The 72,089-nt window shown below is 33.2% G+C and overlaps 2 protein-coding genes and 1 non-coding gene across 6 annotated transcripts in view; 2 read left to right on the forward strand and 1 right to left on the reverse strand.

The window, feature by feature from the left end:
- Window positions 1-214, reverse strand: part of LOC130826505 (uncharacterized) — a 570-nt gene extending 356 nt beyond the window's left edge. The window contains exon 1 of the mRNA XM_057692088.1: window positions 73-214. Within this exon, the coding sequence (XP_057548071.1) occupies window positions 73-214 (142 nt within the window). The remainder of the gene's footprint in view (window positions 1-72) is intronic.
- Window positions 215-19,040: 18,826 nt separating this feature from the next.
- On the forward strand, window positions 19,041-19,148 carry LOC130827980 (small nucleolar RNA R71). The gene has a single exon (XR_009047293.1). It is a non-coding gene; the product is annotated as a small nucleolar RNA R71 (small nucleolar RNA).
- A 10,774-nt stretch (window positions 19,149-29,922) lies between these two features.
- LOC130826823 (oxysterol-binding protein-related protein 3C) lies at window positions 29,923-48,377 on the forward strand. Of its 4 annotated transcripts, none has more exons than XM_057692415.1 (11): window positions 29,923-30,264; window positions 30,515-30,608; window positions 38,245-38,361; window positions 38,466-38,538; window positions 38,606-38,724; window positions 38,908-39,029; window positions 44,817-44,993; window positions 45,617-45,761; window positions 46,437-46,615; window positions 47,163-47,418; window positions 47,867-48,377. In XM_057692415.1, exons 1-10 carry the CDS (start codon window positions 30,167-30,169, stop codon window positions 47,407-47,409), a joined length of 1,371 nt encoding a protein of 456 aa, XP_057548398.1. In that variant the 5' UTR covers window positions 29,923-30,166; the 3' UTR covers window positions 47,410-47,418; window positions 47,867-48,377. The 4 variants fall into 4 exon arrangements, with proteins under 4 accessions (XP_057548398.1, XP_057548400.1, XP_057548397.1 ...); XM_057692417.1 differs by having other exon boundaries at window positions 47,873-48,377; XM_057692414.1 differs by having other exon boundaries at window positions 47,163-47,410.
- The last annotated feature ends 23,712 nt before the right edge of the window (window positions 48,378-72,089 follow it).

The following is a 72,089-nucleotide window of genomic DNA, read 5'->3' on the forward strand; positions in this document are numbered from 1 at the left end:
CTCTAAGTAGACGTTGGAGATCTTCAGTATTTGGCTCTCGAAGATATTATGCCGAAAATTGCGCAAGTATACCATCAACAAAGTGTGTAAGACACTCCTTTGACGTTGTAGCACCAAGTTTTAGATACTCATCAATTTGATCAGCTGCCCATCCATATGCTAACATCCTTATGGCTGTAGTGCATTTCTGAAGAGCAGTAGCGCCTTGCCGCATACATGCATCTTGATTTTGTTTGGAAAAACGATAATGTAAACTAAGGGTATCCAGAATGCAAATGAATACATGTTTTCATATGCGAAAACTACGACGAAATTGACGTTCATTGTATAGTGGTTGGTTACTGAAGTAGTCAGCTATCAAACGGTCGTTTGCTGATTCTTGATCTCTCGAAATATAAGTTCTCTTCTTTCTTGGACGTGAACCTCATTTCCATCTCCTTCGACGGTGGAGTTAACAACGTATTTTACTGCATCCTCTACCGCTTGTATTTCACGACTCTCTTTGACAAAATCCATCAACTTATAGTCATAGATTTCATCCTCACTTGAACTAGAAGAACTAGAATCAAGGTTCATCTCGAAATTCATTTTGTGATATGTAAGATTGTGATGAAGATGATATGTGAATGGAAGTATACATATTTATAGGAGAAGTTTCAATGCATGAAACTGATATGAAGTGACAAGTCCTTGGTTAAATACATTAATATTGATGGGAGATGTTTCAATGCTTGAACTGTTATGAAGTGACAAGTCCTGATATGAATGACAAGTCCCTGGTGAAATATTTTCATATTGATAGGTGATATTACAATGTATGAACTGACATGAAGTGACAAGTCCTGATATGAATTAACAAGTCTCTGGTGAAATACTTTAATAAAGGGACAATCATATTAAAAGCAGATGTTACTAAAAATATAAAATAACTTACTTAGTAAAGACAAATTACAATGACATTAATAAAACTGAAAAACCACTCTTAACTAAATAAAAACAACGATTTGAAAGATGATTTTAGCCATCAACATACATTTTAATATTCAAATCATTAATCAAAGATTAAACTTACTATTCAATTCGTCTCTGAGCTTCCGGTACATTTCCGCTTCAACTTCATCAAGGACAGGTTTAGCCATCAACATACTTAACATCCTAAACTTTGTCGCCTCCTCCTTTTGCTTTTTTCTTTCTTCACCTCATTCCTTTATTAGGTTTAGCATACGTTCCCGTAATTCATTTCTTTAGGAAGCACGTTCTTCAAATGATGAATTGAAAGAACCAAGGTTCACTGATGACATTGAAAGGTAGCCGCTTCCTTTCCTTTGCGCTTTGTCTTCTTTATGCCGTCAGGTCTAGTTGGAGTGGCCGCTTCCTCAATTGGTGTATCCGGGCCTGATCTTTTATTTCTACCTCCGCTTTCGGAAGATACTTGCATTATTTCAAGGCTCCATTTATCAAATTTACTCATAATATTGAAACAATGCATCAATTGAAATGGTTTACCGTTATTTGATTTTTGGTAAACTTCAAAGGCACGTTTCTCCACATCTGCATCTGATTCTTCACATTTTTTGTGGCGTAATTCATAACTGTAAACCTCCACCCATTTTGAAACTTTACCGTTAATATGATCCCAACGTTGTTGCATGGACTTTGAGGTCCGTTCACGAATTTCCCCAGGATTCTCAGCTCAAACAATCTCATAATGTTTAAAGATTTCCATCCATAAGCTGGCCTTTCTTGTGTTTTTGTTTCGTACTACATCTCCTCCAGCATTGTTGTAGCCTGAAACAATTGCATTATCCTCAGCAACGCTCCAAACTGCCTTTTGTCTATTTTTCTCTTTAGCTGCGACAAAGAGTTCTCGTGGAACGCTTCAACATCAACCTCCTCTATATCATCAAGATGTCTTGTTGCCATTAATTCCGAAGTCGGAGTAGCATCTAAGAACCTTCACCACTCGGTGAATGCTTCATTTGTTGAGTAAAATGTTCGGAAACAAAAAATGATGGATTATTTTTAGAAGATTGTTGAAAAGTTGGATTTATTGGTCTAGGTTGAGAACCAAACCATTGTAAAGCAGCTTGAAATTGAGGATTATTGATGATATTTGGATCAAAAGGGGGTGTATTTGAGTTATTTTGAGGGTTTGGGGGTAGTATGGAAAGTTGAAATTTCTTCCATAATTTGGATTATTTGGATCCATAATTAAGGATATAACAATGTGAATGAAATTATCAATAAGAAAATGAGTTTAGATGGGTAGTATAGAAGAGAGAGAAAATACCGAAAAATTAAAGTGTGAAATATAGGCAAATTTAGGTTCATTTTATAGAGAAAAAAAAATAAAGCCGTTAGTGAAATTATTTTGAATTTTGCTTTACCTTTTTTTTATGACCATTTTAAATAATACCGTTGTAAAAAAAAAATCAAACTTAAATTCAACTAATCAAATTGTGGCAAGTGTACCAATCCTCTTTGCCCAAATACTTTTTTTCTTTTTTTCCCCTCCTTTTTCTCCCTCCCAACGTAGGAATGCCTTCATATTTTTTTGTCCTATTCAATCCTCTTGCATCCATCTATATCCTCTTCATGGAGAGGATCATGACCAATCCTCTTGGCCAAGAGGATTGTTGTTTCCTCTACACATCCAAGAGGATAGTTAAGAGGAGGAAAAAGAGTTAAAAGGAAGGTGAATCTTCTGGATGTTCATGGTCTTATAGACATGTTCGATATTTGGACACATACCAATAACAAAGTCCAAGTAAAATAGTGTAGAATGTTGAAATAACTACAATTAACAAATAATTGGAACAAAGAGAAAAAGCTACTGTGTACATTAAAACTTCAATGAAAGAAATGAGCACATACCCTTTTAAATAGATGTAGAAACAAAAATAACTAACTTACTACATGATCCATAAATATAGGACATAACATCCATTAACTTAGACAACTAAGATAACACAACCCACTTTAATAGCCACTACTTCAATTAACTAGCATATTCAAATAATTGATCCTAAAAACTTGGTCACTAACTGACTTGAATCATCATCATTCAACAACCCCTCTTGATTCAAAGTCACTAACACCCATTTTTAGCTTGAAGAAGTGATGTTTAGCTTGGGGTAATGCCATTATAAGAATGTCAGCAACCTGTGCATTTGTGTTGCAGTACTTCAGAATGATCTTGCTCTTTGTTACCAGGTCACAAATGAAATGATGGCGAATATCTATGTGTTTGGTCCTACTGTGAAGTATAGGGTTTTTCGTCATAGATATGGTAGCCTTGTTGTCACAGAATATTGTTGTTGCATCCTCTTCATGTTGCTGAAAATCAACTAATAATTTCCTCAACCACACTACTTGACAAGCTGCTGCAATCAGCAAAACGTTGGTACCACGCTCTCGGAGCCTGTTTTACACTAGTGGAAAAAACCTTATTTGCTGCGGTTTTTGGGCCATAATATGCTGCGGTGTTGGCCCGCAGCAAATAACCTATTTTAAATGCTGCGGTTTTGAACCGCAGCAAAAAAAATAACTATTTGCTGCGAGCTTCTTAAAAAACCGCAGCAAATAAGCATTATTTGTTGCGGTTTTAAGAATCCCGCAGCAAATAAGTGTGTATTAAAACGAAAAAAAAATTTTTTTTTTTTTTTTTTGCTTTTTCCGTTTAATAGTATTAAATAATCCAATAATGTACAATGTAATAAACAATAATTAATCCAATGATAATCACCAATAATCTCTTTGAAAACTCTCGAACGTATATATAATATAATATAATAATATCTACATATACAAATTAAAGTTCTAATAAATCGAAAGTGAATAGTGGATTCGAGTTGAGAATTTTTGTCCTTCAAATAAACATCAACATGACAAACTATCAATCTGCAAATCCAGCAAAACACAAATAAGCATTAAACCATTCCAAAAACATAATTAATTAACATCCTAGAAGTACATTAGAATACCAACTTAATCCTAAAAATAGAAAATGAATAATACATTATAAAGAAACTGTAAAATATTTTCTGGAATTGAATATTGCAGCAAAAGCACACCAACAACATAGATAGTGTGACAAGATAAACAGGTGAAATTCTAAATTATCTAAGTATAACTCCTTTTTCCTCGTAAAAGTACACTGTCAACACACCAGTAATATCTGCATTTATGAAGCAAGCAAAAAGCTTAAAATTTGCATCTTGAATTCATACACTGAATGAACAAGAAAAGTACATTTATGAAGCAACAATTTTCCTTGGAGGTATTTGCATATACACAAGCACGATAAGAAAGGCTGAACGCGAAAAACAAAATCGAATAATTTTTCGGATATCATTTGGCAAATTAAACCATTATAAGTAATGTATATAATTCTCATTTCATTTTGAGGTTCTTTAAATCTTTACAGTTTCTTAGCCGATTGTCGATAAGCAAAAGCCACTATCCTACTTCCAAATTTCTACTTCACACACATAATAAAGCAAAGCAGGTTTAATACCAGCAAAAATTATCATCACCAAATAAAGATTGATATATAATTAAATTACATGATTATAATCTTACATGATGTCGTTTACAAGAACAACTACCCATTGAACCATTGATACCACATACATAAGTAATTATTCACATTCAAATGTACAACTACATATATACATAAGTAAAATATTCACATTGAATCTACCCTAAAAATCCTAATTAATTAAAATTATTCACATTCAAATATTCATGTACATACATAAGTAAATTATTCACATTCAAATATAAAATACATACCTTGATAATGAGATATGATAATTTTGTTTCCAGATAAGATTATGTAACCTACAATGAAAAAAACAAATCAAAATTAGTATAAAAAAAGACTAAATCCTTATTAAAACACAATGACTTGAAAAAGAACAAGACTAGCCATAATTTCGTGGCTTTTGAAGGAAAAGCAACAATGGTGGGTTTTAGAACTTAAACAAAGATGGAGAAGGAAATTCGTGCAATGGGCGGTTATTGAAGCAACAAATTTCAACAACACAGGAATTTGAAGAACTTAAACAAAGTCGTGGGGTTTGGAAGATGATGAACGAAATGAAGAGAAAACACAGTGGAGTCGTATGATTTGAAAAACTTGAAGAACTTGAAGAGATTTTTCTTGGATTTTTGAAGAAATTTTCTGAAATTCATAAGCTTGAAGAAGAAGAAGACAGTCGTCGTCGTAGGATTTTGAAGAAAGTTATTTTAGGGTTTTAAGCAATTGAACGTCAAAACGCGTTTTTATACTTTTTGAACTGGCTATTTGCTGCGGGCTTCTTAAAAAACGCAGCAAATAACTATTAAAAAAAAAAAACTTTTTTTTAATAACTTATTTGCTGCGGTTTAACTAAAACCGCAGCAAATAATGCTTATTTTTTTTTATTTTTATTTTTTTTTCGTTTGATAAGCACTTATTTGCTGCGGTTTCATTAAAACCGCAGCAAATAATGCTTTTTTAAAAAAAAAAAATTCGTTTGATAAGCACTTATTTGCTGCGGGCTTAATAAAACCGCAGCAAATGATGCTTATTTGCTGCGGTCATCATGAAAACCGCAGCATTTGTATTATATATTGTTTTTCTTTTTTTTTTTTGCTATTTAATGCTGCGTATAAGGAAAACCGCAGCAAATGACACGCAGCAAATGATGTTTTTTCCACTAGTGTTAGTCCATATAGAGATTTCTTAAGCAACACACATAATCAGGATGTAGCTAATCACAAAACCCCATCGGCTGATACATAAAGACAGTTTCGTTCAAATTACCATGTAAGAGCGCATTTTTGATATCAAATTGATGAATAGACAAAAAACCAGTAAGAGCCAAACTCAAAACCACCAAATTAGTTGCAGGTTTAACCACAGGGCTAAAAGCGCCATTACAGTCAATCCCAACCTGTTAAGAACTACCATCACCAACTAACCGAACCTTATAGTGCTAAAAAGAACCTTCAGCATTAGTTTTATGAAAAAATATCAACATATATCGAATAACATTCACATTAGAAGGACGAGGAAATAACTCCCATGTATCATTATTAGTAAGAGCAGTATATTCATTAGTCATGGCCTTTTTCCAATGGGGATCTTTAAGATCATCTTTAGGATTGTGAGGCACGTGGGAGGGAGATTAGATAGTTACCATATTGAGGGGGTGTATTAGTATGGATGAGAAAAGTCAGTAGGATTGTGCTGAAGGGTACTTTGGTACATTGTATTGATCTATGCTTTTGTATATATACTCTTCTGTAATGAATGTAAGGCATTAAGGATCATTTCCTATAATCTATGCTTTAACGAAAATAACATGCTAACATTAAGTTTGTTCATGTCTAGAGGGTAAAAAATTAGACCTGCTGTAGTAATTTGATGATTTTTTATTAACTGATGATAACCTGACAACTAACTAAATTAAGCTAAATATATTATAGATCATATCCCAAGTAGATAACTCTTCATAATTTAACTCAATGAAGCTGGTTGTAAAGATTTCTAGAAAACTTAAATTGCTACAATCGCATCTTTTTTGTATAATCCGTTACTTCCCAAGAGTATCAAGTGTATAGTGGTGCTTCTAAACATGGTTTAGTAGTGTGTGTGCTAGTGCGAGGGAGGAACGTTGTGGCATATACTTTACGAAAGCTTAAAGTTCATGAAAAAATTATACCACAAATGACTTAGAATTAGTAGCCATAGCTTTTGCTCTGAAAATTAGGAGACATTATTTATTTAGTTTGAGATTTTTGTTCACTCAAAGGAAATTGAACACGAGACGGAGAAGGTGGCTAGAATTAATTAAACCTTATGATTTGAACATCGAGTATTGTCTATAATGTAACACCCCGTTAAAATATCGAAAAAATATATAATTATTTAAATTAATTAATTATTTGATTATTTAATTTAATTAGTTATTTGATTGTTTAATTATCTAAGTGGTACACATGTGTTATTGCGTAACAAGTTTATCGCGTAACGGCTTTTCATCTAACAATTAAACCGAACAATTAATTAATTAATTAAAAAAATTAAAAAAATTTTTGGGAAGGGGGAGCCGGTTGTGGAGTGGCTTTTAGGGAGTTTGTAACTCCTCCCTAATACTAATTAAGGGGGGTAATTATTTTAGGCATTAAGGAATGGAATTAAGGAGGTTAATTAAGCTAATGACCTTAGACTTTTGACTCACAAAAAAATCAGAAATTTTTTTTCACATTTGCTTCAAAATTTTGGGTAAAGTGTAGTATTGAGAGGAAAAGTGAGGAAAATTCTTAAGTTGAGTTTTTAGGTGTTCAATTGTATTATTCATTCAATCCTTGAAATTGTAAGTTTTGAAATTTTAATTCTTTAATCAAAGTTTTGTTTTTTTTTTTTGTATTAAAAGAATTATTGTTCTTAGTTTTTATTTTGGTTATTTTCATACATTACACATTTCTTTAACAAAGATTTAATTTGTTAGAGGGAATTGTGTTTATGTGTATGTATTCTTATTCTTTTTTTAGTTTTCATGATTTATAATTCTTTAACAAAAATTTAATTTGTTAGAAGAATTATGTCATGAGTTACTTTATATAATTCTTTTTCCATGATTTACAATTCTTTAACAAAATTTAATTTGTTAGAGGAATTTTTTTTTTCTCATGATGTTTTTATATAGTTCCATGATTTATAATTCTTTAACAAAGATCTTGATTTTTCCATGGACGTTCTGCTATCTCGATCACATGCCTAATCTGCATCTGTATATGCTATGAGATCAAGATGGTTGTTCTCTGCAAAGAGGACACCTTTGTTACTGGTGCCTTTAAGATATCTTACGGCCCGTTTGGTTGATGGTAATGAAGTAATGGGAATGAAATGTTGTAATGGCAATAGTAATGAAAGAATGGATATGAGAATTGGTAATGAAGATTCTTTTGTTTGGTGTGCATGACTAAAGAATGGTAATGGAAGATAATATTTCATTGATTGCATTTGGTTGTTAGTAATAAAAAATGGTAATGACTCTTAGTTTCATTATTGTATATTTGTATCTAAAAGCATTATTGTATCTAAATTATTCTATCTAATGATTTTTTTTTAATAATAACATTTTTTTGGATAATTACATACATTACTTTATTTTTCTTCATTATTTTTTTTTCTTCAGCTCGAAACAACATTACCTTATTTTATTACCACAGTAATACTTCATTACCATTACAGCCTAATACAAAGTTGTTGATGGTAATAAAAATGGCCCTTTTTGGTAATTTCATTACCTTATTTTATTACCATCCATTACCATTGAAGACATCCAAACAACCAAATTTTTTATTACTTAATTTTATTACCATTACCGCCCTCTAATACCATGTACCAAACGGGCCGTTAGGATTCTTATTACTGCATCCATGTGTTGGACTTGTGAGAGATGCATGAATCTGCTAACTATCCCAACAGCATATGAGATATCAGGTTTAGTATGAGATAGATTGATCAGTTTTCCCACCAGTTTTTGGTATTGATCTTTATTGGCTAATTTTGCACTCTGCACTGTTTGAAGTCCATAATTAGCAATAATAGGAGTTTCAGCTGGTTTACAGTCAAGCATTCCAGTTTCTGCTAGGAGGTCAAGAATAAATTTCTTCTGGTTGATAAAGATCCTTTTCTTTGATCTAAGAACTTCAATACCAAAGAAGTACTTAAGATTTCCTAAATCCTTCATCTCAAACTCAAGGAACAACCTTCTTTTGAGCTCATTAATCTCCTCTTCATTATTTCCAGTGATAATCATATCGTCAACATAAATTATTAAGCAAGTAATTTGATCCTTTTCCTTCTTTAAGAACAGTGTGTGATTAGGATTACTTTGTGATAGGTCGTTTTACTACCAAAAATAATTCCTAATTCACCTAACTAGTATAATTGGGAAAGTAGGGTCGAACCACTGTTGAAGGACAAATAAAGTCACAATTTGAACCAAGTTCACTATTGCTAACGATCAAATGTTGGATTTTGTTTATCTAAGTAAAACGCAAAAACAAGAGATGAATAGAATTCAATACTTAAAAACCTAGGGCTAAAAGGATTCACTATGCATCGATCATAATTTATGAACAACAATTGGGATAGGAATGAATAAAGGCGAAGGAAGATGTTGCTCTCGCAAACAAATTCGACAATTAAACAATAAAACAAGCTATCGCAATTAAAGCTTAATTGTTCAAGGAAGGAAATCGTTCACTCAAACTCGCAACTCTCGCTTATAGAATTGAGCGAATAAAACTTGCAAATTGGCCAAACATGCAATCAATCTAAAAACCCATCAATTGAATCGCCTAAACAAACCAAATTTAAATCCTAAAATCAAAAAAGAATCATGACCTTTTGCATAGTTTCACCAAACCCTAGAAATAAAACTACTCACTAAGCATATTAAAACTAACTAGAGATTCAACAATTAAATTCATGGAGGAAATCAAAATCAAATTTAATGGAGAAGCAAACATTCAAAAATAATAATGATAAACAAGAACAAGAGATTGGAATTGAAACTAATACCTTCAATATAATTAGAATTACAATGTTCAAGTGTTGATTAACAATCCCCCATGACGAGTAATATGAGAAATCCTTGATACCAAACCCTCAAAAACAGAGAAAAAAAAACTGTTCTGGAAATTCCCCTCAAAAGCTATTTATATGATCCTCAAAAGAGATCAGACGATACGGGAAGTTACTAAAAAAAATAACTGCAGGACCCGGCCGGGTATGTGGAAACCCGGGCGGGTGCGAAGCATAACTAAATCTCAAAGATCAAAAAGTTTCTAAGTTCAGGAGTAAACCCGGCCGGGTATGTGGAAAACCGCCCGGGTACATAGCAGAGCATTTTAATCTTCAATGGAAGCCTGGCCGAGTATGTGGAAACCCACCCGGGTATGAGAGTCTCACCCGGCCGGGTATGTGGAAACCCGCCCGGGTATGAGAGGCTCACCCGGCCGGGTATGTGGAAACCCGGCCGGGTGCGTGTGGCAACTTTTTCTTCCAAATAGCGTCTTCAAATTCTTCTAAGTATCAAGTGCAAACCCGGTCGGGTATGTGGAAACCCACCCGGGTATGAGAGGCTCACCCGGCCGGGTATGAGGAAACCCACCCGGGTATGAGACGTGGTCAGCACAAAAATGACCTTTGAGTAGCTTATGACCTTCCAACTTGCAAATCTCGCTCCAAGAGTCGATTTCTAGCATAATTAGAGCTTTCTACCTACAAAATAGATAAGAAACAAACACTCCAACCAAGCATAAAAACCAATAGAAAATTGAGCAAAATACGTGAGAAATGCTATAAAAATACAATGGGGGCATGGTAGAAAATAATATATAAAATACACACATCAAACTCCCCCGAGCCGAACCTTTGCTTGTCCTCAAGCAAACAAGACAAGGTTCTAAGAATAAAAGTATGCTTCACCCTATAAAAGCAACATCGCAAAACACTTGTGATCACATCCTCTCAATCAAAGCATTCAAATAGTTCAATACCAATCCAAGAGTAAAATATCATACAAGCGAATTCAAGCCTTATCACTAAGGAATAACGAGAAATCAAGGAAAGAGTTCTCACGGGTGACACTCCTCTATTTGTGGCGCGTATAAAATGTACTCGATCGCTCTCCGCCCACAAATATGCAAAAGATGTGCATATGAATGAATTTTTGTAGCCTAAAATGCTAATAAGACACCCTCCCATCTCAACAACACTCTTGTGTTTAAAAGGGAAATAATATCACTCGACCTATAGCAGTCGACTCGAAATGCATCACATACTCTTAAATCTTGGCAAGATATTAAATCGAGGAAGCACATATAACTGCATGATTATCAAGAAGGTCTTTATTGAGCTTGTAATGGGGTTTGGGTCAAAGGTAGGATTCAATTTGAAAATATACGAGCTGAAAGTCTATTTTGGGGGAGCATAATCTAAAAAGTAACGTAGCCTAAAGATGAGGCTAAAACAACTCCAAATAACTTCAACTCATAACTACCGAACCAACCCAACTAATGGAAAGCACCGTCATATCATCATCAAACGATAAAAGATTTACAACTTGCAAAGGCGAAAATGTACAATAAAATAAAAGATGTGAGATAAATTTTTCCTATTTTTTTATTTTTTTTTTAGGAATTGAAACTACATAAATATGAATAATGAAAAGATGGTAACATATGACAAACCACGAGGGTTTTTCTCCTCTTTTTTTTTTCTTTTTTTTTGGATGAATATGAACAATGAAGAAGATGATGATATATGACAAACTAGATAAGCACACTCCAACAATGAGGAAATAATCAACCTAACTCAAGTACCCCATGCACGTAAATGTGAGCCAAATGACAGAATATATACCGCCCACTAACCAACCAATTGCTCCCCCAAGCTAGACTTGGGTTGATCAAATAGGGTCAAAAGGTTTATAATGCGGTTAGTTATGAAAGAAAATGTAGGGCTTAAAATAAAGGATCAAATGGCAAATAAAATAAAGGATCAAATGGCAAATCATGACTTTGAAAACAATTTTTCACGGCTTCTAGCAAATGAGGGCCTTCTATCATGCTCATCATGCAATTACATAGCTAACAAGACCAGTACCAAGCCAAAATGGAGATCAGTGATGCACCAGGAACTAATCGCTCAAGAAGAAAATAGTGAGATAGAAATCAAAGTCCAAATCCTTACAAGGTAAACTCTTCCTTGTTCCAAACAATAGATAATAATGCTCAAAAACACAAGTTTCAATAATACTAAGGAATCGGAAAAAGAACCCAAAAGTCTACAATGACCAGTCTCAGCAATCACAAGTGTTAAAAATTTCAACCATAGGGCACAGGGAAACATACTTTGTCAAAAAGATCCAAAGGGGCATCGAGGGAGAAAGAAATACATTACAACTAAGAAAGCAATACAATATTTTTGGTCACATGTAAACTCCCACTCCTAATGAGTGGTACAAACCATGCAACAATCCTAAGAAAGAAATAAAAACACTCAAAGCTAAATTATGAAAAGAGTTGGGAAGATCTCACCAATTAACTTCCTAATGCAAGCTGAAGTACAAAAGATCATCACGTTATCCAAAGTGTGACATGCAAAAGAACCTGCAAAAAGGAGAGAAACAACCAACTCCGACCAAAACAACTACACTAAAAGCAGTAGAATATATACAAGAGAGTAAGCCAAAGCAACAATCAAGATCCCCCCCCCCCCAAGCTAAATCAAGCACTGTCCTCAGAGTTTGAGAGGGCGGCAAGAGCCTACTAACCCAAGGGGTCAAAATCTTTATCCTGCTGCTCATCATCATCGTCATCATCCTGATAGGTAGGAGGGGGAGAATACCAATCAGGATACTGAACGTCGGCATGAAAATGACTTTGCTGATGATGGTAGTCAAGTAGTGGTCGAAAAGCAGCCTGAGATTGGAGCTCGAAGTGAGTGAATCGAGTGTCCAAAGAGGTCAATTGGGCGGCCATTTGCTGCTGAGACAATTGCATAGCATTGAAATTATCGATCATGAGCTGTTCAAAAGGGGAGTACCCTTGGGGAGCCACCGGAGATGGTCCCAGCGGAGGTCCCGTACGAGCTCCAGAGGACTCAACAGGGAAAGCCGCAGGAAATAAGTAATGAGCCCGGTTGGGCTCCAAAGATGGTAAATCCTCTGTCGGCATATCAATATAAAAGGGGGGACGGGAATGAATTTTCCACCGAAAACCCCCCTGACTACCCTCCACCAAATAATCACATTGACAAAGGTGTTGTAAAGACAATAAACAATCAGCACGAACAACCGCATCATCAGGAATTTGAAATTTAGTCGCGATGCGAGTGACCAAACCCCCAATAACAACATCCTGGCTCGAAGAAAGTGCATGGCGGAAATGGATAACAGGTGTTTCCAAAGGAAAACAGGAATGTTAATATTGATATCTATATGTCCCGCCAAGAAATACTTAGCAAAAATGTTTAAATCCAAACTACGAGCAGAGTGAGGGTCAGCTCGACCAAACAGACAAGTACTGAAGAATTTCAAACACACACGCACACATGGATGATGAACTTGATTAATATGCATGTGTGATGTGTTAACATTGGTCAGTCCAGTTAAACGACGAAATAATTCACATGCCTCACCTCCTTGGGGTATTCGCAAATCTCCTCCCGTAGGGAGGCCAAAACATTTAGCTAATTGCGAAATGGTCAAGGAAAAATTCCAGTTATGCAGCCGAAACCGCAACTTAGGTTTGCTCCTATCACTAACATCTTCCCACAATGAACTCAAAAATTCTAGTGTAAGATGCTCATGAGTGTTATGACATGCATTAAACAGAGTAGACAATCCAAGAGAAGCAAATAAATCACGGGTGGGTTCGAGAATACCTAATCGTTCGAATGCTGAACGATCGATCCACTTAGATGACACAATGCGCCCTTTGAGATGTTGAAACTTTTGTCGTTGATCCTCATTGCAGAAAATAACGTCGGGAAAATCCTCATTGCGCTCAATGGCTGGAACTATAGGTTGTGAGGTAGACCCCGAAGCTCGTGCCCGCTTGCTTGCCATTGCACTCCCGTGTTTTTTTTTTTTTGGAAATTGATGGGTGGATGAGGAGAACAAAAGAATGGGTAAGAAGAAAGTTGTAGGAATTGGGCTAATGTAGTTGGAGGGTGAAAATTAAAAATAAAAAGAGAAATGTGTAAAGATTGAGATTTGAAGAACTGGGTGAAATTGATGAAAAAGAAGTAGTGAATGGGAAAGAGAATGAAAAAAGGAAGAGGATGGTGAAATTTTTAGGTATTTTTGATGAAGGAAAAATGGAGAATCTAAGGAAAGAGATTTTGGAAAGTTGAGAGTAATGGAGGAAGAGAGAGAAATTGATGGAGGAAGAAGGTGAAGTGGTGAGTGAAGTGTGAATGAGGGAAAGGAAAGAAAGAACGAAAGGAAAAAATATATATATATATACGGTGGGGGAGTTGAGCGGACCCGGGCGGGTGAGGGAATACCCGGGCGGGTGTGGGTGCAAAACCCGGGCGGGGGAGCAGAAACTCGGGCGGGTGCGGGCATTTTTCCTTTTCTTCTTTTTTTTTTGAAATAATGTGAACTCTCAAATCGGGTTACCTCCTGACAAGTGCTGGTTTTTAAGGTCCCGCACGACCCTCTTGTTCGACCAACTTAAGAGGAGGAAGAAGGATGAAGGTGGATAACTTCCATCGTTCCAACCACATTTCCTTCATGGTAAAGCTTTAAACGTTGTCCATTGACCTTGAAAACATCACCTTTCTCATTTTTCAATTCCACGGAGCCGAACTTATTCACATTAGTAACCAAGAAAGGACCGGACCATCTAGACTTTAGCTTTCCGGGAAAGAGCTTGAGTCGAGAATTGAACAATAACACCTTATCTCCTTTTGCAAACTCTCTTGGGAGGATCTTCTTATCATGCCATTTCTTAGTTTTCTCCTTGTAAATCCGAGCACTGTCATAGGCGGACAATCGAAACTCATCCAACTCAATTAGTTGAAGAAGCCTCTTCTCCCCCGCCAACTTGTTATCCATGTTAAGCTTGCGAATTGCCCAATGAGCTTTGTACTCTAACTCGACGGGAATATGACATGATTTTCCGTACACAAGCCGGTATGGGGAATTGCCAATAGGTGTTTTGAAAGCTGTTCTGTAGGCCCAAAGCGTGTCATCAAGCTTCATACTCCAATCTTTCCTAGACTTTGCAACCAACTTTTCCAGTATAGATTTGATCTCGCGGTTGGAAATCTCAACTTGACCGCTTGTTTGGGGATGATCTGCAAGTCCAGTACGATGATAAACTCCATACTTCTTGAGAAGAGAATCTAACTTTCGTTCATGAAAATGCGAACCACCATCACTAATGAGAGCTCTGGGAACCCCAAATCTCGAAAATATGACCTTGCTTAGAAGCCGGATGACCACTTTAGAATCATTGGTGGGAGATGCGATTGCTTCAACCCACTTAGAGACATAGTCGACAGCGACCAAAATGTAGCAATTCCCATTAGAAGATGGGAAAGGTCCCATATAATCGACACCCCAAACGTCAAAAATTTTGACCTCAAGAATACCAGTTTGGGGCATCTCATGCCGCCTCGAAATGTTGCCGGTCCTCTGGCAAGAATCACATGACATAACAAAAGACTGAGCATCCTTGAACATCGTGGGCCAAAAGAAACCAGACACATTCAGCTTGCGAACGGTTTTATCTAGCCCATGATGTCCCCCATAGGGTGAGCTGTGGCAGCGCTGGAGGATCCCATGGACTTCCCACTCAGGAATGCACCTACGATAAATTCCATCTGCACACTCACGGAAAAGAAAAGGATCATCCCAAAAATAATATCTAACATCATGCAAGAACCTTTTCTTTTGTTGGTAGGACAAATCAGGAGGCAAAATGCCGCCTACCACATAGTTAGCATAATCCGCAAACCACGGACCCTGTGATGTGACTGCAAACAACTGATCATCAGGAAATGAATCATCAATAGAGGAGGAGATCTTACCATCATCATACCTGATTCTAGACAGGTGGTCTGCAACTACATTCTCTGCTCCTTTCTTATCACGAATCTCAATATCGAACTCCTGAAGTAAGAGAATCCACCTAATAAGCCTTGGTTTGGCTTCCTTCTTAGCAAGAAGGTACTTTAAAGCTGCATGGTCAGTATACACAATAACCTTGGAACCAAGAAGATATGATCTAAATTTTTCTAAGGCATAAATAACAGCTAAAAGTTCCTTCTCAGTGGTAGCGTAGTTGACCTGAGCCTCATCCAAAGTCTTGCTAGCATAATAAATGGCATGCAAGACCTTGTCCTTTCTTTGACCGAGCACAGCTCCAACCGCAAAATCACTTGCATCGCACATAATCTCGAATGGGAGTTCCCAATCGGGAGGGCGAATGATGGGTGCGGTTATGAGAGCTTGCTTTATCCTGTTAAAAGACTCAGCACATTCCTCAGTAAAGTCAAAAGGTGCATCTTTAAGAAGAAGTTGGGTTAGTGGTTTAGCAATTTTAGAAAAATCTTGAATAAAGCGGCGGTAAAACCCCGCATGGCCAAGAAAACTCCTTACCCCTTTCACATTGACTGGTGGTGGTAATTGCTCAATCACCTGTACCTTGGCTCGATTTACCTGTATGCCCTTATCAGAAATAATGTGGCCAAGAACCACACCCTCAGTCACCATAAAGTGACACTTCTCCCAATTTAAAACCGAATTACATTCTTCACATCTTTTCAAAACTTTAGTGAGATTAGCCAAACAAGATTCAAAAAAACTACCATACACACTAAAGTCATCCATTAAAACTTCCATGATAGACTCTATGAAATGAGAGAAAATGCTCATCATGCAACGCTGGAAAGTAGCTGGTGCATTACATAACCCAAATGGCATTCTACAATATGCAAAAGTACCATAAGGACAAGTGAATGTTGTCTTCTCTTGGTCATCAGGATGAATGGGAATTTGGAAGAATCCAGAATAACCATCCAAATAACAAAAATATTTGTGACAAGCTAACCTTTCAAGCATCTGATCAATGAAGGGGAGAGGGAAATGATCCTTATAAGTAGCTAAATTCAGTCTCCTGTAATCAATGCACATGCGCCAACCAGTGACAGTTCTAGTGGGAATTAATTCATTTTTATCATTTTTAACAACAGTCATCCCACCTTTTTTTGGAACCACTTGCATAGGACTTACCCACTTAGATGCAGCAATAGGAAAAATAATGCCTGCGTCAAGTAGTTTCAATACCTCACTTTTCACGACTTCTTGCATGTTAGGGTTTAAGCGCCTTTGTGGTTGAATACAAGGCTTGTGATCTTCTTCTAAATGAATCCTATGCATGCAAAAGTCGGGACTAATACCTTTCAAATCATCAACACTATACCCAATGGCCTTCTTATGAGTTTTCAGAACATTCAAAAGTTGGGAAAGTTGGGCATCATTGAGTGTAGTGCTGACGATAACAGGATGGAGCTCTTCCTCATCAAGAAAAACATACTTAAGATGGGAAGGGAGAGGTTTTAGTTCGGGCTTCTTTACCTCAACTTTGCATACAGGCCGAACTAACCTCTGCACTCTCTTGCTCTTGCTGTGACAAAGCTCTTCATTACAAAGAGCTTGTTCAATAGCATCAATTTCAGTCTTCCAAATGCTAACATCACCTGTAGAAGATTCAAGACAAAGAACGGCCTCCAAAGGATCTTTCATAAGAGTTAGGGGCAAGTTATCTTGACAAATCACATCAACTACATCAATAGCATAGCATTTTTCCTCAAGCATGGGACCTTTCAAAGCATTACTCAAATTGAAAGTTACATTGTCATCCCCCACAGAAAGTGTAAGTCTACCATTGTTCACATCAATAACTGCTCCTGCCGTATGAAGGAAAGGTCTTCCTAAAATAATAGGAATTTGTCGATCTTCCTCCATATCAAGAACAACAAAATCAACAGGGATATAAAACTTACCTACCCTAACAGGCACATCCTCTAAAATACCCAAAGGATATTTAACAGAACGGTCGGCCATTTGTAAAGTAATATTGGTAACTTTTAGATCTCCCATTTTCAGTTTAGAACAGATAGAAAAAGGCATTACACTGACACTAGCTCCTAAATCACATAAAGCTTTATCAATAAACAGTGTCCCAATGTGACAGGGGATGGAGAAACTACCAGGATCTTTCAGTTTTGGAGAGGATTTGTTTTGTAGCAAAGCACTACATTGTTCAGTAAAAGCAACTGTTTCCACCTCACTAAAAGCTCTTTTCCTAGTCAATATGTCCTTCATGAATTTAGCATAAGAAGGCACTTGTGTGATTAATTCAGTATAAGGAACTGTTACCTGCAAATTCTTAACCACCTCCAAGAACTTACCGAACTGCTTGTCAAGTTTGTTCTTCATTTGGCGATTGGGGAAAGGAAGTGTGATGGGAGGCACTTGCAATGCCTCTTCTTTTGATTTCTCTTTCTCATGCACTGCCTCAGAAGGTGCTTCATCAATAACCACTTCAGGAATGCCCACATCTTTCGAATTTGACTCTTTATTGCGAGGCATGGGTGGCTCATCATAACTCAACCCGCTCCTTGTAGTGATTGCATTGGCGGTCTCCTTGCCATGTGGTTGAGTGGGTTGGCCGGGCAATGCTCCTGCTTGTCTAGAGGAGCTAGATGCAGCTAATTGAGCGACTTGAGTTTTAAGCATTTTATTGTGAGTACCGAGTTGCTCAAGTTGTTTGGCCATTTGGGCCATCATGTTTTTCAATTCCCCCAATTCGGATTGGGGTTGTTGGTTCTGAAATTGCTGCTGTTGATGGCCTTGAGGAGGCCTTTGGAAACCGGGTGGTCCTTGATTGGGCTGAAATTGCTGATGTTGCCCATATTATTGTTGTGGTGCTTGTGGTGGAAAGTTTTGCTGTTGAGGATTTAACACATTGTTGCTGCGATATGACAAGTTAGGATGATTCTGAATTCCAGGATAGTAGCTATTGTTGTTGAAAGGAGGGCGAGCTTGAAAAGCATTGACTTGCTTTGGCACTCCCATAGCTCCATTGGGATTAACAGAACACTCCATTAGAGAATGACCATGCACACCGCAATAATCACAAGCAACTCCACCTTGGCTAGAGGTAGCCATAGCATTGACGGGCATAGATGTATTAGCATTCATGCGCATCCCATCAATTTTCGCATTGAAAGCTGAGATTTGTGATGATAGAAGGGAATAAGTTTCAACTTCATGCTTCCCCTTCCTTGGTGCTTGAGCTGCGCGCCTAGATGAGCTATTCCATTGATTTTCAGCAAGAGTGAAATAGCCTCAGAAGTTTGTTTGTTCATGAAAGAGCCGCCAGCCGCACCATCTACCATCCTCTTAGTCTCATTATCAAGACCATTATAAAAAGATTGCATAAGAATTTCCTTCTCAATACCGTGATGAGGGCACATATATTGGTAATCTTTGAATCTCTCCCACGCATCATGAAAAGTCTCCCCCGCATCTTGTGAGAAACTATAGAGCTTAACTCTGTAGTCATGAGTCTTATAACCGGGATAATACTTCACTAGGAAAGCATCAGACAATTGCGCCCAAGTAGTAATGGTGTTGGGAAGAGAGTTATACCAACGTTGAGCCTTGCCTGCCAAAGAGAAACGAAAGAGGTACAAGTAGAGCTCGTCGTCAGTCATCCCAGTAATCTTTTGTAGAGAACATGCTTGAAGGAATTTCTGCAGATGATCGACGGGTTCTTCATTGTCAAGACCATAGAACTGATTTCCCGTGATCATATTCATAACATGGGATTTGATGTCAAAGTTTCCAGCATTAGTAGTTGGCATCCTAATCCCCGCGGTAACATTGCTAGCCTTGGGCTGTGTAGACTGCCTAAGAGTTCTCTTGGGAACCTGACCTGCCATGTCAAGAGATTGAGAGGCCTGTTGAGCTTGTTTACGAGCCTCTGCCCTCCTTTTCTTTGCACTTGCGTGTGTTCTACGAGCAGTTGCCTCAACCTCAGGATCAAAAAGCAAAGGTTGCTTGTTGGTACTCCTGGTCATGCACAAAAACATTAAAACAAACGTAAATACGCTTGAAGAACAGTTGTTCCTCGAGTGGGTTAGCAAAAGCAAACGCTAAATTCAAAAAGTAAAATTGTTGCCCATCCCCGGCAATGGCGCCAATTTTTGATAGGTCGTTTTACTACCAAAAATAATTCCTAATTCACCTAACTAGTATAGTTGGGAAAGTAGGGTCGAACCACTGTGGAAGGACAAATAAAGTCACAATTTGAACCAAGTTCACTATTGCTAACGATCAAATGTTGGATTTTTGTTTATCTAAGTAAAACGCAAAAATAAGAGATGAATAGAATTCAATACTTAAAAACCTAGGGCTAAAAGGATTCACTATGCATCGATCATGATTTATGAACAACAATTGGGATAGGAATGAATAAAGGCGAATGTAGACTCAATTAGGAACGGGAACAACAACAAGAGGGGGGGTGAATTGTTGTTGTTACTAGTTTAAGCGTTTTTGCCATGTTTTTGCGGAATTGAATAAAATAAATAAAGCTTAAACTTAGAGCGAAATAATTAAAAGAGACAAACGATTTTTACGTGGAAACCTTCTAGGCCCGAAATTACGTCTTGGACTCGAGTGATGATAGGAACGCAAAGTGTGCACAAAAGTTTCTCATTTGAGATCTAGTTTGTGTTCCTTTATTCAAATCACTTATAATCAAATCAAGAGGATGATAACTTTGATATTTTCAAGGTTTTGGCACAAATTCTCTTGTGGGAACAGTAGCATGTTCTGGTTCATCAGCTTGATTGACATTCTATTCAGCTACTGGATCAACTTGCTCGTCTGTGGGAACAGCTGGATTGGGAACAGTCTGTTGGTTCTGAAGTACTAGCTGTTCCTGATCAAGATCGTTCCTTTTTGCCTCTTCTGGGATCAGTTGTTCACCTGCTGTTCCTTGATCTTGCATTTTCATTTCTTCTTCATCATTCTCTAGATTTGCAAGACCTATCTTAAAATTATTTGTATCCTGTTCACTTGACAAAAAGTTAGTTTCATCGAAAATTATGAGAACGGATTCTTCCACACTCATTGTTCTTTTGTTATAAACTCTATATGCCTTACTTTGAGATGAATAGCCAAGAAATACTGCTTCATCACTTCTTTCATCAAATTTACCTATATTTCGTTTTCCATTAACATGTACAAAACATTTGCATCCAAACACACGAAAATAGGAGATATTTGGTTTAACACCTTTAAGCAATTCATAGGGTGTCTTTGAAGTGATTGGTCTTATTAATACACGATTCAAAATATAACATGCAGTATTAACAACTTCGGCCCAAAAATTTCTAGGTAGACCACTAGCAATTAACATGGTTCTAGCCATTTCCTCTAAAGTGCTATTTTTCCTTTCTACTACACCATTTTGATGTGGTGTTCGTGGTGCCGAAAAATTATGACTTAATCCATGCTCATTGCAATAATTCATGAAACTTGAATTTTCGAATTCTCTTCCATGATCTGACCTTATGTGAATAATTTGATTAATGGTAGATTTTTGTATTTTGTTAGCGAAAGAAACAAACTCATTAAAGGCTTCATCTTTACTAACTAAAAATAAAATCCAAGTAAATCTATTATAATTATCAACAATAACGAACACATATCTTTTGCCACTACGGCTTTGTGTTCTCATAGGTCCACATAGATCCATATGTAATAATTCAAGTGGTTTAGAGGTGGTCACAACATTCTTTGGTTTAAAAGATGACCTAACTTGTTTTCCTTTGGCACAAGGATCACAAATTTCATCCTTAAGGAATTTTATAGCTGGTAGTCCTCTAACTAGGTCTTTTGATCTTAATGTAATAATCAATGTATAACTAGCATGACCTAGACGCTTATGCCAAAGAAGTGGGTCGTCTTCTATAACGCTTAGACACGTTAAACTGGTTTTGGGAACAGTGTCCAGGTCCACAACATAAGTGTTCCCTTTTCTGATTCCCTCAAGAACGGTGTCTCCTGTGTCATTCCTAGAAATAATGCACCCTTTTTGAAGTAAAGTTCATAGAGTTACCTTTAACGCAAAATTGAGAAATGCTTAGTAAGTTATGTTTCAAATCCTCGACTAAAAATACATTATCGATAGCATGGGAACATGACCTTCCAACTTTTCCTTTGGCTATAATCTCACCCTTCATATTGTCACCGAAGGTTACTGTTCCCCCATCATAGGCTTCAAGTGAGAGAAATTTAGATTTGTCACCCGTCATGTGCTTGGAACACCCACTGTCGAGATACCATGAGCTGTTCCCCCTCACTTGGACCTGAAAAAAATAATTATTAGTTACAGGAACCCATGCTGTCTTGGGTTCCTTGTCGATTTTACAAGAATCTGTTTTCTTCGTCCAAACATTATCGACATAATTTCTGTTGGAGACAGTGTACTGTTCCCTTTTGGTGCACTGGTCCTTCAGATGGCCAGTTCCTCCACCGAAGGAATAGATTCTGTCTCTAGGGAGATCAACGTAAGCCTTTTTCTTCTTGTTATTCTTAAAGTAATTTAGGCCTTTTGAATTTTTATTTTTGGCATCTTGAATCCATTTCGGAGATTTTGATTTTCCCTTTTTCTCTTGAATTTAATTCAAGCTTATCATCATTGTTACGGTTGGATTCTAGATTCAACTTTAAATTTTGAAAATCATTGCACATATCTTTAGTAGATGCATCATTCAATTCTTTATTCAAGCCTAATAATTTCTATTGCGACAACTCAATATTAAGAATAACATTTTCCTTTTTAATTCTCTCCATATTTTCCTTAGAATTATGTTTTGGTCCAACAAACCGAAAAATCTGTTTTGGACACCGGATCTAAAGGTGTTTATATAGGAGATATGGTCTTTGCTTACCTTGAGTTCTTTTTCTAATTGGAGACACTTAACATTGCAATTTTTAATTTTAATTTGTGTCTCCTTTAGCAACTCTATTAATTTATTTTTACTCAATTTGGATGGATGGACAGAAAATGAGTTAGAAGAACATACCTGCTTTATGGCAAGGGCATTAATTTCCATCTTCTAAAAATCTTCTTTTTCAAATTCGGTAATGGGTTTGGGAACAATTTCATGATTGGCGTTACTAGTGGTTACCTCAAAGTCTCCAATTTTGATGACTCTCCAAACTTGATAATTTTCCGCTTTGATGAAGATCTCCATCCTATTCTTCCAATAAATGTAGAATTTTCCATTAAACATGGGTGGTCTTTGAGTAGAATATCCTTCTTCCATTCGCTCGTTCATAATTGACATTTTCGGGAACACCAGGATTCTGCCCTCAGGGTTTCCTGATCTACTGGGAACAGGGCTCTGATACCAATTGTAGACTCAATTAGGAACGGGAACAGCAACAAGAGGGGGGTGAATTGTTGTTGTTACTAGTTTAAGCGTTTTTGCCCTGTTTTTGCAGAATTGAATAAAATAAATAAAGCTTAAACTTAGAGCGAAATAATTAAAAGAGACAAACGATTTTTACGTGGAAACCTTCTAGGCCTAAATAGAAGGAAAAACCACGACCCCTCGGGATTTCTAAATTCTCCACTATGTTTAAGGCAACTCGTTACAATTACATTAAACATCTTACTTCACTCGAAGCGCATCAACTAGGCCAACTCTTCTCTCTTAAATTGCTTCACTCAAAGCAACAAACTTAGCTTCACTAAAAGCTAATTCTCACCACTAGCTTCACTAGAAGCTTTCTCCTTAGCTTTGCTCAAAGCTAGTCTCTTCTCTAGCTTCATTAAAAGCTATCTAATTTCCCCCTTAGACTCACCCGAGTCTAATTACAAATTCTCTCAAAAACCCTTACAAAGGATAAAAATTCTCTAAAAATAAAATCAATGAGTTGCACAAGAAAATATTATAAATTAATTGGCATTTTAAAAACAAAATTTTCTTGTAAAAATTCTCCCAAAATTACGTATGATTTAATGGCTCATACTAAGGCGAGTTTTGAAGAATAACCGAGTCCACTATTTATAGAGCTAAAATCCCTAAGAATAAGGAATATTCCAATCCATTATTCCATTATCAAAAAGATCATGGGAGTAATGTGGATTAACCAAACATACGGTTATTTGATTAAGTCAAATCATACAGAAATAACCGCTGTTCCCATTTGCCTAAAATAGCTTCTGTTCCCTTCAAGCAGCAGTTTCTTCAATAGCTGTTCCTGTTCCAGTACTAATTGCTGGAACGTGTTTGCTATAAATAGAAACGGTTATGCTTATTACGAATGGTTACTTGCTAACTTGTAGGTATAAAGACGGTTAAGAATGATAGCTAAGACCCATTCAACAACAACTAATTCTATTTTTAGTAAATCCAATATTTACTAAAAATAGATCCTAAAATAAAGGATCTTTATTTAGAGGCTCATACGTAAAGTAATTTTTAGAAAACTTTTTGCCAATTAATTATAATAATTAATAAATGCAACAAATCAACTTTATTTAATACATTAACTAAAAATAATAATTATAAATAAATAACCAGAATTTGCAGTTAACGTAGGTTGACTCCAGTTCAGGAACAGTGCGCTGTTTCCAGAATTCAGTTTTGCTAGAACATCCAACTTAGGAACAGTAGGCCTGCTGTCTCCATTTTACATCCCAAGCGATATACTTCTTCTAACATCCCTTGAATCCTTTTGACACGTGCATTCCCATGAACTAAGCCATAGGTACTATCAACGATCACAATTAATCGGATATCGACCTGCACACAATCTCTAAACACATATGCTTAAGTGTAGTCATCATCAAAACTCAAGAGGTCCAACAGCGAAGGAAGATGTTGCTCTCGCAAACAAATTCGACAATTAAACAATAAAACAAGCTATCGTGATTAAAGCTTAATTGTTCAAGGAAAGAAATCGTTCACTCAAACTCACAACTCTCGCTTATAGAATTAAGCGAATAAAACTTGCAAATTGGCCAAACATGCAATCAATCTAAAAACCCATCAATTGAATCGCCTAAACAAACCAAATTTAAATCCTAAAATAAAACAAGAATCATGACCTTTTGCATAGTTTCACCAAACCCTAGAAATAAAACTACTCACTAAGCATATTAAAACTAACTAGAGATTTAACAATTAAATTCATGGAGGAAATCAAATTCAAATTTAAATGGAGAAGCAAACATTCAAAAATAATAATGATAAACAAGAACAAGAGATTGAAATTGAAACTAATACCTTCAATATAATTAGAATTACAATGTTCAAGTGTTGATTAACAATCCCCCATGACGAGTAATATGAGAAATCCTTGATACCAAACCCTCAAAAACAGAGAAAAAAAAAACTGTTCTGGAAATTCCCCTCAAAAGCTATTTATATCCTCCTCAAAAGAGATCGGAGGATACGGGAAGTTACTAAAAAAAATAACTGCAGGACCCGGCCGGGTATGTGGAAACCCGGGCGGGTGCGAAGCATAACTAAATCTCAAAGATCAAAAAGTTTCTAAGTTCAGGAGTAAACCCGGCCGGGTATGTGGAAACCCGCCCGGGTACGCAGCAGAGCATTTTAATCTTCAATGGAAGCCTGGCCGGGTATGTGGAAACCCACCCGGGTATGAGAGTCTCACCCGGCCGGGTTTGTGGAAACCCGCCCGGGTATGAGAGGCTCACTCGGCCGGGTATGTGGAAACCCGGCCGGGTGCGTGTGGCAACTTTTTCTTCCAAATAGCGTCTTCAAATTCTTCTAAGTATCAAGTGCAAACCTGGTCGGGTATGTGGAAACCCACCCGGGTATGAGAGGCTCACCCGGCCGGGTATGAGGAAACCCACTCGGGTATGAGACCTGGTCAGCACAAAAATGACCTTTGAGTAGCTTATGACCTTCCAACTTGCAAATCTCGCTCCAAGAGTCGATTGCTAGCATAATTAGAGCTTTGTACCTACAAAATAGATAAGAAACAAACACTCCAACCAAGCATTAAAACCAATAGAAAATTGAGCAAAATACGCGAGAAATGCTATGAAAATACAATGGGGGCATGGTAGAAAATAATATATAAAATACACACATCACTTTGCACATAACCAAACGTTCTCATTGCTGTTTTGAATCTACCAAACCATGCTCGTGGAGATTGCTTCAACCCATATAGTGCTTTCTTGAGCCTACATCCTTCCCCTTGAATATAGTCATTAGAGAAACCCGGAGGTGCTTTCATGTAGACTTCTTCTTCGATTTTTCCATGAAGGAAGTCATTTTTTTACATCAAATTGGCACAATAGACAATCTTTGTTAGCTGCAACTGAAAATAAGACTCTAATTGTGTTGATCTTGGCCACAGGGGAGAAACTTTTCATGTAGTCTACCCCATATGTCTGTGGATACCCTTTGGTTCAATGGTTCTATTTGCATGAAATTTAATTGAAAACACCCATTTGCAACCTATTCTCTTCTTCCCTTTGGGTAATTTGGAATTTTCCCAGGTTTTGTTCCTTTGAAGTGCTAAAACCTCTTCTTCCATCACCTTCCACCATCTAGGGTTTTGGAGTGCTTCTTCAACATTTCGGGGTATAGTATGAGAATACAATGAGGTATTGAAAGCTACAGCTGCTTCAGATAAGGAATCAGTATTACCTTGATCAAGTGGATACCGAGACCTGTCTCAAACTCTGGATCATATCTCCTCGGAGAAGCACCCCTTGTACTCCTCAGTGGTAACTTATATCTGCACTGTTCTTGAACATCTAGTATATCATTAATAACATCAATCAAAGGTTCAGAGTGTACCTCTTGTTCAGTATTTTACTTGATGCTTCAGACAGGACAGGGATAGTATGATGAAGAGGAAGTACTATGTCTTCAATGACAACAACTGTGGTTCACCTACTTGCTTTGTAGGATCAGGATCAATTACTATAGGATGTGTAAGCCAGATTAAGTCATCAATAGTAGTCTCCCCCCTGATGACTAAGCAGGGAATAATAATACAAGTCCTCAAAGAAGTCACAGTCCATAGTGGTTTAGAGTTTGTTATGGACTGGATCATAGCACCAATACCCTTTCTGAGTTACCCCATACCCAAGAAAGACACATTTTAGAGTACGAGGTTCAAGTTTGTTACGGGCTTGTTTAGGAAGATGAACATTCACAACACAACCAAACACACGGAGAGATAAAGAATGAAAAGAAGGGATATATAGTATGATGTGTTTGGAGGGTGGCTAAGGAAGTCTTGAAATTGAGGGATTTTATGGGAAGACAATTAGTTAGGTAAGTGGTAGTGGCAATTGCTTCGGGCCAAAAATGGGTGGGAATATGAGCTTCAAACATAAGAGCTTGTGTTATCTCAGGGAGAGTAATCGATTATGGGCTCGTATGACTGCCTCTAGGTTATAAAAGGTAAAGGATGAATTAAGTTTAGAATGTGTACTATTATGACGATTAGAAATGTCCAAAAGAGTCTTGGGTAACTTCAGTTTTAAGATGAGATGTAATATGTTATATGTTAGTATAGTTGTATAGAACGCTTTTGGATGATGGTGTGATTTTCGTTATGCTTCAAGAGACGAGATCATCGAGGAACCCTTCTAGTTGATAGCTGAGGGCTGGATTCAATACCTTAAAGTGACGTTATCGGTGAGTAGTAGCAGTTCCTTAAAGGGTCTTGCCAGACTACTTGTTTTCTTGGAAAATAGTTTTATTAAAGTTGTTTTGAAATTGATAATTGTTGAGACAAATTTGTTGTACTTATTATGATGATATTGTTATTTGGGTTAATGGATTAGGCTTACGAGCTGGTTGTTGATGGAGTAGAGAGACATTGTCTCCTATTCCCTATTTTTGAGGCGAATTGTCGTTTAAATATTGACTACCTTCACTCGCGAGAGACATAGCCTTAGAGCTAAGGGGTTCCTCTCAACTAGATTCCTAGTGCACACAAAGATGTAGGACTGTTGTTGCTTTTAAACCTTCGACGATTTATTGTGTTCCGTTTTGTTTTGGATTGCTTCTCCTTACTCAGTTAATATGACTCTCTGTTGTTTTCTCTTTTAGATTGCTCGTAGTTTCGGTACCGACCGGAAAGATGGGAACTCAAGGTGATGAGAATGAAAAGAGAAGACTTTTATGATTAGATTTTAAGATACTCTGTGTAGTAGACATGTTGAGCTATTTTTGTAGAACTAGGTTTTAATATGGATCATATAGATTTGTGGACATTTGAGCTTTCATGTATATTGTTTGAGGTTTTGGTATAGTTGTTGGCTTTGTGTACAGTTTCATGACCAATGAATTGGGATTGTGATTCGACATTATAGGAATTCAATTGATTTTTGTCTTCTTTTGGGCATGTAAACCCGATACAAATACCCTTGCTTAGTTTAAAAGAACATTTATAGCCTGTTAAAATTGCATTTTAACCTATTTAAGTTGGTGTTTTATGTTTCTTAAGTTGGTATTTTAATCTATTTAATGGCGTTTTATGTTGCTTAAGTTGATATTTTTGAATAATGCAGTTTTTATTGATGAGTAACTAAAGAATCCTTTTTTAAATTTGAAATTAAATGCAATGTGAATAAAAACGATTTTCTTAAATTATGTGCTTAACAACCTGCTTAAATATTATTATAAAAACGAATTGGGTTGGGCCTCCTAAGAGGTGTCTCTCAAAGAGACGGTCTCTTACGATATCGGTTGATATTCAATAGTTATGTGGTAGCTTGGTGGTATAGTATATGCAGTACTATGGGTACAACTTGAGATCTATAATGGGCCGGATCGCTGCTAAAAGTCCGTCGACCCGTTTTAAAAGGATAAAGCCCGTTAATTTTCTAAAAGGGTTAAGCTTTTAACGAGTCGACCCAGAAAGAATATTAGTTGGTCTGGTTGGGTCGGGCTTTTGACATTTTTGTTTTTCTTTGTTTTATTTATTACATTTTTGTATATTTTCTTTATGCTCAAAATTTATCTATGTTTTTAACTCCATACCATTACTTCTTACATTTTATTAATTTATGTTAAATATTCCCAACATTTCTATTTGATGTCCTCATTTTTTTGTTTTAGGTAGTTTTATTTGTTATTTTCTAATTTTGATATTTTTTACTAACTTTATTTTAACATTTTTATAATTCTTATCATCTTCACTATTTTTGTATATTGTTCAAGAATAAATTTCTGCCTATTTTTCTTATAATATACTATTTTGTATTAATTTAATCATTGTTGAGACTTAACTTTAGAATTTGTATTATTTTATTAGTTTTTATAATGGTAATGCCCATAATCAAATCACCTTTCTAAGTCGACTTGTCGTAAGTTATGAACTAACAGTAACAACAAAAAAAAAATATTTATTTACCTAATTATAAATTCAAAGACTCGTTTGTCTCCATGCCCCGTCTGCTACAATAAAAAGCGGGTAGCGACAAATAAAGTAATCGCACTAAAGCGGGCAGACTTTTGAAATTTTAGGCTAGCGGGTATGTTTTTAAGGGCAAGCCCGATCGACTATCAACCTAAACCCGCCAACGAACACCTCTAAAAATGCAATTATCCAATTTTAACAAGTACCCTCTATGTCTCTTTTAATTTGCACAACTTTTTATTTTCGTTTGTAGTTTGTACCACTGATTTTGTACCTTTTTTTTTTTTTTGAAAATGATCTCACTTTATTTGTTTTAATCTCATCCATACTTTCTTCAACTAAACCACTCATTTCTGTCATTTATTAATTTTTTTTAAATTCTCCAACTTAATTCTATTTCTAAATAAAATTCATTATTTGACAATGAGAAGGCCTTAATAAATAACGGTTATTTGTGAGGTTAATAATTCACCTTATGTGATAGGGTGAGATTTTTGTTATTTTAATTTATCTTTATTATTCTTTGTCTTTTTATGATGATTTACTAATTACGGTTATTGATTAAGAATTTTCGTTCACAAAATTCTTGTGAGTGTCTCTTTGAGAGACCATCTCCTTTGGGCCGATCTATTATATATTTTTAAAAATATTGTAAGTTGACATTAAAATTAATTTAAGTAGACATTTAAGATATATTAAAAGTAAACATTAAGGATACGGTAAATAGACATTAAGAATAATGTAAGTAGTTATTACGAATACAATAAATAAGCATTAATCTTTAATGGATTTGAGATATATGAAAAGACTAGCTGAATTTCGGTTTACAATTTATGCAAAATGAAGAGATTACTATAAGAAATGACAACTAACACCATTTACCTTGTAGGAAACACACCCTTTGATTTGATTATGATATCGACATCGACCTCGTTATTCCAAATTCCAATATAACAAAACTACCCTCTATGCTTACAAGCGCGCACTTGCACTCTCCTCTCTTCTCTCCTGGCTCCCCTCTTTCTTTTCCTCCTCTGATCGACTGATCTCAAATCATTAGCTGATCGCTTTCTCTTAATTTAGGGCTTCATATTGCAATCCCCCATTCTTTTTAGATTTTGATTCCAATCTCAACCTAAAATATGCCAAGCCCTAAGAAGATGGAAAATAAAGGCTTTTTCGCTTCAATGTCTTCCAGTTTATCCATGTTCAGTAACGCCATGCATCGATCTGTCAACGGGTTTACCTTTTTCTCTTTTTCACATTTTCTGCTTTTTTTTGCTTGAATTCTTCTTTGATTCTGTGTTATATCAAGTTATTATAGGGGATAATTGAATTTTGCTGATTTTATTCGAAATTTATGGCTAATTTGGTGTGTTTAATGTTGTCAGATTACTTTATTGCTTTTTATTATTATTATTATTATTATAGTTCTTTCATTTTCTTTAATAAATATGGTAATTTTAATTTTTGTGTGATATAAATTCTAGGTTGTTAGGATATGAAAATTTGGAAGTTGTAAATCCTGAAGGGGGTAAAGATGATGCTGAGGAAGAAGCCCACAGAGGAAGATGGAAACAAGAGGTGTGTGTTTCTATTTTCTTATCATTTTCTGCTAGATCAGCAATTTTTCCTGAATTTGACTTTTTTTATCCTCATTGTTATGTTCAATCTATATGCTCAAAAAGTATCGGATTTGGAGTTCTCTCGGAAACTTTATAATTAGAAAGCTTTCTATTGGTATTTTCTCAAGTAATGATATATACAGTACCTATCTAACATGTTAATGATTGCATATCAGCATATGGGTTCTATATTATGTAGGGTAGAACTATTCTATTAGGTTTTTGTGAGAGAATTAAGACAAAAACAAAAATGATTATTATGTGGACGTAATTAGAGGAGAGAATTAATTTCGCATTAGACCAAAAGATAGAATGTGAGACCACAGCCAAAATGGAAATGTTAGCAAAGTTAAAAGGGCATGTCCAAATTGAATGTGTGTCGAATTCAATGGGAGGGATGGAGTAACTAATTCATGTTTGTTGTTTTTTAGTATGCATTTCTTTTGGTTTATTAGTATTTTTAATCCCTTTGTTGTTAAAAAAGATAACGTTGTATACATTCGAACCCCCCTGCCCTTGGTCTATTCCTGCCTAGGATTGATTTTAGTGGTAAATGTAATATTAGAAATTTAGAATTGTAAAGGATAGAAAAAAATACAGCTACAGGCCCCAAAGGCATCACTATAAACTAGTTATAGCGATGAGTAAAAGCAAAATGCTTGCTACCATTAACGTTCCTTTAACAACTTGGTAGTTCTCTTTTACACTTGCTATCACCAAGCTTCGAGGCGAATAATCTTTTATTCTGCTACATTTTTAAAATTTTAAGCTTGAAGCATCACTTGACTTGCCTTTTGAACGGATAGAATAGGATTCAACTGTCAATATTTTGGTAAGGGAGTGCTATCTAGTACTGTAATGAAAAGCATTTTGGATAATGAAGATTTAAGGATCGCATGTTGCTAAAATTATAAGTTTTGAATATAATTTGTCAAAATTTTGGCATGGAAAGATAAAGACATGATAAGAAGGAAAGTGTTGTGAGCACATTTGTAGGTATGCAGTGTTTTCCCTTTTATAGTATTTGATAATTCGTGGATAAAACCATGTTTCCTGAAATCAATTATTGTATTCGAAATCAATTATTGTATTCCTGTTAGTGTGGGATACCTTAAAACCAGAGTACCCAATAAAAAAAACTATATAACTATGGAAACCTTCTAAGATACCTTGCGGCAACAGTTTAACATGATAAAATTATGGAACTGCATAATAATAACAGGAATAACATATATAAAGAATGAAGATTTGGAATCTGAAACTTACACTGAGATTCCTTGAGTGCATTGCATGGCTGCATGCGTGGGTGAGCCAAAATTTTTGCAGAGAAGCATATATTTTGCAGAGACTAAAATCTTCCAATATAAATAATTAGTCTAAGAACTCGGAGTTTGTTAGTATGAAAGTACATATAAATATAAATTTCAAATAAAGATGCAATTGCATATACTGTGAAAATCATAATAATTTTAATGAAATGTAATTATTGATATACATGTTTTATAACAACATAACGATTGTATGTTTGAATAAATAATTGTGGACTATATATATATATATTCTTCCCAAAGTAATTACTTTTATAAAACTGGTGATTTTTTTTAAAATTTTCTTTACAAAGATTGAGATGTTTGTAAAAACTTATTGTCCACATAATCAAGTAATGTACATATTCCCAATAAAATTATAACACATGACAAAAAGTATAGTTGTCATTTTTTCATTTTTCAACAAAATTAATAATATTTATGATGTTAAATTCTTTAAATTGTATAATATAGTTTATATTATAAAACGTATGCATTTCTATATAACATAGTTTATATGTTAAATTAAATCATTGCTTGTGAAATAGTTATCACCAAATCATACATTGCTATATAATGTTGTTAAAATGATTTTAAATTAATTATACATATTTGACAAAATAAATATTTTTTAAAAATTTACCTTAAATACTTAAAATCATAACAAAATGTAATTAAATCTTTGACTGCTACACAATCACATTTGAACTTGTAAAAATTATCCATTTGGCAAAGGTCTAGTTTTTGTCATTTGGAATTTTTTTAATTCTTTTTATTAAATTTAGAAATCCCATCACATGTCTCACCATCCTTAGTTCTAAAAACAATGCGCCTTATGTCTTAGTTTTAGGAGACGCGAGGCATGAGGCGCACCGAGGCGCAAAAGGCCTTTTTTTAAGTCACGAGGTGCAAGGCGGAGGCGCGGGCTTTTTGTATACGAGGCGCACAATTTCGCTAAAAAACTCCATAATCAATTTTAAAATAAGGCAAAATGTTAAAAAACTACCTAGTATATACCCCATTTTGCAAAAAACTACCTTAAATAAAAATTTTTGCAAAAAACTACCTTATATAATACAATTGTTTGCAAAACACTACCTTATAACGGATTGTGGCCTTTGACCGCTATCTTTAACCGTTGACCCGCATGTGAGACGCACGTGATGCATTACTGTATTTAATTTTTATTTTTATTATTATTATTATTATTATTATTATTATCATTATTATTATTACTATTATTATTATTATTATTATTAATATTATTAATTTTTTTCTTAAAAATAAAAATAATAATAATAATAATTTAAAATAAAATAAAAATAAAAACAAAAGTAAAATAATAATAATAATAATAATAAAATAAATAATATAAAAATTTTTAAAAAAATTTAAAATAAAATTAATTTTTATTTTTTTTACTTTTGTTTTTATTTTTATTTTATTTAAAATTTTTATTATTATTATTTTTTTTATTTTTAAAAAAATTAAAAATAATAATAATAATAATAATAATAATAATAATAATAATAATAATAATAATAATAATAATAATAATAATAATAATAATAAATAAAAATAAAAACAAAAATTAAAAAAAAAAAAATAATAATTAAAATTAAAAAAAAATAAAATAATAATAATAGTAATAATAATAATAATAATAATAATAATAATAATAAAAATAAAAATAAAATTAAAAATAAAAATAAAAAAAATAATTATAATAATAATAAAAAAAAAATAGTTTTTTTAAATTTTTTTTATTTTTATATTTATTATTATTTTTTTTATTTTTACTTTTCTTTATATTTTTATTTTATTTTAAATTTTTATTATTATTATTATTTTTATTTTTTTTAAAAAATTAATAATAATAATAATAATAATAATAATAATAATAATAATAATAATAATAATAATAAAAATAAAAATAAAAATTAAATACAGTAATGCATCACGTGCGTCTCACATGCGGGTCAACGGTTAAAGATAGCGGTCAAAGGCCACAATCCGTTATAAGGTAGTGTTTTGCAAACAATTGTATTATATAAGGTAGTTTTTTGCAAAAATTTTTATTCAAGGTAGTTTTTTGCAAAATGGGGCATATACTAGGTAGTTTTTTAACATTTTGCCTTAAAATAGTAATGTATTAATGTAATGACAAGTGATCATAATAATGGTAGCATAGAAGTAATTAATGACAATACATGCATTGAAAAAGTACATGCTTAGATCCGATTGTTATAAAAAAATGTAATCCAAATAAATTGGGTACATCAATTACAACAATTGATTTATAATAAATTGGGAAGGCTTATTAGGTAACTGATCTTATTATTTATAACTAATATACAATGGCTAGAAAAATTAAACAGTTAGATCATTGACCCTTAACAATATATCAACAAAAGGAAAAGAGAGAAAAGTCCTCTTTAAAGTTTAAATAAAAAGACAAAATTAAAAAAGGTCTTTGTGGGTGTCGATGTTGACATTAAGAAAGACAAAACTAAAAATCCCTCTTTAAACAGAAAAAATGGAAGAGAAAAAAGAGAAAAAAAACCACTTGAAAATTCTACAATGAAGAAAGGAGAAAAGAATAGAGAAGAAAGAAGAAAGGAGAAGAGAAGAGAAGAAAATAACTAATCAGTAAAAATCCGTTTAATCTACAATCAATTTCATTTAGTAAAAATCAGTTGAATGAGTAAAAAAGTAGGTGAATTAAACAGGGCCGAAGCTTCAAGACTAGAATCATGCGGGAGAGGTAAATTTTAGGGCTTTTTTTGTCTTCTAATTTCCAAACTCAATCAAACAGCTTTACTTTAGGGTTATTTGGTCAAAGTAAACAACTTTATCAAATAACAAAACTAGCATGCATGAGGCGAGAGAAACGCAAGAGGCGTGCAAGGCGGTGGCAAGAGGGAGATGTTTTTGACCTCGCCTTAGGGCACCTAACGCCTAGACGCGCCTCGAGCGCGGTTTTTAAAAAAGCCTTTTGCTCTTTTGCGCCTTGCGCTTTTTTCGCTTTTGTTTTTTCATTGGAAGAATTTTTTTTAATAATTTGCCATGTACTCCCTTCATTCTCTTATATTCTTCTCACATTCCCCGTTGAAAAATTTTAAAATGTTCTCATTTTAAATCATTCTATTTTAGTAACCAATAGAATTCAAGATAATCATTGCACTTACACTCTTATCTGAAAAAATTAAGTTACATTTTAATTCTCAATTTAATTAACTTAATTCTATTTAATTAATTGTTTACGCACCCAATGAAATTTAATGATATTATTAAATTTACAGTTTAATCTAGATCTTTAGTTTTTTTTTTCCTAATTTTTTCTTATCTCTGTCGTATCCAATGTGTAATTATTTTTGTTTTGGTTTCTTCCGAAATTCCAAATAGGAAGATAAAAAAGAACGGAGGGAGTAACAATTATTCTAAAAAAGGTTGTCTTCCTTCAGGAACTTCATCTTTTTTCTCCTCTTCCTATGGCTTCTTAGATTTTCAGTCTTCTTTTATTTTCTAGTTTTTCTTTCAATTTTTTTTCTTCAACACTTGCTTTTAATGAATTCTTTTATAATTTTTTTATTTTTTTCTTCATTCAACTTCCCTCTTCTTTAATTTATCCTTCTTCTTTCTTCTAGATTTTTCATTTCTATTCTCTAATGGGTTTCCATTACCCTCCTTTTCCTTTTTTAATAATTAGTCATAGAACAATTGGATAGATTGCTTTAGATTTGGGTACATTTTTATGTTATATTGTACTATTTTAGTAGCTTAGCGCAATGATAATGAATGTTTTTTGATCTTTCATGCAATTTTAATATGAATTATCATGTATTTTGAATATGAAATATGTTCTAGAATTGTTTTCTAAGATTTTGAGCCAAAAAGTGCCCCTCATCTATGAAAAGCTTGCACTTTCGCCTTGCTCCATGTGCCTAGGTGCCTCCTGGACCTTTTGCACCTAGTGCCTTTTAAAACTAAGCCATCATTATCTGTAAAACCCTTCTATATATTTTTTTTTAATTTTTGATCTTGTCTTCTATCCTTTCTTCCAATTTCTATTTTCAAATATGAGCTCACCTAACTCTTTGCAATTCTTTCGAATTTGATCTTGTGACCAAGTTATTGATCATTTATTTTGGTTAAAACCAGCTTCATTTAATCAATTCCCCACCCTCCCCCGCTTTGCTGTCAAATCGCCTCTTACTCTTCTTGCTTGCATTTTCCGTACCTGTCAACTATCACTGTCATTTCTGCTTTGTGCATTTTTAGCTACTTCCCTTTAAAATATGTGAATTGAGTTTATTCTATGTTTTTGAAGTTGTAGGCGTGATTGAATAGTTATTGCTTTATCTTATTTCCTTTGCGGAAATACACTGGTTTGGCAGTCGTTTTTTCTATAGTTTTATCAGTTTAATTCATGCATTTACTCATTGTTCTGTTGGTATGATGAACTCCTCAAATTTAAGCTGAAAAGCTTTTCATTTCACTCTTGTTAATGCTTAGCCTCAACCATGAATAGTTTGTTCAATACCTTATGTCAATGTCTATATGTAAAAAAGTAAAATAAAAAACAATAACTTCATAATGTGAAAATAAACCCTCATATTTTTTAGGTTGATGGCACCAATACTTGATCCCTTGATCTTATGGCTAAAGGTTCACCACCACTAGGGTAGCTTCTACTTCAATAAAATGCATGAGAGCTACTTGGTAAAACTAGAAAGAATAACCATAAAGGAATTAGACATTGAGAATATTTAAGACTAACTTAATAAGACCTCACAAGACAGTTTTTTTGTTTTGGTATAAATCACCGATGTTATTCAAAATAGAATATACAAATAATGTGGAATTGAAAAACGTTGCGACTGAAAAAAAGTAGGTCAATGTTTACTCCTAAGGTTGTCTCTTATCTTTTAGACTTGAAGCCATTGCAGTATGTATAATAGTTTACTCTCTTGTTAAAGAATACTGCAAGTCTTTGGTTTAGTGCTAATAGGAGCTCAGCACTATATTTTTTGACCGGATGAGGTATGGGTGCTTTTATTTCTACTTTTTGGTCATTAGAGTTGTTTGATCTGTTGTTTTCAAATAGGAACCTGACTTTCTACCTTGTATAAATTTTTATAATGTAGTCGTACAACTAGCATTGAACTTATTTAATTAATAATAAGGATTTAGTAGTAATTGATTATGTTGTACATTATACCCTTGAAAAATTTACAAAAATTGTGCATTTTTAGAAAATTAAGCTCTTGTTAGAAAAGCAATCTTTATGTAATTTATGGTATCATTGAAAGTAATAGATAAATCCCTGTTATCTCACTCTAATTAATTTGGCAAAAGGAGTTGTTGGACCCAGACTCAATGTATATGAAGATTTTGTTGTCATGTTACGGATTATAATGAATCTTTTGTATCAGTCTTTTATATTTTATATATTCTTGTTGTACATGTGTCAATCTTGCTTTGCTTTTTGTTCTACTACATTTCGTTCCATAGTGCATTGTTTGGATAAAAGGAAATGCAGTCAAAGTATGGGAGATGGCAACTGGAAGGGAAGAAAAATGCAAGGGAGGGATATTGTAGGGATATATTTTGAAATGTTGCAAAAACTAATCCCTATGAAAGATTGGAAAGAAACTCACAACTCTACGCTTCCCTCCCCTTGCCTCTGCTTCCTTTCCGTTCCCTTCCTGAAATTGCTTCGTCTAATGTCAATCCAAACCACCTATATTAGTACTTGCTTTGGCCACTTGTATGAAATTATATGCCAATTCATGCAAGTAGCATGAATTTGTAAACATCCTGTTTTAGAATACCCAACTTCCATGTCGTCATTATTTGGAACTGCAGAATTTTAAATGCTTTTTTATATCATTGTTAAATTAATTAATATGTATGGAAGTCTGAAATTTGAAATATATGACATAGTAATGGACACGAGTATTTAGATTTAATTCTTTTGACCTTCATGAAAGTGAGTTTCAGTTCAAATACAAAGTTTAGATAAGTTCAATTAAATATGATAAGTTCATATAAGGGCTTCCCATGTTCAAGTGACCAGTTAAGTCATTAGAATAAGTTCATGCAAGTGAGTTTTAGCCATTCACGTGAAATGATAATGCCTTAGCAAAAGCTGATATTCTCTATTGAACCTTGAAGAATTATTGCATTTTATATGGAGACACTTTTTCTATTGTACTTTCAGGAATGCTTCTCATTTTTCGCTTGGCCCTTAATGTTTACCTTTATTTGTCAACTTTCCATACACAGGAGAGAGATAGTTACTGGAAAATGATGCAGAAGTATATCGGATCTGATGTAACGTCAATGGTGACACTGCCCGTCATAATCTTTGAGCCTATGACTATGCTGCAGAAAATGGCAGAGGTTTATGCCTTCTCTTGCTTCTCATTTATGTCTGCACAGTGTTATCTGTACTTAGACTCTGTTTTGATAACATTGACACTGGAATCTGGTGTATACTTTGACAGTTAATGGAGTACTCCCACCTATTAGATCAGGCTGATGAATGTGAAGATCCTTATTTACAGCTGGTTTATGCAGGTGAGGTGGCTCTCTTAGTATATTTACGACTAATTTGTTTTTATCATTTATACATTTTTGCTTGCAGCATCTTGGGCAATATCTGTATACTATGCTTTTCAGCGCACATGGAAGCCTTTTAATCCCATTCTTGGTGAAACCTATGAAATGGTCAATCATAATGGAATTACTTTTCTTTCGGAGCAGGTTTGTATGTATTTTATCCTATCAAATTGAACACAATGCTTGTATATCTTCTCTTAAAACAGTGGCTTTTGCATAATCTCTTATTCTAAATTAGTCTGGCAAATTAATAATGTGTTTGGCTGTTCTTTCTTTTAAAGCACTATTGCTTATGGTTTATTTTTTATATTTATATAAAAAAATCAGGTGAGTCATCATCCTCCTATGAGTGCTGGACATTGTGAAAACGAGCATTTCACATATGATGTGACATCCAAGCTGAAGACAAAATTTTTAGGGAACTCTCTTGATGTCTATCCCGTTGGAAGGTGAGGATACTATTTATATTTGTCGCTTCTTGGTCTGTAGACGGTATAACTTATTACTATTTTTCTTGTGGAGCTGCACATATGTGGGCAGCACAAATTGTTCTAAGCCCAATTTATTTGTGTTCCCGTAATACTATGCACACAAAAAGATACTGGGAAAATTTACGCTAGAAGGTAGCATTTGTAGCCTGCGGTACATAATGGTACAATTTAGCTTTCTGATCAAGCTGGAGTCATGTTTTCTGTTTTGAATTCCGGATAGGTTGGCTTTTTATTATGTGTTCTTGCCATGGGTCTTGCTTGAGTTAGGTTTATGTTTACTAATTGAAAAAATGAAAATTAATCAAGCATCATTTAAGGTGTTCTCAGAAGACACACCAGAGGTATCACTTGACATATCTGATTAACGCAAAGATAAGTGTCTGTTAGTGGTTGGCAGGCATGAGAGACTGCTTGCTACTTCTCCTCGTTTCATAGCTTATGCACATGATTGTTCTTGATAATATAGTTTTCATGCTGTCCGATAGGCTGTTTATTCAACATTTTTAATTGTGATAATATAGTTTTTCATGCTACTTCTCTCTGTTTCATAGCTTATGCACATAGATATATATTTCTTTTTCTTTCCTTAGTTTAGGCCTAATATATCTTATTTAGAAAATTAAAATTATATTTTATTTTATTTTGCCGTATTCCCCTACTCGTATCCAATGATAGGACGGTGTTCGCGTATCCTAGAATTCTAAAATTGTCGTACTGGACACTACGATCCACACCCGTATTCGATATCTATACTCAAGTCAAAGTAACATAGATACTAACTAACTATCCCTTACATTACACTTTCATAAGGCTTGATTAAAATCAAGAAAGGACAACTCAGGATCCAAAGGTTTGGAAATAACCAAGGGGGAATGTGATGAATCAATATCTACACGAGAGGGGTATAATAGTCAAACTAAGTGAAGCTTTCAGATAGGAGTATTGTAACCAATCTAGCAAATGGTAGCAAGTTTGTTTGGGATCATGCAATAATTGGTTAGGACATGAATGAATATGATATGAATTCTCTTTTCTCAGTCTTTCTCTTTGTTCTATGTTCTCTTTCTCTGTTTCTTATTCTTTTTCTGTAATTTCTTCTCTAGCTCTCCTCTTTTACTCTCCTTTAGCCCTAATCTCTATCTTTCTCACATTAGCAATTATCGGTTCATTACAACTTGGTATCAGAGCATTACGTTTCGACGACCTTATCGACGCTCAAGAATGGATCTAATGGATGTTTTTCTTGAGAAATTGTGTTGTACAATGCCTCCATTAAAGGAACTTCAAGAAGCTCCAAAGTACAAAATCATTTGATCATTGATATCCTTTTTCGTACAAGAAGTGTATGGTAAATGGAGAAAGAATTTGTGTGAATGTTGTGATGAGCATGTTGGAGAAGCTGGTGGGGCACGATTTTAAGGCTATAGGGCAGTGCTATTTTCTTCTTATCTTCAATGTAGAAAGAGAAGATGAGTTGCTTGCCATGGTTGAGCCCATATCCACCCTCTCAATTCATGACCATTACCCTCGAACCACCCAATCTCACATCGTCGCATCTCCCTAAGAAATTGAAACTCATAATGTTTTTTTCTCGAAACAACCTACCCCAACTCTTTCCTGCACTAAGACAACTCACCTCAGAAACCCCAAGGTAAGCACCTTGACATCCTCTTATACTAGGCCTTCCCTAACGTAATGCCTACCCTATACATGAAGTCATCAAAACTCAAAACAACCTAAAAACTACCAAACATCCCAATACTCAACACAACCATATCGTCCCAAAAAGAATTTTAGACCAAGCTCCCCCTTCACAATTGTACCAACCTACTTATTTTCTACCAAACTGCTTTCCCTACGTAAACTTGAATCTAAAGGCAAAGCACCCAATACTTAACAACCTAATCCATACAAACTCCAAGTCTCCAACCTACCAATTTCTTTCTTTCATACTACATAAATAAAACAATTCCTATTTTCTTTTATTTGATATCAAGTCTTTCTCCACCTCTTTAAACACCAAGGAGAATGGTCCAGTACAACTGCAAATCGAGCCACTACTTGTCTACTTTGAAGAACGTAACTACTCACCTTGAGGATAAGGTGGATCTTTGGCCGATCCGTAATGTCATGAGCAATATTTAAATGAGGAGTAGAATAGTCAAACTAAGTGAAGCTTTCATAAAAGAAATATTGTAACCAATCTAGCAAATGGTAGCTAGTTTGCTAGGCTTGTTAGCTATATATATGATGATGTAATAATTGTTTAGGACATGAAATGAATACGATATAAATTCTCCCTCTTGTATTTATCTTGTCACTGTCCATGATGCAAAAACTCGCTCGAGCGAGTTGGAACAATTTTGCGATTTATTGTTCAAAGATCTTGCAATCTGTAACTTTGTGGGAAAAATCAGCGCATCAACTCGCCTATTGGACGATATAGCTGTTTTGAACCAGATTTATCTTTTGTCACGGCCGCAATTCACATTTGTTTTGGAAAATCATGTCAAAACCAACATTTCTACCCCCAAAATACCCAAAAATGGAAAAAGGACTTTACCAATGCGATTGAGAAACTAGAGTACAAACTACCATTGAAGTTTGACGATGAAAGCGTGAAGCTTGAGTAACAGTTGGGTACTTGGGTGGGAAGATGAGAAAAGAAGAGAAACGACTCACCAAAGGTATAGGTACATGTGCAAAAGAAGTTTTGAGATTGGGCTCTATTAATTTTCTTTTTTGAATTGGCAATTTACTTTATTAATTAATACTTCTATGAGTTGTCGTGTCTATCTGATGTGATGGTGGCTGCACAATAGTGTAACATTGACTCTTCATGATTTTTTTTACTTATTTTTATAATAATTTAATTATAAAGTGGATCAACACTACTTTATTTATCGTAAAATAGTATTACTTTTTTTTGTTAATTTCTTAACTCATTTTGTTATATTTTTGTATTATCATGAGTACTTTATATTTTTAAAATTAAATTGGTTTTAAATTAAGTACTTATTAAAAACTTGTGTAACTATAAATTACATTTGATATTTTAAGATAAATAAATCACTTAAAATAAAAATATAAAGTCATTGTTTTCAGAAAATCACAACAAATAATAATCATGTTTTGCAATCGCGACCCCTTTCGCGATAACTGAAATTTTTCCGTTCCCACAACCCGCAATCATGACTGTAATAGCGACCGCAACCACATTTTAACACCATGTCTCCATCTCTCTTTTTTCTCTATCATGTTTCCCTATTTCTTATTCTTTTTCTTAATTTCTTCTCTACCTTTGCTTTTTTACTCCCTCTTAGCCCTAGTCTCTATCTTTCTCACATTAGCAATTACCGGTTCATTATAGGGAATTTTGGAATTTTGTCCAAAAGGCCCTTGATTGGGTTCAAGCTTTACTCTTGTGCTTCATTGTCAATAGTAATGAAAGGGGATACTGTGCAATGAAGATTGCAAAGCCACAATAGTGTTCAGATTATGTGAATTGTATGCATTTCATCAATTTGCTAGTCTATTTGAAATGGACCTCCTCATCTATTTAAGATTATTGAACATGGTGAAATATGTATAAGTGAACTTCACTGGAACCTATTCCTTTACTGTTGATGACCAAACAAAATCTCCTACTTTAAAATTGAACCTTGTCCTTTCTCTCCTCTCTAGGTGTACAACATCTCATTTCCTTAATTTCATGAAGTGATTCTCACCGAGCATCTGCTAAAGTGTGTTTTGGGGTGCTCAGATTTATTTAACTTACCCTTGTGAAAATAAAGATGTTTTTGATCGACCATGATAGCAATCATCATGTCCAATTTTTATCATTTGCAACTTCACATAAATAAGAAGTGCCGATGATTAATGAGTTATTTCGTGTAGCTCACTATAATTGAAAATCAAAGTACGATGAATCTTTGGTTTCCCCTAGGCATATTTCTTAAAATTTACAGTATGTTTGAATATGATTTAAGATATAAAGGAAAGGAAGGGAGAGGAAAGAAAATTTTCATCTTCTTTTCAAATCTTTCCACCATTAGAGAGATTTGATCCCTTCGAATTCCTTCCCTCCAAAATTGGTTTCCAAATTCCAAACAAAGGAATTTATATCCCTCAAAATCCCCCCTTCCTTTCCCTTCGATTCCCTCAATCCAAACAAGGTGTTAACTAGCCAATTCATGTCTTTCTGCACCATCATAGTGCTTGCTCCCAAAGTTCCTTTTAATCTTCCTCGATCATTCCATGGATTGAGTTACTCTGAAATAAAAAAGCTCTATGGTGATGTTTTATCCTCGACTATAATTTAAATTTTACTACCTCTTGGAACTTCTCTTCATCTACAAAAGCCTTTTTCCCCAAATTCTTGCTTTAGTGACAGTAATTCCACTTCCTGTTCAGCCTCTATTCTCACCAATCAAATCTTGGGAAACTTCTGAAGTTGTCTTTGGATGCTTTTGAGCTTAATATGCTCAAATCAACATGATTTTCAAATGTTTGAATTTGGGATTGTAGTGGAGTGAGTTAATTTTAGTTTGATGGTTGCTTGGACGCTGCAGCCCAAGTTTTTGTAAAGGCCAGGGGAGGCATTTTTGAAGAGACGCCGGAAGATTCAGTGTATGAAGAATGCTCAATGTATTTAATATTAAGAATGTCTTGCTTATGCGGTTATGCCTTAATTTCTCAGCGGCCTTGTTTCCCTTTAAAAACTGATAGAAATTTAGGGGTGAATTATGTGGAGTTGGGGAACGAAAAGATTGAGGATAAGGGAGCGTGGGTTTGCTGAATAGGGGTAATAAGTCTTGGCCTAATAAAAGGGAATTTTTTGGATGGAGATAAAATGAAGTTAGTTTGAGCTTGTCAAAGATATTAAAATTCAAACTTCCATTAAGGAACTCGCCCAAAGTTTCAGCTTTTTATGAATCTTTACCGTTTTCTGTGATGCCAAATTATTAATGCATGACGATCCCTTGAAGTTATTGATGGTTTGTGCCAAAGTCTCGTAGAATACTAAAGATATTATTTGTAGGTTTTGTATTTTACATTAAATGTAAAAAATAAAGAAATCAGATTGGAGAAATTAGAAAAGAACAATCAATACTTAACAGTGTTAGTTGTAATAAACTAGCTCCTAGTGTTAATTGTAATAAAGGATATTGAACTTTCAGTAGCCAATCATAGACAATTAGTAGAGAGTTTCCACCACTTCAGAGAAAAAAAATGTAAAAGACGGTAACTGTAATGCCTGATGGAAGCAGCAGCACAATGGCATTAGGAGCCAAGAATTGATAATGTAGACTCCGTGTAAAAAAAATGTATGTTGCTTGCTTCTGCCTTCATTTGAGGGGCTCGTGTTCTTGTCTAATGAACGCTTCTGTGTTTGTTAGCATGCTGTCTCTTCTGTCCTAGTTTGGGGATACAAGAATGTTGTAGCTGAATAAATCATGATGCAAAATAAGCTGAAACTGACAAAGTAACGCAAGTTGGACCCAAAGCTCTTGTTTTGAACTTGCAATCATGAACACTTGTCAATTTTACTCCATGATAAGAATTTTTTGTATGCATCCTGGTTCTTGATTAATTTATTGTCATGTGAATTAGTACTGTAGTGGATAGTATATGATTATATGCTAGTAAACTTCGTACTTACTACACTGAAATCTTGTAGTTAAAGCCACTTCTCTTTGAGTTTTATTATTATATGTTGTTTTCACCTGGTTTTCATGGATACAGGACACGTGTCACTCTCAAAAGAAGTGGTGTGGTTTTAGATTTGGTTCCTCCTCCTACTAAAGTGCACAACCTAATTTTTGGTCGGACATGGGTGGATTCACCTGGAGAGATGATTCTGACCAATTTAACTACAGGAGACAAAGTTGTGCTGTATTTTCAACCATGTGGTTGGTTTGGGTATGTAGTGATATCAGAATTCTCTCATTTGCAAAACTTGTAGTGCAGATAATGATGCAAAAGATTTTAGTTGATGTGATTTTGTACTTTTTTATTTCTTTGTTAGACATACATTTATTAGAAATGTTATTATAAGATGCCTAAGACAGAGTGGAGAAAGGTGTTTGATCAATTTGAAGAGGCTATCCCGTTAGAACGTTAAGAGACGTTTGATTATTCTGCTATTACGGTGCAAATAAGTAAAAGGCTGTTTAATGAAGACATTTGTCATAGTCCTTTGCTGTCCAATGCCTTCAGGGTTTTGTAGCCATCTGTTTGTATGTCTGGGAACTGGCAGTACTGCTTGCTATTTATCCTTTGTATTCTTGTTACTTGCACCTTATTTTTCTGCTTTCAGGAATATGTTTTTATCTGGCTTATGCAAATAATTGACATGACATTCCCATGATAGCTGTTTATGTAGCACTGAACTGGAAACACAATATTCAAAAACCTCCAAAATATCTGTCTTACTTTTTTGCCTCTGCCCTCTATTTTTCTTTCCAAGGCTAATATTCAATTTGTTTAAACATTCTATTCTGATGTATTCTGCTTTCTTATCTAATCCTTATGTTTCTTTACAGGGCTGGACGATATGAGGTGGATGGTTATGTATATGATTCTAATGAGGAGCCTAAATTGTTGATGACCGGTAAATGGAATGAGTCATTGAGCTATCAACCATGTGATGTGGAAGGGGAACCTATGCCTGGCACAGAACTGAAAGAGGTCAAAACTCTTTTTTCCCCTTTTAAATTTTCTTATGACGTGCTTCTTGAATGGTGAGGTTCTGAATGCTTAGTTTCAGATGGAATTAGAATTGTAAACTGGCTGATTGAAATTACCGTTTACATGTGTCTGTTTTGAAGTGCCTTCAACTTTCCTAGTATTTACTATTTGACATATTCTGCTCTAGTTTTATCTTGTCATTTACGCATTTGAATGCATAAGTGAGTCTAACATACTGATTTATCTTACTTACTCTGCATCTCTACAACACAACATACTAGGGGTGTTCATTTGGGTTGATTTCGGGTTAGGTATTTTGGGTCAAATGTTTCGGGTTGGTTCAAAATCGGGTCGTGTGTCCACATTGGTCTTTACATAATTTTAAATTCATTTAGAAGTTAGATTAAAGTCAAGTTTTGTTACAATGTAGGGTAAATATCGGGTTGTTGGATGTGTTTTGAACACGTCTACAACATACGAAACCTGCTTAACTTGTCAGCTGTTGCTATCTGCTACTCACAATCTGCATGAAGTATACGACATTAAAGTCTCCAGGAGGATTACCTTGTGTCTATATTCTATATTAAACTAGGTGTCTTTAATGTAATAATCAAGTTCATCTGACTTCAATTCTAATTTGCATATCCATATGGCTGTTGGATGTGTACTTTGCAGGTTTGGCATCTGGCAGATACCCCCCAAAATGATAAGTTTCAATATACTTATTTTGCACACAAGATAAATAGTTTTGACACGGCCCCAAAGAATTTATTGGCTTCAGATTCACGTTTACGGCCTGATAGATATGCTCTTGAAATGGGTGATTTGTCTAAGTCTGGTGCTGAAAAGAGCAGGTTTCTCTTCTGTCTGTATTTATATCTGCTATGCTTGGCTGGTAAATATGTGGTTCTAAACACTAAGCTGGTTATTTGTGGAACTATCTGGATTTTGATTTTTTTTTTTTTTGTATCATATTCCACCCTATATTTTCATTAAGGTTGATATTAGACTGAGCTTATGATTCTTCTGGTAGTACGTTGCCTTTTCGTGCAAGGAGATAGTATCTCCTAGTCCAGATGTTTTTTTGTTCAAACATCATTTAAGAGGAGTAGAACCATCTGATCTTTTAATTCAGTACATCTAGAATCTACTCTTTCTTTTGCTGTTTTCTGGTCCTGTGATGTACCACACATAAAATAGAGATTTGTTTAGCGAGCATGAAATTCATACTTCATAGCGTACAACCCTGTTCTATACAAAGAGATAAGACAATGGCTTAGGTTTGCAGTTGCCCTTTATAATAAATTAAAACTAGTTCAAAGAATAAATTGCCTGCCTGTTAATAATAATGTTCTTGTATTTCATGTTATTAACAGTTTTCTGTTTGGGCTGCTATGTCAGTTTGGAGGAGAGGCAGAGAGCAGAAAAAAGAAATCGAGAAGCCAAGGGTGACCAATTTTCTCCGAGATGGTTCGATCTAACCGAAGAGATTGCAACTACCCCTTGGGGTGACATGGAGGTTTACCAATACAATGGTAAATATACAGAGCATCGGGCAGCGATAGATAGCTCTGACATTGTCGAGGTAGAAGATGTCAAAACCAAGGAGTTCAACCCTTGGCAGTATAATGATTTGTCTGCTGTATGAGGTGAAAAGGTCCCCCATCTAATAATACTTGTACTTTTTAGTGCATTATAGTTGCCTTTTCTGGTTTCACCCTTTCAATGCCTTGCTATTTCCCTTTCTGACGGAAAAAGATACAAAACCAAATCAAGTCTGTAATATCAATTCATGTCCACTGCTCTACTACGTTTGTGGCCAATTGCACCGTAAATGTCTAGAAGGCATTCATGAATGTTTTAACAGAAAATTCAGTTTTTGTTAGTTCTTTCAGGTGACATCTTGCTTTGTTGTTATCAAAGAAGTAGCTTAAAAATGTTTATTTTTACAGAGGTAACCCCTACAACCCACTAAAGGTTCAAAGATGGACCCCTAGCGGCCAAACCCTTGATAATTAGAACGTGAAAATGTTTTAGTAATAAGGATGGGAGTTGTATGCATCATTCTGCTTGATTATAAAGTAATCGCGTTTGTTGCTGATTAGGTGCAGGAAGCCCATCATCTCAACTGGAAATCACAGAAGTCATATGGTGAAATCATCCGAAGGATGCTAGGATCTCTCCCTGTCAGACAATCTGAAACTGCCAGCAGTAGATAGACAAATAGTATTATGCATTTCGAATTTGTATAATCCATCATTATGAAGATTCTTCGCATCAGAATTAAAAGTCCCCCATTAAGCATTCCTCCCTTGCTTCAATTTGGCTGGGTTTCTACTTGCCAGGTTCATCTATAAGTTTATAGCTCGTGTTTTTTCTTTTTTAAAATTTTTGTCGTGTTTTTTTGTACTCTCGGCTTCAAAGACTAAGCATTAATCTGAATGACTTTATTGCTTATGAGGCTTTTCATGTTTTTAACTGTATGAAGCTTTAAGTCGGAAATTTTTTCTCTATTCAATCTTCATGTCGATTGTCAGATATGTCATCTTTACTGTGTTATACACGCTTTATTGATCTTAAATAAAGACTATTGTTCTATGCGTCTCTGTAGAAACAGCTTGAAGGAGCCAACCAAGTATTAATAGCCCGTTTAGTAAACGGTACTAAATACTGAGAATAGGAATGATTTGTAGTGTAAGCCTATGTAAAATTACTAGTAGCGCAACAAAGAAACTGTTAATTTCAGTGGATATTTTTTCACTACTGCATGATGACATGCACAAGTAAAACGATAATAATATAATTATGTCACACCAACGTCGTAATAATGTAAAATCAAACGTAGATAAGAAAATATTTAAATCATAATTATTCTCGCCAAGTTATAATTGCGTCATGAAAAATCTTTAAAAACAAATCTTTCTCTAAGTGACAAAACTATTTAGATAACGTTAGTTCTACACTTGTTGTCACCATGGTAAGCACTAATATTAATTTCAAAAGCAAGAAAATAAATACAATTAATAAATCAATCAAACAAAAAATTGGTTGGCAGATTATGTGAAATAGAAGGCGAAGTTATTCGGATTAAAACTGCGAATCAAATCAGGTTGTTATTTGTTTATCCTTGTTATTTTTTCATTGGTGATCTTTATTCCTACTCTTAGGGTGAGTTTATTAATTTTTAGTTATTGATTTGTTCTTTTTAAGATTTAAATTCAGTTTTCGTTGACTTTGTTATTTTTTTCATCTTAATTATTTTGTTCTTAATTTTGTTTTCATCGTAATCTTCACTGTTTCATTATTTTTTCAATTAAAATAGAAATTTTTTTATTTATTTTTTATTTTGGAAAAACAGAATTTTTTTGGGCCTTTACTCTTCAGTATTTTTTTTTCTTATTTTTGTTACTTTTGATATATGTTATTTGAAAATTAGATTGTTATTTGTTTATCTGTGTTATTTTTCGTATTTTTTTAGATTTTTAGGTTATTTATTTCTTTTTTTGGTTTATATTTTTCGTTTATTTTATGTTTTTTAAATTGTGTTAATTTTTATTTTATTGGATTTTCTTTTTTTTTTTGGGGGGTTATTTGTTTATGGGTTTTTTTTGTGGTTTATCTATTTTGTTTATTTGTTTGCAAATCTATTTTTTTTTTCTTCTATTTTTTTATGTTTTCAAGATTAGTTATTTATCTTTGATCCCATTGTGTGTTAAATAACACTTGGAAAAAATGGATAAAATTGAAGAAGGTAAATTTAATTCAATTATTAATTTAGTTTCAATATTTATCACCTCACATATTAATTCTAATTGTTTTTATTCTACACTTGTAATTATAATTAAAGATGTTTGATGAAGAAAAATGTGGGATGATTCTTGAAACAGTTGAAATTGATAACTAATGTAAATGATGCTCAAAATGACATACTCTTGTAAAATATTTATTAAAATTGGTATTTTGATGTAATATTATTTTGCATTGTAAGACTATATTTAGTAATCTAGTAAGGCATTTTGTTCAGTATTATGTATTAATCATTAATTTTTAGTAATTTACTAATACATTATGTTTAGTATTATAAATGAAAAAACTATTGTTAAACAATTTTTGCTTAAAATTCAACATTAAGTTAATTTGGTTCAAAGCTGGATATTCGGTTTATGATATTTCAGGCTATAAAATCAGTCTAGGCGGTTTGGATTTGGTTTGATCAATTAAATTGCGGTTCGAAGCGGTTAGAATAAAAACATAAATTATGTTTGGGTCTGAAAAATTAAAAAAAGGAATTAAATATAGCCTGATTTAATTTTAACAAAAGTCCAAATTGTTGACCAAACTAAAATAGGAAATTAGAAAGTCTTAACTAAGAAATAAGCCAATTCATAACAAGAAGATATGAAAAAGCTTTTCTAAAGAAAAGGTGAGAGCCACGTTTAAAAGGATTTGTGAAATAGATAATTTTTTATTAATGTAAGATTTGATAGAATTTTTAGGCGCACATTTGTTATTGGACCAATATAAATATTATATTATATTTACTAAAAAAAATATTTGATTGCATTATAATTTGTATAACAATAATTTTGGTATGGAATATTTTATTCGACACCTATACACTCTTCACTTATGTTATTATGTAAATTCATGTCTTTCTTATCTCTTATAACTCATAAATTTAAAGCACTCATATTGTATTATCATGGGATAGCCTTTACGTGGCTTAACCCATTTTTGTATTTGTTGTATTTTTTTCCACGCTATGTATATAAGCATACACTTATTTATAGGCGTCTAATGTTGGTGCATGCATGTTCTAGATTACTCTTCTACTAGATCTTTCCTTACTAGATATATCTAACTAGTACTTCTAACTAAAAACTAGATAATTTTAGATTACTTTAAGCGCGAAAGTGTCAAAAAAGCTTAAAAAACCATAAAATCGCAACTTAGCACGTAATTTCTAGCATATTAGTATGATTTTCAATTCTAACCACTTCAACACAATGATATATACCAAATAGTGTTGTGTGCCAAGTTTCGTGCAAAACCAACCAAGTTTGAGCTACTTTATGCGCGAAAATGCCAAAAAAGTTTAAAACCTATAAAATCGCAACTTAACACGTAATTTTTAGCATATGACTATGATTTTCAATTCTAACGGCTTTAACACAATAATCTATACCATATAGTGTTGTGTGCCAAGTTTCGTGCAAAACAAACTAAGTTAGACCTAATTTATGCGCGAATGTGTCCAAAAAGCTTAAAAACCCAAAAAAGTGCAACTTAACACGTAATTTCTAGCATATGACTAGTATTTTAAATTCTAAGAATTTCAACACAATAATATATACCAAATAGTTTTGTGTGCCATGTTTTGTGCAAAACAAACCAAGTATGATCTACTTTATGCGCGAAATTGCCAAAAAAGCTTAAAAACCAATAAAATCGCAACTTAGCACGTAATTTAAAGCATATGACTATGATTTTCAATTCCAACCACTTCAACATAATAGTATATACCAAATAGTGTTGTGTGCCAAGTTTCGTGCAAAACAAACCAAGTTTGAGAGACTTTATGCGCAAAAGTACAAAAAAAGCTTAAAAACCCATAAAATCACAACTTAACACGTAATTACTAGCATATGACTATGATTTTCAATTCTAACCGCTTTAACACAATAATATATACCATATAGTGTTGTGTGCCAAGTTTCGTGCAAAACAATCCAAATTTGATCTACTGTATGTGCGAAAGTGCCAAAAAAGCATTAAAACTCAAAAAAGCGCAACTTGGCACGTAATTTATAGCATATGAGTATGATTTTCAATTCTAACCACTTCAACAAAATGAGATATACCAAATAGTGTTGTGTGTCAAGTTTCGTGCAAAACAAACCAAGTTTGATCTACTTTAAGCGCGAAAGTGCCAAAAAAGCTTAAAAACCCATAAAATCGCAGCTTAACACGTAATTTCTAGCATATGACTATGATTTTAAATTATAACCACTTCAACACAATAATATATTCCAAATAGTGTTGTGTGCCAAGTTTCGTGCAAAACAAACTAAGTTTGAGCTATTTTATGCACAAATGTGCCCAAAAAGCTTAAAAACCTAAAAAATCGCAACTTAACACGTAATTTCTAGCATATGACTAGGATTTTAAATTCTAACCACTTCAACACAATAATATATACCAAATAGTTTTGTGTGCCAAGTTTTGTGCAAAACAATCCATGTTTGATGTACTTTATGTGTGAAAGTGCCAAAAAAGCATTAAAACTCACAAAAGCGCAACTTGGCACATAATTTCTAGCATATGAGTTTGATTTTCATATCTATCCACTTCAACAAAATGATATATACAAAATAGTGTTGTGTGCCAAATTTCGTGCAAAACATACCAAGTTTAAGCTACTTTATCCGCGAAAGTGCCAAAAAACCTTAAAAACCCATAAAATCGCAACTTAGCACGTAATTTATAGCATATGAGTATGTTTTTTAATTCTAACCACTTCAACAAAATAGTGTACACCAAATAGTGTTGTGTGCCAAGTTTCGTGCAAAAAAAACCAAGTTTGATCTACTTTAAGCGTAAAAGTGCCAAAAAGGCATAAAAACCCATAAAATCACAACTTGGCACGTAGTTTCTAGTATATTAGTATGATTTTAAATTCTAACACTTGAACACAATGATATATACGAAATAGTGTTGTGTGCCAAGTTTCTTTCAAAACAAACCAAGTTTAAGCTACTTTATGCGCGAAAGTACCAAAAAAGTTTAAAACCTATAAAATCATAACTTAACACGTAATTTCTAGCATATGACTATGATTTTCAAATCTAACCGCTTTAACACAATAATCTATACCATATAGTGTTGTGTGCCAAGTTTCGTGCAAAACAAACTAAGTTAGACCTACTCTATGCGCGAATGTGCCCAAAACGCTTAAAAATCCAAAATAGTGCAACTTAACACGTAATTTCTAGCATATGACTATGATTTTCAATTCTAACCGCTTTAACACAATAATCTATACCATATAGTGTTGTGTGCCAAGTTTCGTGCAAAACAAACCAAGTTTGATCTACTTTAAGCGCGAAAGTGCCAAAAAAGCTTAAAAACCCATAAAATCGCAACTTAACACGTAATTTCTAGCATATGACTATGATTTTCAATTATAACCACTTCAACAAAATAATATATTCCAAATAGTGTTGTGTGCCAAGTTACGTGGAAAACAAACTAAGTTTGAGCTATTTTATGCACAAATGTGCCCAAAAAGTTTAAAAACCCAAACAATTGCAACTTAACACGTAATTTCTAACATATGACTAGGATTTCAAATTCTAACCACTTCAACACAATAATATATACCAAATAGTTTTGTGTGCCATGTTTTGTGCAAAGCAATCCAAGTTTGATCTACTTTTTGTGCGAAAGTGCCAAAAAAGCTTTAAAACTTACAAAAGCGCAACTTGGCACGTAATTTCTAGCATATGAGTATGATTTTCAATTCTAACCATTTCAACAAAATGATTTATACCAAATAGTGTTGTGTGCCAAATCTCGTGCACAACATACCAAGTTTGAGCTACTTTATCCGCGAAAGTGCAAAAAAAGCTTAAAAACCCATAAAATCGCAACTTAGCACGTAATTTATAGGATATGAGTATGTTTGTCAATTCTAACCACTTCAACACAATAATATACACCAAATAGTGTTGTGTGCCAAGTTTCGTGCAAAATAATCCAAATTTGATCTACTGTAAGTGCGAAAGTGCCAAAAAAGCATTGAAACTCACAAAAGCGCAACTTGGCACGTAATTTATAGCATATGAGTATGATTTTCAATTCTAACTACTTCAACAAAATGATATATACCAAATAGTGTTGTGTGCCAAGTTTCGTGCAAAACAAACCAAGTTTGATCTACTTTAAGCGCGAAAGTGCCAAAAAAGCTTTGAAACCCATAAAATCGCAACTTAACACGTAATTTCTAGCATATGACTATGATTTTTAATTATAACCACTTCAACACAATAATATATTTTAAATAGTGTTGTGTGCCAAGTTTCGTGCAAAACAAACTAAGTTTGAGCTATTTTATGCACAAATGTGCCAAAAAGCTTAAAAACCCAAAAAATCGCAACTTAACAAGTAATTTCTTGTATATGACTAGGATTTTAAATTATAACCACTTCAACACAATAATATATACCAAATAGTTTTGTGTGCCAAGTTTTGTGCAAAACAATCCATGTTTGATCTACTTTATGTGCGAAAGTGCCAAAAAAGCATTAAAACTCACAAAAGCGCAACTTTGCACGTAGTGTCTAGCGTATGAGTATGATTTTCAATTCTAACCACTTCAACAAAATGATATATACAAAATAGTGTTGTGTGCCAAGTTTCGTGCAAAACATACCAAGTTTGAGCTACTTTATCCGCGAAAGTGCCAAAAAAGCATTAAAACCCATAAAATCGCAACTTAGCACGTAATTTATAGCATATGAGTATGTTTTTCAATTCTAACCACTTCAACAAAATATTATACACCAAATAGTGTTGTGTGCCAAGTTTCGTGCAAAACAAACCAAGTTTGATCTACTTTAAGCGTAAAAGTGCCAAAAAAGCTTAAAAACCCATAAAATCACAATTTAGCACGTAATTTCTAGCATATTAGTATAATTTTCAAATATAACCACTTGAACACAATGACATATACCAAATAGTATTGTGTGCCAAGTTTCGTGCAAAACAAACCAAGTTTGAGCTACTTTATGCACGAAAGTGCCAAAAAAGTTTAAAACTTATAAAATAGCAACTTAACACGTAATTTCTAGCATGCTACTATGATTTTCAATTCTAACCGCTTTAACACAATAATCTATACCATATAGTGTTGTGTGCCAAGTTTCGTGCAACACAAACTAAGTTAGACCTACTTTATGCGCGAATGTGCCCAAAAAGCTTAAAAACCCATAAAAGTGCAACTTAACACGTAATTTCTAGCGTATAACTAGTATTTTAAATTCTAACCAATTCAACACAATAATATATACCAAATAGCGAAGTTGCCAAAAAAGCTTAAAAACCCTTAAAATTGCAACTTAGCACGTAATTTATAGCATATGACTATGATTTTCAATTCCAACCACTTCAACACAATAATATATACCAAATAGTGTTGTGTGCCAAGTTTCGTGCAAAACAAACCAAGTTTGAGCTACTTTATGCGCGAATGTGCCAAAAAAGCTTAAAAACCTATAAAATCGCAACATAGCACGTAATTTATAGCATATGAATATGATTTTCAATTCTAACCACTTCAACACAATATTATATACCAAATAGTGTTGTGTGCCAACTTTCGTGCAAGACACACCAAGTTTGAGATACTTTATGCGCAAAAGTACAAAAACAGCTTAAAAACCAATAAAATCGCAACTTAACACGTAATTAATAGCATATGGCTATGATTTTAAATTCTAACCGCTTTAACACAATAATCTACTTTATGTGCAAAAGTGCCAAAAGTGCATTAAAACTCACAAAAGCGCAACTTGGCACGAAATTTCTAGCATACGAGTATGATTTTCAATTCTAACCACTTCAACAAAATGATATATACTAAATAGTGTTGTGTGCCATGTTTCGTGCAAAACAAACCAAGTTTGATCTACTTTAAGCGCGAAAGTGCCAAAAAAGCTTAAAAACCCATAAAATCGCAACTTAACACGTAATTTCTAGCATATGACTATGAGTTTCAATTCTAACCGCTTTAACACAATAATCTATACCATATAGTGTTGTGTGCCAAGTTTCGTGGCAAAAAAAACCAAGTTTGATCTACTTTAAGCGCGACAGTGCCAAAAAAGCTTAAAAACCCATAAAATCACAACATAGCACGTAATTTCTAGCAAATTAGTACGATTTTCAATTCTATCCACTTCAACAAAATCATATATACTAAATAGTGTTGTGTGTCAAGTTTCGTGTAAAACAAACCAAGTTTGAACTACTTTATGCGCGAATGAGCCTAAAAAGCTTAAAACCTATAAAATCGCAACTAAGCACGTAATTTATAGCATATGACTATGATTTTCAATTCTAACCACTTCAACACAATATTATATACCAAATAGTGTTTTGTGCCATGTTTCGTGCAAAACACACCAAGTTTGAGATACTTTATGCGCAAAATTAGAAAAAAAGCATAAAAACCCATAAAATCGCAACATAACACGTAACTTCTAGCATAAGACTATGATTTTCAATTCTAACCGCTTTAACACAATAATCTATACCATATAGTGTTGTGTGCCAAGTTTCGTGCAAAACAAACCAAGTTTGATCTACTTTAAGCGTAAAAGTGCCAAAAAAGCTTAAAAACCCATAAAATCACAACATAGCATGTAATTTCTAGCATATTAGTATGATTTTCAAATATAACCACTTGAACACAATGACATATACCAAATAGTATTGTGTGCCAAGTTTCATGCAAAACAAACCAAGTTTGAGCTACTTTATGCACGAAAGTGCCAAAAAAGTTTAAAACCTATAAAATCGCAATTTAACACGTAGTTTCTAGCATGTGACTATGATTTTAAATTCTAACCGCTTTAACACAATAATCTATACCATATAGTGTTGTGTGCCAAGTTTCGTGCAACACAAACTAAGTTAGACCTACTTTATGCGCGAATGTGCCCAAAAAGCTTAAAAACCCATAAAAGTGCAACTTAGCACGTAATTTCTAGCGTATTTTAAATTCTAACCAATTCAACACAATAATATATACAAAATAGCGAAGTTGCCAAAAAAGCTTAAAAACCCTTAAAATCGCAACTTAGCACGTAATTTATAGCATATGACTATGATTTTCAATTCCAACCACTTCAACACAATAATATATACCAAATAGTGTTATGTGCCAAGTTTCGTGCAAAACAAACCAAGTTTGAGCTACTTTATGCGCGAATGTGCCAAAAAAGCTTAAAAACCTATAAAATCGCAACATAGCACGTAATTTATAGCATATGAATATGATTTTCAATTCTAACCACTTCAACACAATATTATATACCAAATAGTGTTGTGTGCCAACTTTCGTGCAAGACACACCAAGTTTGAGATACTTTATGCGCAAAAGTACAAAAACAGCTTAACAACCAATAAAATCGCAACTTAACACGTAATTAATAGCGTATGGCTATGATTTTAAATTCTAACCGCTTTAACACAATAATCTACTTTATGTGCGAAAGTGCCAAAAGTGCATTAAAACTCTGAAAAGCGCAACTTGGCACGAAATTTCTAGCATACAAGTATGATTTTCAATTCTAACCACTTCAACAAAATGATATATACTAAATAGTGTTGTGTGCCATGTTTCGTGCAAAACAAACCAAATTTGATCTACTTTAAGCGCGAAAGTGCCAAAAAAGCTTAAAAACCCATAAAATCGCAACTTAACACGTAATTTCTAGCATATGACTATGAGTTTCAATTCTAACCGCTTTAACACAATAATCTATACCATATAGTGTTGTGTGCCAAGCTTCGTGCCAAAAAAAAACCAAGTTTGATCTACTTTAAGCGCGACAGTGCCAAAAAAGCTTAAAAACCCATAAAATCACAACTTAGCACGTAATTTCTAGCAAATTAGTACGATTTTCAATTCTAACCACTTCAACAAAATCATATATACTAAATAGTGTTGTGTGTCAAGTTTCGTGTAAAACAAACCAAGTTTGAACTACTTCATGCGCGAATGTGCCAAAAAAGCTTAAAAACCTATAAAATCGCAACTTAGCACGTAATTTATAGCATATGACTATGATTTTCAATTCTAAACACTTCAACACAATATTATATACCAAATAGTGTTTTGTGCCAAGTTTCGTGCAAAACACACCAACTTTGAGATACTTTATGCGCAAAAGTACAAAAAAAACTTAAAAACCCATAAAATCGCAACTTAACACGTAACTTCTAGCATAAGACTATGATTTTCAATTCTAACCGCTTTAACACAATAATCTATACCATATAGTGTTGTGTGCCAAGTTTCGTGCAAAACAATCCAAGTTTGATCTACTTTATGTGCAAAAGTGCCAAAAAAGCATTAAAACTCACAAAAGCACAACTTGGCACGTAATTTCTAGCATATGAGTATGATTTTCAATTCTAACCACTTCAACAAAATGATATATACCAAATAGTGTTGTGTGCCAAGTTTCGTGCAAAACATTCGAAGTTTGAGCTACTTTATCCGCGACAGTGCCAAAAAAGCTTAAAAACCCATAAAATCACAACTTAACACGTAATTTATAGCATATGAGTATGTTTTTCAATTCTAACCACTTCAACACAATAATATACACCAAATAGTGTTGTGTGTAAGGTTTCGTGCAAAACAAACCAAGTTTGATCTGCTTTAAGCGCGAATGTGCTAAAAAAGCATAAAAACACATAAAATCGCAACTTAGCACGTAATTTCTAGCATATGAGTATAATTTTCAATTCTAAACACTTCAACACAATGATATATATCAAATAGTGTTGTGTGCCAAGTTTCGTGCAAAACAAACCAAGTTTGAGCTACTTTCTACGCGAAAGTGCCAAAAAAGTTTAAAACCTATAAAATCGCAATTTAACAAGTAATTTCTAGCCAATGACTATGATTTTCAATTTTAACCACTTCAACATAATCATATATTCCAAATAGTGTTGTGTGCCAAGTTTCGTGCAAAACAAACTAAGTTAGACCTACTTTATGTGCGAATGTGCCCAAAAAGCTTATAAACCCAAAAAAGTTAGACCTACTGTAACAGACCCTTTTTCTTAATCTTAAATATTTTGATAATTCAATAATCGTTTCGTTTTATTATTTTCTTTTCAATGCCGTTTCGAAATTTTATTCCAATCGTTTTTAAAGTTCTTGATTTTCTTTTATATATAATTTATTTCTCTTAAAATAAATTATCTAAATATTAAGTCTAGCTAAATTACCTACAATAACTTAATCTTTATATTTCCTATATTAATTTATTAAAAATAAAAATATATATAATAATAATAATTAAAAAAAAAAAGAGAGAGAGAAAAAGTTGGCGGCAAGAATAAGGCTAAATGCCAAAACAACATAATTAATTCTTATCCTAATTTTTTTTTTCTTTCTTGCACATTAAGGAAAATTAAAATAATAAAAAAAAAATTTACAATCCTTAGCCTATAAATAGAACAAGCATGCCGTGAGTGAGGAGAAGGAAAAAAAATCAGAAAAAATTATTTCATAAAAGCTAATTCAAAGAAAAATTCTAAAAACACTAAAATAATTCCTAAAAATTCTCAAAAATTTTCTAATAATAGTATTTAGTGTTAATTATAGAAATTCAAGGAGAAAAAGCTAATTTTGTGGCTAGAAATTCTACAACAAAGGGAATTAATTAATAGTGATATTAGTAAAGGTATAAATTCTTACATATATTTATTTACATGAGATTATGCCCATAAATTTTTATATGTGTTTATTATATTTAAATTTCATTTTCTGCAAATTTTGGTGAATTAATTCGTTGTAATTTAATTTATATGATTTATTCTTTGAAATTGCCAAAAACCGCAAAATCTGAAATAATTTAAATTAAAATACTAAATATTAATATTTTTAAACGAAATTTTTTCTGTACATATATATATGAAATATAGATTTTGTATTAATTTCGTGAAATATTTTTGAGTATAAATATTATTATTAATTTTTTTTCTAAAAAAAACAAACCGCAAAATCTGAAATAATTTTAATTATAATAGTAAATATTAATATTTTTAAACGAAACTTTTTCTATATATATATAAATGTGAGACATGAGTTGTGTATTAATTTCGTGAATTATTGTTGAATATAAATATTATTATTAATTTTTTTTTTGCTAAAAAAACGCATAAAATAAGGAAATTCATAAATTTGGGTTAAAAATAATTAATTCTAGAAAAAATTTATTTTAGTGTTACTGTATTTTCATTTCATTTAAATTATTTTTGTGAAATTTTACGATATTTAAATTTTAAAGAAATAAATTAATAAATTAAATTGTTATTGTAGGCAAAAAGAATAAAAAATGAAAGAAATAATTAAAACTAGTTTATTTTGGTGAATAAGAATATATGCCAACTCATTTAATAAATTATTTATTTCAAAATATTTCGTGTCGATTTCGATCCTAAGAAAATTAATTATTCATGTACAAAATTGAAAAATAAGTTATTAAGAAAATAATAAAGCATAATTGAAATTTATCTATAAATAAATACTAAAAACCCATTTTAGTTTTGATTTAGTTTAATAATAAATGAATACTTATATGCAAGTTGCTATAAATTTATTTCTATTGTATGTTATTGTAATGTTGCATTTATATGAAAACAGTAACATGATAATAAAAAGGTTTGATAGTAAGGAAATGTCGAACCATGCTTCCGGCATGTAAAAAACGTGGGACGTGTTTTCAAGCACGTAAAATACGGCGAACACAGTAAGGTTGTTTAACCTGACCTGTGGCTCGAGCAATATTGTACTGGAGGAGTGACGACTCCTACTAAGTTAGGGGTTTTGGTTTACCTCACCCTAACAGGCCCTTACATATATCAAACAAAGATCATATTTGTTGCATTCATTAAATAAACAATCGGATTCCATGCCCTAACACTCAAGTAGAAGTGTTAGTAAATCACGCCCTGGTACTCAAGCAGAAGGACCAGAAGTTTAATATATATAAATGAATCTAATATAAAAATGAATTCCCTACAATACATAAGATACCTTGCATATTATTTATTGTGATGCACTTATTTTTGCATATTATTTGTTGCAATGCATATATTCTCTATACTTGCATAATTACGGTAAGTTTTTATACTCAGTTTTTTTTAAAGCTGACCAATTTCCATCGGTTGTACCCATATTTCGGGAGCAGATGTTGCAGGTAACTTTACATGAAGTTATTAAGTAGCTATTGTATTGTCTATGTGATGTTAGTATATATGTAGTTTATATTACGGGAATGTAAAAACGATGATTATGTATTAAAGAAAGATGTAATACGTCAAATTATATTTTAATGATTTAAGTTTTCTTTGTTTTTTTTGAAAATTCTGTTTTGTCTTATTTGTTTTTCGCAATAATCACGGTTCGATAGACTTCCGCTTAGCATTACCTACTATTATATTATTATAAACCTAAATTTGAAAAGAACGCTCCGTTACACCTACTTTCTTGCATATGACTAGGTTTTTAAATTCTAACCAATTCAACACAATAATATATACTAGATAGTTTTGTGTGCCATGTTTGTGCAAAACAAACCAAGTTTGATCTACTTTATGCTCGAAATTGCCAAAAAAGCATAAAAACCCATAAAATCGCAACTTAGCACGTAATTTATAGCATATGACTATGATTTTCAATTCCAACCACTTCAACACAATAATATATACCAAATAGTGTTGTGTGCCAAGTTTCGTGCAAAACACACTAAGTTTGAGCTACTTTATGCGCAAAAGTGCTAAATAGCTTCAAAACCCATAAAATCGCAACTTAACACGTAATTTCTAGCATATGACTATGATTTTCAATTCTAACCACTTCAACACAACAATATATACAAAATAGTTTTGTGTGCCATGTTTCGTGCAAAACAAACCAAGTTTGATCTTCTTTATGCGCGAAAGTGCCAAAAAAGCTTAAAAACCCATAAAATCGCAACTTATCACGTAATTTATAGCATATGAGTATGATTTTCAATTCTGACCACTTCAACAAAATAATATATACGAAATAGTGTTGTGTGCCATGTTTCATGCAAAACGAACAAAGTTTGATCTACTTTATGCGCGAAAGTGCGAAAAAAGTTTAAAAACCCATAAAATCGCAACTTAACACGTAATTTCTAGAATATGTCTATAATTTTCAATTCTAACAAATTCAACACAATAACATATACCAAATAGTTTTGTTTGCAAAGTTTCGTGCAAAACAAACAAAGTTTGATCTACTTTATGCGCGAAAGTGCAAAAAAGCTTAAAAAACTCATAAAATAGAAATCTAGCACGTAATTTATAGCATATGAGTATGATTTTCAATTCTAACCATTTCAACACAATAATATATCCCAAATAGTGTTGTGTGCCAAGTTTCGTGAAAAAACACACCAAGTTTGAGCTACTTTATGCGCGAATGTGCCCAAAAATCTTAAAAACCCAAAAAATCCCAACTTAACACGTAATTTCTAGATTATGATTAGGATTTTAAAATATAACCACTTCAACACAATAATATATACCAAATAGTTTTGTGTGCCAAGTTTTGTGCAAAACAAACCAAAATTTATCTACTTTATATGCGAAATTGCCAAAAAAGCTTCAAAACCCATAAAATCGCAACTTAGCACGTAATTTTTAGCATATGACTATGATTTTCAATTCCAACCACTTCAGCACAATAATTAATACCAAATAGTTTTGTGTGCCATGTTTCGTTCAAAACAAATCAAGTTTGATCTTCTTTATGCGCGAAAGGGCCAAAAAAGCTTAAGAACCCATAAAATCGCAACTTAGCATGTAATTTAAAGCATACGAGTATGATTTTCAATTCTAACCACTTCAACAAAATAATATATAAGAAATAGTGTTGTGTGCCAAGTGTCATGCAATACAAATAAAGTTTGATCTACTTTATGCGCGAAAGTGCGAAAAAAGTTTAAAAACCCATAAAATCGCAACTTAACACGTAATTTCTAGCATATGACTATGATTTTCAATTCTAACAAATTTAACAAAATAACATATACCAAATAGTTTTGTGTGCCAAGTTTTGTGCAAAACAAACCAAGTTTTATCTACTTTATATGCGAAATTGCCAAAAAAGCTTCAAGACCAATAAAATCGCAACTTAGCACGTAATTTCTAGCATATGACTATGATTTTCAATTCCAACCACTTCAGCACAATAATTAATACCAAATAGTTTTGTGTGCCATGTTTCGTTCAAAACGAACCAAGTTTGATCTTCTTTATGCGCGAAAGTGCCAAAAAAGCTTAAGAACCCATAAAATCGCAACTTAGCATGTAATTTATAGCGTACGAGTATGATTTTAAATTTTAACCACTTCAACAAAATAATATATAAGAAATAGTGTTGTGTGCCAAGTGTCATGCAAAACAAATAAAGTTTGATCTACTTTATGCGCGAAAGTGCGAAAAAAGTTTAAAAACCCATAAAATCGCAACTTAACACGTAATTTCTAGCATATGACTATGATTTTCAATTCTAACAAATTCAACAAAATAATATATACCAAATAGTTTTGTGTGCCAAGTTTCCAGCAAAACAAACAAAGTTTGATCTACTTTATGCGCGAAAGTGCCAAAAAAGCATAAAAACCCATAAAATTGCAACTTAGCACGTAAGTTCTAGTATATGAGTATGATTTTCAATTCTAACCACTTCAACACAATAAAATATACCGAATAATTGAGTGTGCCAAGTTTCGTGCAAAACAAACAAAATTTGAGCTCATTTAATCGCGAAAGTGGCAAAAAAGTTTAAAACCCATAAAAGCGAAACTTAACACGCAATTTCTTGCATATGACTATGATTTTCAATTCTAACCACTTCAACACTATAATTTATTCCAGATAGTTTTGTGTGCCAAGTTTCCTGTAAAACAAACTAAGTTTGAGCTACTTTATGCGCCAAGGTTCCTAAAAAGCTTAAAAACCAAAAAATCGCAACTTAACTCGTAATTTCTAGAATATGACTAGGATTTTAAATTCTAACCACTTCAACGCAATAATATATACCAAATAGTTTTGTGCGCCAAGTTTTGTGCGAAACATACCAAGTTTGATCTAGTTTATGCGCGAAATAGCCAAAAACGCTTAAAAACCCATACAATCGCAACTTAGCACGTAATTCATAGCGTATGACTATGATTTTGAATTCCAACTACTTCAACACAATAATCTATACCAAATAGTGTTGTGTGCCATGTTTCGAGCAAAACACACCAAGTTTGAGTTACTATATTTGCGAAAGTGCAAAAAAAGCTTAAAAACCCATAAAATCACAACTTAAGACATAATTTCTAGCATATGACTATGATTTTCAATTCTAACCTCTTCAACAAGATAATATATACCATATAGTGTTGTGTGCCAAGTTTCGTGCATAACAAACCAAGTTTGATCTCCTTTATGCGCAAAAGTGCCAAAAAAGCTTCAAAACCCATAAAATCGCAACTTAACACGTAATTTCTTGCATATGACTATGATTTTAAATTCCAACCACTTCAACAAAATAATTTATATCAAATAGTTTTGTGAGCTAATTTTCGTGCAAAATAAACCAAGTTTGATCAACTTTATGCGCGAAAGTGCTAAATAAGCTTAAAAACCCATAAAATCGCAACTTAGCACGTAAGTTCTAGCATATGAGTATGATTTTAAATTCTAACCACTTCAACACAATAATAAATACCGAAAAATGTTATGTGTCAAGTTTCATGCAAAACAAACCAAGTTTGATCTTCTTTATGCGCGAAAGTGCAAAAAAAGCTTAAGATTCCTTAAAATCGCAACTTAGCACGTAATTTATAGCATACGGGTATGATTTTCAATTCTAACCACTTCAACACAATAATATATAGCAAATAGTTTTGTGTGCCAAGTTTCGTGCAAAACAAACGAAGATTTCTCTACTTTATGCGCGAAAGTTCCAAAAAAGCTTTAAAAACTCATAATATAGAAACCTAGCACGTAATTTATAGCATATGAGTATGATTTTCAATTATAACATATTCAACACAATAATATATCCCAAATAGTGTTGTGTGCCAAGTTTCATGCAAAACACACCAAGTTTGAGCTACTTTATGCGCGAATGTGCTAAAAAAGTTTTAAAACCCATAAAATCTCATCTTAGCACGTAATTTATAGCATATGAGTATGATTTTCAATTCTAATCACTTCAACACAATAAGATATACCAAATAGTTTTGTGTGCTAAGTTTCATTCAAAACAAATCAAGTTCGATGACCTTTATGCGCGAAAGTGCAAAATAAGCTTAAAAACCAATAAAATCGAGACTTAGCACGTAAGTTCTAACATATGAGTATGATTTTAAATTCAAACCACTTCAACACAATAATATGAATAATGTTGTGTTCCAAGTTTCATGAAAAACAAACCAAGTTTGAGCTACTTTATCCGCGAAAGTGCCAAAAAAGTTTAAAACCCATAAAATCGCAACTTAGCACGTAATTTGTAGCATACGAGTACCATTTTAAATTCTAACCACTTCAACAAAATAATATATACGAAATAGTGTTGTTTGCGAAGTTTCGTACAAAACAAACTAAGTTTGAGCCACTTTATGCGCGAAGGTGCCCAAAAAGATTAAAAACCCAAAAAATCGCAACTTAACACGTAATATCTAGAAAATAACTTGGATTTTAAATTCTAACCACTTCAACACAATAATATATACCAAATAGTTTTGCGTCCCAAGTTTTGTGCAAAACAAACCAAGTTTGATCTACTTTATGCGCGAAATTGCCAAAAAAGCTTAAAAACCCACACAATCGCAACTTAGCACGTAATTTATAGCGTATGAATATGATTTTCATTTCCAACCACTTCAACACAATAATATATACCAAATAGTATTGTGTGCCAAGTTTCGTGCAAAACACACCAAGTTTGAGCTACTTTATGCGCGAAAGTACAAAAAAAGCTTAAAAACCCATAAAATCGCAACTTAACACGTAATTTCTAGCAGATGACTATGATTTTCAATTCTAACCACTTCAACACAATAATATATACCATATAGTGTTGTGTGCCAAGTTTCATGCAAAACACACCAAGTTTGAGCTACTTTATGTGCGAAAGTGCAAAAAAAGCTTAAAAACCCATAAAATCGCAACTTAACACATAATTTCTAGCATATGACTATGATTTTAAATTATAACCGCTTCAACACAATAATATATACCATATAGTGTTGTGTGCCAAGTTTCGTGCATAACAAACCAAGTTTGAGCTCCTTTGTGCGCAAAAGTGCCAAAAAAGCTTCAATACCCATAAAATCGCAACTTAACACGTAATTTCTAACATATAACTATGATTTTCAATTCCAACCACTTCAACACAATAATTTATATCAAATAGTTTTGTGTGCCATGTTTCGTGCAAAACAAACCCAGTTTGATCATCTTTATACGAAATAGTGTTGTGTGCCAAGTATCATGCAAAACAAATAAAGTTTGATCTACTTTATGCGCGAAAGTGCGAAAAAAGATTAAAAACCCATAAAATCGCAACTTAACACGTAATTTCTAGTATATGACTATGATTTTCAATTCTAACAAAATCAACACAATAATATATACCAAATAGTTTTGTGTGCCAAGATTCGTGCAAAACAAACAAAGTTTTATCAATCTTATGCGCGAAAGTGCCAAAAAAGCTTAAAAAACTCTTAAAATAGAAACCTAGCACGTAATTTATAGCATATGAGTATGATTTTCAATTCTAACAATTTCAACGCAATAATATATCCCAAATAGTGCTGTATGCCAAGTGTCGTTCAAAATACACCAAGTTTTAGCTACTTTATGCGCGAAATTGCTAAAAACACAACTTAGCACGTTATTTATAGCATATGAGTATACCAAATAGTGTTGTGTGCTAAGTTTCGTGCAAAACAAACCATGTTTGATCAACTTTAAACGCGAAAGTGCCAAAAAAGCTTTAAAACCCATAAAATCGCAACTTAGCACGTAAGTTCTAGCATATGAGAATGATTTTCAATTCTAACCACTTCAACACAATAATATTACCGAATAATGTTGTGTGCCAAATTTCGTGCAAAACAAACCAAGTTTGAGCTATTTTATGCGCGAAAGTGCCAAAAATGTTTAAAACCCATAAAATCGCAACTTAAGACGTAATTTCTAGCATATGACTATGATTATCAATTATAACCACTTCAACACAATAATATATTCCAAATAGTGTTGTGTGCCACGTAATTTATAGCATATGAGTATGATTTTCAATACTAACCACTTCAACACAATAATACATACCAAATAGTGTTGTGTGCTAAGTTTCGTGCAAAACAAACCAATTTCGATCAACTTTATGCACGAAACTGCCAAAAAGCTTTAAAACCCATAAAATCGCAACTTAGCACGTAAGTTTTAGCATATGAGTATGATTTTAAATTCTAACCACTTCAACACAATAATATATACCGAATAATGTTGTGTGCAAAGTGTCGTGAAAAAATAACCAAATTTGAGCTACTTTATCCGCGAAAGTGCCAAAAAAGTTTAAAACTCATAAAATCGCAACTTAACACGTAATTTCTAGCATATGACTATGATTTTCAATTCTAACCACTTCAACACAATAATGTATTCCAAATAACAAAGTTTGAGCTACTTTATGCGCGAAGGTGCCCAAAAAGATTAAACAGCCAAAAAATCGCAACTTAACACGTAATTTCTAGAATATCACTAGGATTTTAAATTCTAACCACTTCAACACAATAATATATACCAAATAGTTTTGTATGCCAAGTTTTGTGGAAAACAAACCATGTTTGATCTACTTTAAGCGCGAAATTGTCAAAAAAGCTTCAAAACCCACACAATCGCAACTTAGCACGTAATTTATAATGTACGACTATGATTTTCAATTCCAACCACTTCAACACAATAATATATACCAAATAGTTTTGTGTGCCAAATTTCATGCAAAACACACCAAGTTTGAGTTACTTTATGCGTGAAAGTGCAAAAAAAGTTTAAAAACCCATCAAATCGTAACTTAACACGTAATTTCTAACATATGACTATGATTTTCAATTCTAACCGCTTCAACACAATAATATATACCACATAGTGTTGTGTGCCAAGTTTCGTGCATAACAAACCAAGTTTGAGCTCCTTTATGCGCAAAGGTGCGAAAAAAGCTTCAAAACCAATAAAATCGCAACTTAACACGTAATTTCTAGCATATAACTATGATTTTTAATTCCAACCACTTTAACATAATAATTTATATCAAATAGTTTTGTGTGCCATGTTTCGTGCAAAACAAACCAAGTTTGATCTTCTTTATGCGCGAAATTGCCGAAAAAGCATAAGAACCCATAAAATCGCAACATAGCACGTAATTTATAGCATACGAGTATGATTTTCAATTCTAACCACTTCAACAAATTAATATATACGAAATAGTGTTGTGTGCCAAGTGTCATGCAAAAAAAATGAAGTTTGATCAGCTTTATGCGCGAAAGTGCGAAAAAAGTTTTAAAACCCATAAAATCGCAACTTAACACGTAATTTCTAGCATATGACTATGATTTTCAATTCTAACAAATTCAACACATTAACATATACCAAATAGTTTTGTGTGCCAAGTTTCATGCAAAACAAACAAAGTTTGATTTACTTTATGCGCGAAAGTGCCACAAAAGCTTAAAAACTCATAACATAGAAACCTAGCACGTAATTTATAGCATATGAGTATGATTTTAAATTCCAACAATTTAAACACAATAATATATCCCAAATAGTGTTGTATGCCAAGTTTCGTGCAAAACACACCAAGTTTGAGCTACTTTATGCGCGAAAGTGCTAAAAAAGCTTTAAAATCCATAAAATCGCAACCTAGCACGTAATTTATAGCATATGAGTATGATTTTCCATTCTAACCACTTCAACACAATAATGTATACCAAATAGTGTTGTGTGCTAAGTTTCGTGCAAAACAAACCAAGTTTGATCAACTTTAAACGCGAAAGTGCCAAAAAAAGCTTAAAAACCCATAAAATCGCAACTTAGCACGTAAGTTCTAGCATATGAGAATGATTTTCAATTCTAACCACTTGAACACAATAAAATATACCGAATAATGTTGTGTGCCAAGTTTCGTGCAAAACAAACCAAGTTTGAGCTATTTTATGCGCGAAAGTGCCAAAAAAGTTTAAAACCTATAAAATCGCAACTTAACACGTAATTTTTAGCGTATGACTATTATTTTCAATTATAACCACTTCAACACAATAATATATACTATATAATGTTGTATGCCAAGTTTCATGCATAACAAACCAAGTTTGAGCTACTTTATGTGAAAAAGTGCCCAAAAAGCGTGAAGAACCCATAAAATTGCAACTTAACACGTAATTTCTAGCATATGACTATGATTTTCAATTCTAACCACTTCAACACAATAATATATTCCAAATAGATTTGTGTGCCATGTTTCGTGCAAAACAAACCAAGTTTGATCTTTTTTATGCGCGAAAGTGCCAAAAAAGCATAAAAACCCATAAAATCGCAACTTAGCACGTAATTTATAGAATACGAGTATGATTTTCAATTCTAAACACTTCAACAAAATAATGTATACGAAATAGCGTTGTGTGCCAAGTTTCTGCAAAACAAACAAAGTTTGATCTACTTTAAGCGCGAAAGTGCGAAAAATGTTTAAAAACCCATAAAATCGCAACTTAACACGTAATTTCTAGCATATGACTATGATTTTCAATTCTAACAAATTCAACACATTAATATATACCAAATAGTTTTGTGTGCCAAGTTTCGTGCAAAACAAACAATGTTTGATTTACTTTATGCGCGAAAGTGCCAAAAAATCTTTAAAAACTGATAAAATAGAAACGTAGCACGTAATTTATAGAATATGAGTATGATTTTCAATTCTAACGCCTTCAACATAAAAATATATCCCAAGTTCTGGAGGTAAGTTAATAAAGGTGGAAAAAGCCAATCAATCTCAGTTCTTGAGGATCTTGCCTCTTTCTCTTTTTAAAGAAAAGGCTTTCTAAATAGTGTTGTGTGCCAAGTTTCGTGCAAAACACACCAAGTTTGAGCTACTCTATGCGCGAATATGCCCAAAAAGCTTAAAAACCAAAAAATCTCGCAACTTAACACGTAATTTCTAGAATATGACGAGGATTTTAAATTCTAACCACTTTAACACAATAATATATACCAAATAGTTTTGTGTGCCAAGTTTTGTGCAAAACAAACCAAGTTTGATCTACTTTATGCGCGAAATTGCCAAAAAAGCTTCAAAACCCATAAAATTGCAACTTAACACGTAAATTCTAGCATATGACTATGATTTCAAATTCCAACCACTTCCACACAATAATTTACACCAAATAGTTTTGTGTGCCATGTTTCGTTCAAAACAAACCAAATTTGATCTTCTTTATGCGCGAAAGTGCCAAAAAAGCTTAAGAACCCATAGTATCGCAAATTAGCACGTAATTTATAGCATACGAGTATGATTTTCAATTCTAACCACTTCAACATAATAATTTATATGAAATAGTGTTGTGTGCCAAGTGTCATGCAAAACAAATAAAGTTTGATCTACTTTATGCGCGAAAGTGCAAAAAAAGTTTAAAAACCCATAAAATCGCAACTTAACACGTAATTTCTAGCATGTGACGATGATTTTCAATTATAAAAAATTCAACACAATAATATATACCAACTAGTTTTGTGTGCCAAGTTTCGTGCAAAACAAACAAAGTTTGATATACTTTATGCGCAAAAGTGCCAAAAAAGCTTAAAAAACTCATAAAATAGAAACCTTGCACGTAATTTATAGCATATGAGTATGATTTTCAATTCTAACTATTTCAACACAATAATATATCCCAAATAGTGTTGTGTGCCAAGTTTCGTGCAAAACACACTAAGTTTGAACTACTTTATGCACGAATGTGCTAAAAAAGCTTTAAAACCCATAAAATCGCAACTTAGCACGTAATTTATAGCATATGAGTATGATTTTCAATTCTAACCAGTTCAACACAATAATATATACCAAATAGTGTTGCGTGCTAAGTTTCGTGCAATACAAACCATGTTTGATCAACTTTATGCGCCAAACTGCCAAAAAAGCTTAAAAACTCATAAAATCGCAACTTAGCACGTTATTTATAGCATATGAGTATGATTTTTAATTCTAACCACTTCAACACAATAATATATACCAAATAGTGTTGTTTTCTAATTTTCGTGCAAAACAAACCAAGTTTGATCAACTTTATGTGCGAAAGTGCCAAAAAAGTTTAAAAACCCATAAAATCACAACTTAACACGTAATTTCTAGCATATGACTATGATTTTCAATTCTAACAAATTCAACACAATAATATATACCAAATAGTTTTGTGTGCCATGTTTCGTACAAAACAAATATCAATACCGCAAATTTCAGCATATTTACCATAAAAATCTAAGGCTTTCTCTAAGTTTTCAAAAGTCATACCAACAAATGGCTTTTTATCAAACTCACAATGAGGAATCCATAGTGTAGAACCATTTGGGGTAACTTATGTTATAGTTCTTGGAGTTTGAGTCCCTGTATAACAATTCAAAGTTTTTCCAAAACTAAAAAAAGAAGACAGTAGCTAAACATAGTCATAGTAAGCATTAATCATAACATAGTATCTTTTTCCAAGAACATAGTAGCATTTACTTTTGCAACAAAAGATTTTCCAAAATTTATAAAAAGGAAGATAGTAACTATACATAGTCATAGTAACCATTAATCATAACATAGTATATTTTTCTAAGAACATAGTAGCATTCACTATTGCAACAAAGTTTCTATAAAATTAAAAAAAGAAGACAGTAACTATACATAGTCATAGTAACTTTTAATCATAAGATAGTATCTTTTTTTTTAAAACATAGTAGCATTTACTTTTTGAAACAAAGTTTTTCTAAAATTAAAAAAAGAACACAGTTTCTGTATAGAGTCATAGTAACCTTTAATCCTAACATAGTATCTTTTTCCAAGAACATAGTAGCATTTACTTTTGCAACAAAAATTTTCCAAAATTAAAAAAAGAAGACAGTAACTATATACAATCATAGTAACCTTTAATCATAACATAGTTTCTTTTTCTAAGAACATAGTAGCATTCACTCTTGCAACAAAGATTTTCCAAAATTAACAAAAGAAGACAGTAACTATATATAGTCATAGTAACATTTAATCATAACATAGTATCTTTTTCTAAGAGCATAGTAGCATTCACTTTTGCAACAAAGATTTTGCAAAATTAAAAAAAGGAAGACAGTAACTATATATAGTCATAGTAACCATTTATCATAACATAGTATCTTTTTCTAAGAACATAGTAGCATTCACTTTTTGAAACAAAGTTTTTCCAAAATTAAAAAAAGAAGATAGTAACT

This window comes from Amaranthus tricolor, chromosome 11 (assembly GCF_026212465.1).
Source record: "Amaranthus tricolor cultivar Red isolate AtriRed21 chromosome 11, ASM2621246v1, whole genome shotgun sequence".
Classification (NCBI taxonomy): Eukaryota; Viridiplantae; Streptophyta; class Magnoliopsida; order Caryophyllales; family Amaranthaceae; genus Amaranthus; species Amaranthus tricolor.

Coding starts and splice junctions, on each gene's coding strand:
- LOC130826823 (XM_057692415.1), top strand. CDS start 30,167: ATGCCAAGCCCTAAGAAGATGGAAAATAAAGGCTTTTTCGCTTCAATG. Junction 38,362..38,465: donor TGCTGCAGAAAATGGCAGAG/GTTTATGCCTTC, acceptor ATACTTTGACAG/TTAATGGAGTACTCCCACCT. Junction 38,539..38,605: donor TTTACAGCTGGTTTATGCAG/GTGAGGTGGCTC, acceptor TTTTGCTTGCAG/CATCTTGGGCAATATCTGTA.